This window comes from Phascolarctos cinereus, unplaced genomic scaffold (genome assembly GCF_003287225.1).
Source record: "Phascolarctos cinereus isolate Bilbo 61053 unplaced genomic scaffold, phaCin_HiC Scaffold_3;HRSCAF=262, whole genome shotgun sequence".
NCBI classification, from domain to species: Eukaryota; Metazoa; Chordata; class Mammalia; order Diprotodontia; family Phascolarctidae; genus Phascolarctos; species Phascolarctos cinereus.
This window is the reverse complement of record NW_027555736.1, coordinates 48,106,280-48,176,720: the sequence shown is the minus strand read 5'-3', so window position 1 is coordinate 48,176,720 and position 70,441 is coordinate 48,106,280. Positions and strand designations below refer to the sequence as shown.

At 44.0% G+C, this 70,441-nt stretch overlaps 3 protein-coding genes across 5 annotated transcripts; 2 read left to right on the top strand and 1 right to left on the bottom strand.

Annotated features, from left to right (window-relative positions):
- The first annotated feature begins 14,797 nt into the window (after positions 1-14,797).
- COX5A (cytochrome c oxidase subunit 5A) lies at positions 14,798-30,526 on the top strand. 2 transcript variants are annotated; one of them, XM_020994531.2, is made up of 5 exons: positions 14,798-15,024; positions 25,420-25,536; positions 26,762-26,883; positions 27,648-27,771; positions 30,367-30,526. In XM_020994531.2, the coding sequence occupies exons 1-4, from the start codon at positions 14,913-14,915 to the stop codon at positions 27,759-27,761; spliced, it is 465 nt and encodes a 154-aa protein (XP_020850190.1). In that variant the 5' UTR covers positions 14,798-14,912; the 3' UTR covers positions 27,762-27,771; positions 30,367-30,526. The 2 variants fall into 2 exon arrangements, with proteins under 2 accessions (XP_020850190.1, XP_078006932.1); XM_078150806.1 differs by lacking the exon at positions 14,798-15,024 and adding an exon at positions 22,334-22,523.
- A 12,784-nt stretch (positions 30,527-43,310) lies between these two features.
- FAM219B (family with sequence similarity 219 member B) lies at positions 43,311-54,031 on the top strand. The gene is made up of 6 exons (XM_020994528.2): positions 43,311-43,509; positions 44,178-44,277; positions 45,126-45,213; positions 47,844-47,921; positions 48,331-48,379; positions 51,055-54,031. Exons 1-6 carry the CDS (start codon positions 43,381-43,383, stop codon positions 51,220-51,222), a joined length of 612 nt encoding a protein of 203 aa, XP_020850187.1. The 5' UTR covers positions 43,311-43,380; the 3' UTR covers positions 51,223-54,031.
- A 1,504-nt stretch (positions 54,032-55,535) lies between these two features.
- Positions 55,536-68,619, bottom strand: MPI (mannose phosphate isomerase). 2 transcript variants are annotated; one of them, XM_020994523.2, is made up of 8 exons: positions 68,540-68,619; positions 62,238-62,368; positions 60,126-60,323; positions 59,142-59,283; positions 58,540-58,722; positions 57,200-57,373; positions 56,314-56,522; positions 55,536-56,023 (listed from the first exon to the last, which is right to left on the bottom strand). In XM_020994523.2, exons 1-8 carry the CDS (start codon positions 68,553-68,555, stop codon positions 55,805-55,807), a joined length of 1,272 nt encoding a protein of 423 aa, XP_020850182.1. In that variant the 5' UTR covers positions 68,556-68,619; the 3' UTR covers positions 55,536-55,804. The 2 variants fall into 2 exon arrangements, with proteins under 2 accessions (XP_020850182.1, XP_078006931.1); XM_078150805.1 differs by lacking the exon at positions 62,238-62,368 and having other exon boundaries at positions 68,540-68,563.
- Positions 68,620-70,441: the final 1,822 nt, after the last annotated feature.

Sequence of the window (70,441 nt, the reverse complement as noted above, 5' to 3'; positions counted from 1 at the left end):
AAATGAAGGTTCTTCAAGGAGCTCTCTACCCTCCAATCAAACAGAGGGGCCCCAGGGCAGAGGGTGTCAGTGAAGTTCATCTTAAAGAATCATAGGTAGGTGGCGTAGTGGATAGAGCACCGACCCTGGATTCAGGAGGACCTGAGTTCAAATATGGCCTCTGACCAAACACTTGACCCTTACTAGTTGTGTGACCCTGGGCAAGTCACTTAACCCAAATTGCCTAAAAAAAAGACAAAACAAGGCATCAAAGCAAGTGTCAGAGAGGGAGGGGCCTTTAGGGATTATTAATCCAACTCCTTTCACAATGAGGTCACTGAGACCCCAGGGAAAAAATGACTTGCCTAAAATCAAAAAGCAAATTCCACAGGATGTAGCTCAAAGAAGAGATGTGAGGAGACACCTCTCCCAACTCTTTTTGTGCGTGGTGGGGGGGGGGGGTCCACAGGTGAACACTATTGTATATATTATCAGATTCTTTTGATTTTGGTTTCGATGTTTTTTCTTTATAAAAAAATCTTGTTATAAGGAACGACTCTGTGGAAGGGGAAAAATACAGGAGTAAATATAAGTGATATAAAAATAAAAGATACCAACAAAACTTTTTTAAAAAGCAAGTTTAATGAATATAGAAGAAAATTCTATGCTCTGTGTTTTCATGCCAAACCTCCCAGAAACAATTTGTATTAAGCTATCATATTCTAATCCAATAATAATAAGTGCCAGCTATGTGCCAGGTAATTTGCTAAAGACCAGTTATAATAAAAAAAAAAAAAGGCAAAAACCAGTCCTTTCCCTCAAGGGGCTTACATTCCAACATGGAAGTAGTGGCAGCTAGGTGGCACGGTAGATAGAGTACCAGCCCCACAGTCAGGAGGACCTGAGTTCAAATCCATCCTCAGACACTTACTAGCTGTGTGACCCTGGGCAAGTCACTTAACCCCAATTGCCTCAGGGGGAAAAAAAGCCTAGAGAAGAGAGAGTATGAGGAAGAATAAAGTGGTCAACAGTACCAAATACTTTAGAGAAGGCAAGAAGGATGATGATCTAGAAAAGGCCGTTAGACTTGGCAGCTAAGAGATCACTGGTAATCTTACAGAGGGCGGTTTCAGTTTCAGCTGAACAATGACTGTGGAAGCCAGACTGTAGAAGAAAAAGAGGCACCAGTTACAGATTTCACTCTCGAGAAGTGCAGCCACAGAGAGTAGGTGAGATGTAGGTGAACAGTTGGCAGGGATGGTCAACTCACGTGTGAGTTTGTAGAGACGGAGGAGGCGGAGGCATGTTTGCTAGGAACGGTACCGACAGACAGGGAGAAGATAAGGGGAGAGAATGGGGAGGAGATTGAAAGCAATATTCTGGAGTGGCCAGGAAGGAATGAGTTTGAAGGTATATGTACAGTGGCTCTCTTTGGCAAGGAGAAGGGCCATCTCTTCATCCCAGACTAAAATGGAGGAGCAGATTGTGACAGAAGAGAAGGGGAGAAGAAGGAGCTCTCAGGAATGGACTCAATTTTTATGGCAAAGTAAGAAGTTGAGAGGGGAGGGAAAAGGGAGTGCAAAGTGAGGCTTGAGGGGACATGAGGTTTGGAACAGTTACTATGGAAAGTAGACATTATTCATTATAATAATATAGAATATAAAATACATAATAAAAGTTTTCTTCTTTATTATAATTATTTTTACAGTATATATTATTATATTATATTATAATGTCTTGCTGCAACATAAATTTGTCATGGGCCCAGGCAGCACGGTTTCATTTCCTCCAGCTCTGTTCAGGAGATTGTAAGTATAGGAGTGAATGGGGGAGGGGGGTGGCTTGTAGTGGAAGTAATTCAGGGTTGGGGCTTGGCAAATCATAATCAGTGATAGGACGAGGGGGAAAGGGAATTGTAGGTGTAGTGTAGAGATAATGTAGCATTGAGTTGATTCACCAAAGGGTCAAGATAGGGAAGGGAAAACAGTATAGCCAGTCCAGGGGTCATTCCTGGGAAAGAACCAAGGGATGAAGGGAATGCTGATCATGAAGTACAGGAATAAACAGGATTGGGGGAGGGGGGTCATAGGGCAGAAGGAATTATACTCAGACAGAATTTTGTAGTTCTTGAAAATGAAAGCTATGGAATGATAAAGGGTATGACTATCTCTGTATATCTATATGTATAGACATAAGATGGAGTGGAAGAGTTGGTCAAGGGAATTAAGTAAATTGAGAACCTAGAATATTGGGTTATTTGAGGGAGGATCAATATACATGTTGAAGTCCCCCAGTATCAGGGTAAAAGATGAGGAGGAGAGAAAGACTGTGAGCCAGGTACTGAGCTCATTGAGGAAGGAAAGATAATCTATCAGAGGGTCTGTAGATAAAAGCTGCCAGAATCTGGATTGGGTGATAAGTTTAAATAGTGTGAAGCTCAAAGGAGAAAAGGCTGCTGAGTGAATACAGTAGAAGGAAGCAGCAATGAGAAGCAAGGAGTAATCTGCCTCCCTTACCATAAGTAAATAGTCAGTAATGGAAAGGGTTTCATCAAGAGGGAGCTATGTCTTAGTGAGGGCCGAAAGACAGGAGAGAGAAAGAATGAGGTTTAAGATGAAAGGAAATTTGTTAATTGTGGCTCAGGTATTCTGGAGGGCAAAGAGGGCACACAGATCTGAAATGGGGCATAGCGGGGAGGGAAAGAACTCAGATAGATTAAGTCTGAAGATGCATCGAATTGGAAATGGAAAATGGGGTTTGGAATCAGCCACTGAGGGCTCAGGATCACTAGGATAGAGTTATTAGCATATAGGCGTATACTAACCATTGAGTAATAAGTCCAGACAGAATATCAGTGACTGGAGAAGCCTATTAAGGAAGCCACGAGACTAGACAGTTTATTTTTATAAGAATAAGAGCCATTCCACAATAGATAAATGGCCAAAGGATATGAACAAACAGTTCTCATGGGAAGAAATCCAAGCTATTAATAGCCAATCAAGAGTACTCCAAATTACTGTTAATTAAAGAAATGTAAACTAAAGCAACTCTGATGGTCTACTGCACATTCAACAGACTGGCAAAGTTGACAAAAAAAAATAACAAATGGCTAGAAGGACTTTGTACAAATAGGAACATTAATGGAGTGTGGGTAGTGCTACGAATTGGTCCAGCCATTCTGGAAAGCAATTTGAAATTATACCCAAAAAAACTACTAACCTGGGTATGCCCTTTGATTCAGTGATACCTCTACTAGGCCTATCCCCCAAAGAGATCAAAGAAAGAGGAAAAGGACCTCTATGTACAAAAATATTTATAGCAGCTCTTTTTGTGGTGCCAAAAACTAGAAGCTAAGGGGTGCCCATCACTTTGGGAAGGTCTGAATAAAGTATGGTATATAAATGTAATGGAATACTGCTGTGCTATAAGAAATGTTGAAATAGATGCTTTTATGGAAGCTTAGAATGACTTGCATGAACCGTATGAAGATGGAAATTAGGACAACCAAGAGAAGAAATTATATTATTAATACCATTGTACAAGCAAACAATTTTGAAAGACTTGAAAATTCTGATCAATGTATTTACCAGCCATGACTCCCAAAGACCAATGATAAGGAATGCTATCCAACTTCTAACAGAGAGGTAATAACATGAGACACACATTTTTTATATAGTCGATGCAAATTTGCTTTGCTCAACTATGCATATTTGTTACAAGGGTTTTATTTTTCTATTTTTTTTCCAGTGGGGTGGTAGGAGGGAGACCAAATAAATACTGTTTGATTTTTTTAAAAAATTAATAAACAAAAAAATGAATTCTTTTTTGACCATTCTGCCTACTTAGGGTATATACAGTATTCATGGAAGACTAGCACCTCTGGTATGAGGGCTTGCCGAGCCCTTTTCAGGGCTACTCGTCCACCTTTGGTGTTCACTTGTCACCCAACTCTTATCAGTGGTTCTAAGAAGCTGTAACATGCATAATGGCCACACCTCAGTAAAACAGTCTTGGCAGACAGGCTGACCCAGATTGAGAATTACTGACAAGCCTCAAACCTGTCAGTGAATTACGTAGATGTCTGCCTCAAGCAGGTGAAGACTTCCCCTGAAGGAACAGGCAGATGAGGACAATGAAGGAGGCTGAAACAGGTGGGGTGCTTGCTTAGAGCCTAACTGAAACTGTAGCGCTGGCTTATCACAAAAGTATAATATTGAATCTTGTGCCCTTCTACTAAACAGTAAGAACGCTGAGACGCTAATCAGGGCTCTACTTCGTGTCCTCTTAGATCAAAGATTTTCCACCTTTTTTGTGCCATGGACTCCTTTGACAGTCTAGTGGAGCCTGTGGGTCCCTTCTCAGAATAATGTTCTAAAATGTATAAAATAAAATGCATAGGGTTACAAAGGAAACCAATTATATTGAAATAAACTTACCAAAATTTCAAAAAGCAAATCCATCGGGCCCAGGTTAAGAATCCTTCTCAATGAGTGTACTGGGAAGCAACAGGTTATTAAAGGAAGGGTCATTTTAAAAATCCCTAACGTTGAATTTCCATTCATCCATCTTCTTTTGTTTTCCAATTTTATATTCTGCAATAAGCCAGAAATATGGTCCCATTCTCACTCAGATCACTAGCACCAGAACAGTGTGGTCATGAAGGTCATTTGTACATCAATCACCACAAACATTTCATATAGCAGTATACACACTTAGCGAATACCTTCTTATGGAGAACATCTGTGGCCACTGAAGAGACTAGTGAGTGCTGTTGGCTGTTATGAAGTCTAGGTAATAACAGACTTTAAATCCTCAGCTAAGCCTTTCACGATTTCTTCTCGAAAGGCACATTAGGAATTAACATACAGTCTTTTATCCTAGAGATTGCAGACATTACCATCTGGACATTTGGAAAGAAATCTTCAGAGTAAGACTAGTACAACATTTCAAAAAAGGATGTTGCCAACTGAGATTGATCAGTTCACCTAAAATACAGTCCTCCAAAAAGAACAATATTACCACCTAGTTGTATTATATGTATTACATAATTTAGTAAATTACATTATATTATGCAGTATCATATTCAAGGGTATATTGCAGCCAGCTCGAGCAGGCTCCCTGAAAGTTGGTTGTTAAATTTTCAACGTGAGCATTTACATCTCTGAAATTGGCAAATGCTATAAATCAGGACTTGATTTATTGTTTTATTATTTCTAGACTTAAGAAAGTGATGGAGAAATAATGCAGATTAATAATGCAGATTAAACTAGAGTATATCATGCATATACATTCCTCCCTTTTTGGAGACCCCATTGTTAAATATTTATCAGCACAATTCTGCTTATGTTACATGTAAATAAATTCAGTTCCTAAAATATATATTATACAGCTTTGGAATATTTCACCTAGAATATTTTGTTTGTAAGTTTTAGGTTTAGAAATATATCTTGAATTCTAAGTTGTCAATAAAATAGATATTTAAATTGCTGCAATGCTTTTTAAAAAATAGACATTTCAATTCCAGCAGTAACCTAAAAGCATTTAGTGAAACAACTAATTCCTCTCTCTTCATGGAAACTGCAAATAAATTGTTATAGAAAGGTTTCTCTAAGTCTTTAATCATATTTAAATACAGCCTGTCAAATGTTACATTTTTTTAAAGTCCATTTGCTGCCAGTGATTGCAGCAAAACAGGGTCAATGGGGGTCAAAATTTTAAAAATTGTATTCTGAGAAGCATACTATCTTTGCTACAGCATGGTGCATTCTAGAAGGAGGTCATAGACACAATGACCCAGTCCTTTGGCTCAGATTCCAGAGAAGCCAAAGTACAGTGGGATACTGGGACTTAGCATTGAAGAACCAGACTTTGAGCAGGAGCTGTCTGGGCTGTTAACATTAATCTGCTTATAACAGGCTTCTGGCCCTTTGCTTCATGAGTGTTCTGGAGTCTATTTTAGCAGAATACCTAATCTTCTTAAATACCTACATACTATGACAAAAACATATTCATCATTACAGCATTTAGTTGAATAAAATAATTTTATGTGGAAATAAAAGCAAAGACCCATCATTTGTGTTGCTTTCTTTGTTTTGTTTTGATTTTACAACATTATAGTCCCAGCAAATGAAGTAGGCACAATAATATTGTTGGGCTATAAAGAAAAATCTAGCCAATTTTGGGGGACTGCAGCAACATCAGTGCTCTCCTTTGCACATGTGCATGATGGCAAGTATGGTAGTGAAGTAAGGATGAATTACATTAGGCACAGATGGGCTGGGCTTATCAACTGGCAAGCTCTTTCAGGCTGGCTAATAGAACCTGAAAAATAAATAAGGTAAAATAATAACTGTTCTGCCTGAGGGAATGAAAAAAAAGAAAGAAAGAAAAACCTACAGCTCTTGGTTATGGAATTAGCTTAGACATCTAGGAAGGGACATCTTCTCTTTCTAAACTGCTTGGGCATTATGGGAGGATGGCTTCAGTTTGTACTTCTGAAAATAAGATGCCTATGCATGGGCTCTCTTCTGTCTACATAAACATAGGTCCCAAATTGGCTCATGTTCTGAATTTCTTATTTAATTTTTTCTCTCACCTGAACCAGTTTTCCGTAAACAGGTTCATTGTCAGGGCTTTCTCAGCACTTCACATAAGGAATCAATCAATCCATTGAGATAAATGATTATTAATAACCAATTATTAATATCAGAATCCAGGGTTTTTCCTCTTTTTGCTTTCTCATTCAAAGCCCAAACCTTGTTGATCAAATAAGTATCTGAAGGACAGGAAAGGGCTGACAGTGAGATTGGCCTAACCCCTTGGAACATTCTCCTCAATAATGGGTGGGACCCTACCCAATTGGGAGAATTTATTTCTGATAAAAGGGTAAAGAGAATCCAATCTAGGTAAATTCCAGCCCTAAAGCTTATGCCCTGGAAACCCACACATTCAACTTAGGTGGTCTGGGTGCAGATGTACTCATCTGGAGTTCAGCTGGCTGAGTCTCAAGATCAAGTCAAGTTCTTAGCAGGAGGAGCTGAAGACTTTTGCACGGCTCGTCATTAACATGTCCACTCCATCACTGATAGTTCACCCTATCCTGCCAGGTGATCTTCAGAATCTTTCTAAGACAATTCAAATGGAAGCGATTCAGCTTCCTGGCATGGCACTGGCATACTGTCCAGGTTTCACAGGCATGCAATGATAAGGTCAGCACAACGGCTCTGTAGATCTTCACTTGGGTAGTCAGTTAATATCTCTTCTCTCCCATGCTTTCCTTCGGAGCCTCCCAAATACTGAGCTAGCTCTGGCAATGCATGCATCAACATCATTAATGTGTACACCCCAGAAAGTACACTACCATGGCAAACGTAAGCCATGCCAGGAAACTGAATTGCTTCCATTTGGATTGTCTTAGAAAGATTCTGAAGATCAGTTGGCTGGATAAGACAACAGACAATGAGGTCCTTTCTCAAACTAAAGTGCCAAGCATTCAAACTATGCTTCAGAGAGCACAACTCCGATGGGCTGGCCACGTTGTTCAAATGCAAATATCCGCTTGCCAAAAAGATTGTTTTATGGAGAATTCACACAGGGCAAGTGGTTCACGTGGAGATCAGCAGAAGCAATACAAGGATACTCTCAAGATCTCTCTTAGGAACTTCGGAATTGATTGTGTGACATGGGAGACACCGGCAGGACCGCTCAGCCTGGTGTTCCCACATCAGAGAAGGTGTTGTGCTCTATAAGCAAAGCAGAATTGAAACAGCTCAAGAGAAATGCAAGACGAGCAAATGTAGAGAGTACACCCCAAATATTCACATGTACTATTTGTGTCCGACCTGTGCTACAGCATTCTGAGTTTGCACTGGTCTGATCAGCCACAGTCAGACACACTGAAACCTGACTCTAGCATAGTGATGTCATTTTAGTAAACCACAACAATGGTTCCCCAATCAGGGTCGATCTCCACCTGTCAGGGGCACCTACTTTTCCAAATGTATTTAACCATTCAATGATCTCCATGGTCTTTTGTCTTTGGTTACTGAGAGAGACCACTGACCATCAAATTATTGGTTATTTGCTAGCCTTATTAATAAATTGATTATTAATTACCCAGAAACTGTCTCTCAAGATCTTCATCCATCTCACCATCAATAAACATTTATTAAACATGTATTATGTGTCAGGCACTGTGCTAAACTCTGAGGATACAAAAAGAGGCAAAAGATAGTTCCTGTCCCCCCTCAAGAAGCTCACAATCTAATGGGGGGAGACACCATGCAAACAAATATATACAAAGCAAGTTAGATACAGGGTAAATAGGAAATAATTAACAGAGGGAAGGCATATTAATAGGGTTTGGGAAAAGCTTCCTTTATTTTTTTTTATTTTTTATTTTTCAAAAGCTTCCTTTAAACAAATGGGATTTTAGTTGGGGCTTAAAGGAAGCCAGGGAAGTCAGTAGGTGGAGTTGAAGAAGAAGAGCATTTCCAAGCCCGGGGAACAACTTCAGCTGAGAGACCGAGTGCATTGCTCATGGAACAGCAAGGAGGTCAGTGTCCCAGGACTGAGGTGGCTTTGAATGCCAAGAGGAGCATTTGGTAATTGATACTGGAGGCAACAGGAAGCCATTGGAGTTACTGAGTTGGGGGTGGAGGGACAGTGACATCAACGGACCCATGCTTTAGAAAAATCTTTTAGTGGCTGAATGAAGATGGATGGATTGGAGTAGGGAGAGACTTGAGGAAGGCAGACCTATCAGCAGACCAGGCCTGAGGTAATTAGGGCCTGAACCAGGGGGTGGCAGTATCAGAGGACAGAAAGGAATGTTATTGGAAAGATGTTGCAAAGGTAAAATCGACAGGCCTGGGCAATAGATTTGATATGGGGATTTGATTTGATATATATGGATTTGATATATCTATCAAAGGGAGGGACAGATAGTGAGGAATCCAGGGTGACTCCTAGGTTGTGAGCCTGAGGGACTGGGAGGATGGTGTTACCTTCTATGGTAATAGGGAAAGTGGGGCAGAGGAGGCTTGGGGGAAAGATGAAGAGTTCTGTTTTGGACATGTTTAATTTGACTTCTACTGGACATCCAGTTCAAGTGTCTAAAAGGCATTTGGAGATGTGAGACTGGAGGTCAGAGGAGAATTTGGGGCAGGAGAGGTAGATGTAAGAAATCATCAGAATAACTATGGTAATAAATCCCTGGGAGCTGATAAGATCACCAAAATGAAGCAGAACAGAGAGTAAAGAGAAGAGGGCCCAGGACACAACCATAATGGACACCTATGGTTAGAGGGCACCATCTGGATGAGGACCCAGTAAGGGAGACAGAGAAGTGGTCAGATAGGGAGGAGGAGAATTGGGAGAGAGAGGCATCCTGAAAACCTAGAGACAAGAGAGTATCAAGGAGGCCACAGTGATCAAGAGTGTGAAAGTATGTTAAAATGGTATCTTCTTCTGGTCCCCCTGTACACACACACACACACACACACACACACACAAACATACACACCCTCTAGTTAGTATAGCAAGTTTATAAGTAGTCGGTATAAAGTAACACTAGCAGGAAGTAATATTGCAGAGGGGAACATAGAAGTCACACGTAGACTTTCCCAAAGATCAAAGTAGCATGATTTGCAAACTGTATCATATATTAACCAAAAATCATATCCTGAGATTATGTGTTAAATCAGGGGAAGCCATCTAAGCCTAGACGTCAGGACCTTTTGTCCTATGATATTTAGAACTCAGATACGCTTTGTACATCCATAGTAAGACCAACAGAACACCAAATGGTACTGATAACTTTGAGACAATGTGAATGTGCTAATAAACTAACACCAAGTTGGCACAGATAAGCATTAGTCTGTTCCCCTAAAAAAACACCTATAAAAATGAGACCTCAAGTTCCTGCCCGATTCCAGCACTCCTCCATTTCCATGGGGCCATGCTGCCTAGGGCTCCCAATTCTAATCTATGGTTATAGGAGTGACTTTCTGTGCCTTTCTTCCCTCCCCATTTTCTTCCCCACCACTGTTTGCCTCCCCTATCATCCTATCCACATTCCCAAACCATCTGCCTCTGTACCACTCCCCTTTCAACACTTGCTTTTGTACTTTCTGTGTGTTCATCCTTGTACCCTCTGGGCCTTATTAGTATGACTGAAGCCTCACTCCCTACTGCCATTCTGGTCTTTCCCATCAAGTATTCAAAGAACCAGGCATGCCTGCCCCATTTCATAATTCCATAAATCAATCGTCAATTAACAAGGGCTAAAGAGAGGTCCAGGAGAATGAAGATTGAGAAAAGGCCATTGGATTTGGCAACTAAGAGATCTTGGTAACTTTAGAGACAGCCCTTTCAGTGGAATGATAAGGTTGGAAACCAAATTATAAGGGGTTAAGAAGAAAATTAGAGAGAAAAGGGCCCATTGTAGATGGGTTTTTTGAAGATTTTAGCTACAAAAAGCAGAAGAGATATAGGACTAAAGTTAGCAGGGGATAAAAGGATCAAATGAGGTGTTTTTTTGCTTTTTCTCAAAATGGAGGAAACATGGACATGTTTATAGGCAGTAAGAAATAATCCTTTAGCTATGGAGAGATTAAAAAAATAAGCGAATGGAGATGAAAGAAGGGGCAACCTGTTGGAGGAGACAGGTTGGAATGGGATCACTTGAACAGGTAAAAGAGCTAGCCTTGGTAAAAGAGTAAGGCCACTTCACCATGTGAGTTAAGAGTGAAAGAGAAAATTATAGAAGGCATCTGAGTGACAGGAGATGAGGAAACTCACCAAGAATAGCCTCAATTTTTTTTCTGTGGAATATGGTGTAAGGATATGATACATTTCACATCATTGACAAGGGGTCTTTATGCAATTGCCTGTGACTAAACTAGACCCTTCAGTAAACAGCAACAGACAACACTTAAACAATGTTAAAGATAAAATGAAAATCATTTGAATAGGTACAGCAGTATTTTTCAGACACCTCCAGACTTCTAAAGAACAGTCACCACACTTATCATTTAAATGCAGTATAGACAGTCTAGTTCACATTTTGGTTACATTCCAAATAGTCCTAGTGGATCTTATTGTTTTCAAATTAGGCTTTCTAGTAGCATTTCTAGCTTTCCAGTATTTGCTGTCTTGTTTACCAAACCCAAATGAACTCTTTGGAAAACTGGAGAACACACATTTGAAATATTTAAGATGACCATTAACCAGAGGAAGAGTACTACTTATGCCTTCCAGACAAACGTTTCTACTATATGATTGCTTTCATTCATAAAAAATTCATTCGCAGCATTCCAGACAAGGAGGATCTAAACTCTTAATGTTATAAATGTCTTACATTCTTGGTATCATTATTGAATATTAGCAGCACTTCTATATAATATTTTCCAAAATGATAATGCAAGACACTTATAAAGACAGCACTAACTTAAAACAATCTTTTTCTCTCTTTCTTTTTTTGGTTGGGCAATGGGGGTTAAGTGACTTTGCCAAGGTCACACAGCTAGTAAGTGTTGTGTGTCAGGCCGGTTCGGACTCAGGTCCTCCTGAATCCAGAGCCGGTGCCCTATCCACTGTGCCACCTAGATGCCCCCAACTTAAAACAATCTTAGGAAGTTACAAATGTGTGGGATGGCACTCAAATTAAAAAACACACTTAGAGGTTTTTCAAGGAGAAACAGAAAGATTTTGCTATTCTCGAGAATAGGGTGTCCCTCCACCAGCATGTTCTGGTGAGGGGACACAGATTATAGAAACAAAGAACCAGATTAAATCACCCTAACCGGTAAATTCCCCTGCCACCAACTGGCCAATGTTTGGCTTACAATCTGAATGCGAAAGTCTTCCACAGAAACAGAAAAACAAAGAAATATACATATCCATGCTTAGCCCCTTAGTTTACTGAAGTGTTGCCTAAGAAACAATTAAAAATGTGCAGTCAGGCTAGACATTGTACTGTGTAGCCAGATCACCATGACCAAAATATAGCAACAGGTACAATAAGATGGGGGTGGGGGGAGGGCTTCAAGGGTTTCAGGCTTGGCAAACTTTACCTACTGAGATAACAATGGCATAAAAAGGGGGGGTACTTGGGGCTGGATTCCCCTAAATCAGGTGATTTCTAGTAAATTGAAACTTAGGCCTGTCGGGCTGCTTCGCCTGCCTTGAGTCTCGATACAATTTCTATTTATTCTTTTAAAAAGTCTTCATGGGACCCCTCATCCCACTCAGCCTTACCCCAAACCTTAACTGCACTGAGGAATCTTCACTGGGACATCCCATTCACAAATAAAGACAAAACAAAACATTGCCAGTCTGATAACGTTAATGTAGTTGGCTGGATCTCCAAATTATCAACAGCCTCTGCCGCATACAGGCTATTTGACCAAAGGCAAGTCTTTTAACCTCAGTGTCCCAGGCAACTCTCTAAGACTATAATTTACCAAGAGATTGCTGATCTGCATCAGGGAAAGGAATTTCAGGCTGGGGACTTCACCACACCAATGTAATCACAGATCTGAATAACAGGCACCCTTCTCCTTCATGAAGCCTTCCTTGATTTACCCCATTCTAACTGATTTTTCTCCACCTGAATCTCTCATGTCACCCTCTTTGGACCTTTTCTATTAATATATTGTATTCTAATTATCTGTGCATTTGTCATATTTCTTTTGAAGGCAAAGGACTGAACTAGGTACTATCTTTGGGGTGTCTATCACTAACATAGCAAATCTTACACATAGTGGGTGTTTAATAAATGTTATTTGAGGTTGAGAAGTGTATTAAATGGTTTGAGTCATGCTGAGTTTGAAATCCATAACAAAAGCAGAGGGAGTTGTCCAGAAGGAAGTTAAAAGACAAAAACAACAACAGAACTGGAGCTTGGTCTGGGAGACATAAGTCTGAGAACTGTAGATTTGCCAGTCAGTCGCATAGATAATAATGGCCAGCACTTACATAACAATTCCCTAAAGGCTGCAAAGCACTTTACCTACCATATCTCCTTTGACTCTTAGAATAATTCTGTGAGGTAGGTACTGGGGCTGTTATTATTTCTGGAAAACTGAGGACCAAAGAGGTAACGCAGAGGTGGCATGGTCAACATTTGAATCTAGGTTTTCTGATGTCTCATCCAGGGCCCTTTAGCTACCTCATGTATCAGTTGAGACCACAGGAATAGAAAAACTGACAAAGGAAGGGTAAGGAGAGAAGACTAAAGAAGGGTCCAGGCTAGAATCCAAGGACACCCACATGTACATTCAGGGGTCAGAAAGAAGAGAGGCCAGATGGAGGAGGGCGGAGAGTGTGATGTACTGAAAAAAAGGCATGAGGGACCCTGTCATTGCTGGTTTTTTATCCCCAGTGGTAGAAGGAGATGGCTAGTAGAGTCAAATATTGCAAAGAGGTCCAGGAGTATAACTGTAACAGAGCCCCTAGATTTGGTGATTAAGAAAGAAGTCACTGGAGACCTTCTATTTTTTTTTTCGGGGGGGAGGTGCAATTCAGAGGACAGAAGCCAAGATACCTGGGTTAAGGAGAGTATTGAGAAGGAAGAGCAGGTCATACCATTGATTAAATGATGAAGAAAGTGCTTTCAGAGGTATATAAATCCAATTAACATTTATTAAGCATCGACTCTGTGCAAGCCACCAGGTTGGTCCAGGGATATAAAGACAAAACAAAGAACCAAAAATATCCCTGGCCGCAAAGTCTTTACATTCTATTGCGATTTATTAACATTAACATCATTATTGCAATTCTTCAGATCTGAAATTTCCTCTCTGTAGGAAAGCCCTCCACTGACACTTGGTGCTCCTGACCAACCTGGTCTTGCACAGGGATGGACTCAGAGCCTCTGAGAAGCCGGGGTCAGCTCAGAATCGCAGGGCAGGGCAGGAAGGGACCCTAGAGATCACGCAAGCCTTCTGGTCCTCACTTGGGAGCCCTGGTTACAGGACCCCTTCCTCCACCCCCGTGACGTCCCCCTGTGCGTGCTTTGTACTTAAGAGTTCTGCACCAGTTCCATCTCTCCAGTAGACTGTTTGCTCCTTGAGGGCAGGGGCCTGCATCCCCAGACCCTGGCGTGATGCTTTGCACACAGTAGGCTTTTATTTGTTGAATTAAACCTAGTCCAACTCCCTTGGCTTTTATGTTACAGATGAGAAAGCTGAGACCCAGAGAAGGGAGGTGAGTCGATCAAGGTAACACCACCATCTCTAGTGGGGGCACCTTGAGCTCCTGGAAGACTTTAATTAGCGTCGCCGGGTGTAACAGGCCTCAACCACGTGGGGGCGCGGTAGGGCTGGCTGGCCGCAGCCGGGGACGCGGCCAAGCCAGGGGGCGTGGCCTCATGCGCCATTCTCCCGGCACAGACTGAGCGAGTATGCAATGCTAGAACAAACCTGGCGAGAGCTCCCGGTGGCCTGGATACAGCCCTTCGCTCCCGTGGTCGGAGCGAGGGCGCCGCCTGGCGGACTCACGGTCTCTTCTTTTCCTCTCCCTTTGGGGAATACGCTTTCCTTCCTTTTCCGTTCCCTCCTCCCGCTCGCCCTCCGGCCACCCTCGCTCCAAGATGGCCGCGGCCAGTCACGAGGCCCGGCTGAGCGGGATGCGGTTTGTCCTCCCGGCGCCGCCATAGCCCCGCCCCTTCCCTCTCCCTCTCCCCCTCCCCGGCGGCCTCGTGGCGTCCGCAGCCACCTGCTTCCAGAGCGCGCGCGCACGCGCGCCTCAGGGGCTGACTCGCGCCCAAGCCCGCCCGCCCGCCCGCCCGCCCCGTCGGTTTCCCCCTGGGCGCGCTCGGTGCCAGCCTCCCCCGCGCGCATGCGCCGCGCTCCCCACCCGCGCTCAGCCTGTATCTTGAGCAGTCTGCAGTCGGTGGCTCTGTCAGTCAGTCCCCTTCGCCCGCTGTCACCATGCTGGCCGCCGCTCTCCGCCGCTGCTCCGCCTCGGTGCGGGTCCTGCTGCCGAAGCCGGGGGCTGCAGCCCCCTCCTCCTGGTCGTCTTCCTCCTCTCCCGCCGCCGCCGGTAAGGACCCGGCCCGCGCGGCCCCGCGTCCTTGTGGTGACCCGAGCCGCGGCCTAGCGGCCCACCCGGCGTGACCTCCGCCGGCCAGGCCCGCCCGGGAGCCGCTGCGGGCCCCTCGCCCCGGGCTCGCCGGCCTGCCCTTTCCCGAAGCCGGGCTCCCCGCGCAGAGGCGCGGTTCCAGCGGGCCTGGCAGCCCGGCCCGGCCCCGAGGCGCTTCCAGGCGAAGGTGACATTGAACGTCCCGGCGCCCTCGGGGCGTGGCGGGAGGGCCCCGGGAGTCGCCCGGCCTTTAGGGACACCTTGGACTGACCCCGGTGACCCCGGGCCCCCAATAGGGGTGGGAGCCCCGCTGTCCCCGGGCCGGAGAGGGACCCCCGCGGCGTCCAAGCCCCGGCCAAACTGGGGCTTCCTCAGCGGGGGTCCGAGGACTTGGGGGAAGATGTCGTTGTTTTCCCCAACCTCTAACGTGAAATGTAGCGTTTCTTTCCGTTGTGGAATTTTCCTTTTAAAGCATTTGAGAAGGGGTAGACGTTGAAAGCCTAAGAGACTCCGGGCTAAGATGGGCCCCAGAACAGCCCCAGGGATTGCAGATGTTAGCGAGAGCCCTAGTGTGCGGGAGGCGGACGGAGGGGCTGGGCCAGGGAGGGCTTGGAGCTTTTCGAGCCTCGCAGATGCTCCGACGGTTTTAAAGAGACCCCCGATATCCACGGTCTTTAAGGGAGAAGGCGGATGGAGGAGTGGGTCCCGCTCTTGTGGCCGTGGGTCGGCAGAACCGGGATTCTGGTTTCTGAGGCGCTCACGGGCCGGGGTGACCTCGGGCAAGGAAGCCGCTTTGTCTGCTCTGGGCATCTCCTTCATCCTTAATCAGTGAGTACTTAGCAAGCCCTCGCAGGTTCTGTGATGGAGCCCGGGGAGACGTGTACAATACAGCAATCTCCTTGCCAGGCGCTTACCGTCTGATAGGAAGACAGGCACATAGAATAGAGACAGAGTGTGTGCTGTATATATGTAGTGAGTACATAGAGTATTTTTTGTGGAGTCCCGTCTGACTCTTCCCGTTTTCTTGGCAAAGGGACTGGAGTGGTTTGCTGGTTCCTTCTTCAGTAGACTAAGGCAAACAGGGTAAGTGGTTTGCCCAGGGTCACACACCTAGTGAGTGTCTGAGGCCAGATTTGAACTAGGTCTTCCTGACTCCAAGCCCAGTGTTCTGGCCACTGTGCCACCTAGCTACCTACAGCATATGCAGAACAAATACAAACATATAGGAAGTGGTTAAATTTAAGGTCTCCTCGAAGTGAGGGCATTAGCATTGGAATCTGGAAAGGCTTCATGCCGATGATGCTTGAGGTGCAGCTAAAAGAAAAAGAGGAACTCTTGAGATAGAGGTAAGGGAACCATACGTGCCTGGCCTGTGGGACAGCAAGTGCACAAGGCCCAGAAAAGGAGATGGATTGTCTGAGGAACCAAGAAAAGGCCACTTGTGGTGATCTTCAGAAATTTGCTGTTTAGAGGACCGTGTTCTGCAATGACTGCGACATTTCAGTTTATGCTGAGAAACCTGACTAGGGTATAATAGGCTCTGCTAATTCCTGTTGATTATCTTCAATAATGTTACTCTTGTATCTGTTCTAGGAAGGCTTTATAGTAATGGCACTTTAATGTTGGAATCCCTGATGGTAATATGTTACATTATGGAATTAAGCACTTAAGGGTGTGAATTTAAACACTGAAGTCGATAACATTCTTCCTGGGCAACTCTGTAGTCTTTTTAGGAAATCTGAGGTTTGGTTTGTCAATCTGTGGAAACTTTAATTCTTCCTTTTTATCATGTGGTGTGTAAATTAGTATAAATCAGTGATTCCCAATCATGTTGGAGTTTCTATATCTTACTTGTCCAGCTTTGTGATCCTCTATCCAAAGCGCCATGTTGATATATCTAGAGAACACTTTAATTTTTAGAAAAAATTTAAATTTTGAGGAAAGTCTCTAACACCAGTTGGAAAGGATTATCCTAGTGTCAGAAAAAAGGGTTTGGAAATCCTTGTAGTGAATTTTTATTATGGAAATTAGTTGTATATTTATACCATTGCATCATTCCTCTATCCATTTTTCATTTCTGTGTTTTTCAGTTTGGGGTCTTTCCTTCTTATCAATTCATCAGGGTGAAAGCATTTACTAAGTGCATATTGTGTTCCAGGCCTTGGGGAATCTCCTTCCTCTGGTACCACTGCCACACACACCCCTCCCCCCTTTGAAAGCATTTACAATTTATATTTAGTAAAAAGAGAATTTTCCTACATGGAATTTACCTTTAAAATAGGAATGTGCAATTTAATTCTAAATCCTAAACTGGGGGTAGAGGCACTGAAAATTGAGAATATTAAAATAACTTCTAAATCTGGCAAGAGAAATGAACCAGCTACACTTTAAGGCCCCTTTCTATCTAATGTTCTCTGGTTCTATATCTCCTTCAGAGCATCTAGCCAAATGAGTAAGCTCTTAGGTTCGTGTTTATAGGGTTTTAAAGCATTTTATAAACAGTAATGATTGTAATAAGATTTCATTTACAATTTTGTATAATTCAGGGTTTTACAGACCTTCATTTTGGACAGGTGCTTCTGGTAGTTACTTTTCACAAAGTGAAAAGGGTGGGGATGGGGGAAATTCCTAAATTTAGGTCATGGCTCTGTCATTTAATTGGTTGTGACATGGAGCAGGTCACTTCACTTTTAAACCTGTAACATGGAAATAGTAATGCTCACATTACCTGCCCCTGGAACACTGCTAGGAGGAAAAGTCTTTGTGAACTCTAGAGCAGTGTATGCATTGGGGTAATTTTTCATAGTTAGCATTGAGCTGGAAGGAAATAGTTGTTGTGTACCTTTATTTTTCTAGTTAGAAGAACACAGTAAGAGAAAGGAAGTGGGTGTGGGGACCTGATGGTCTGGAGCTTCTGAAGATGGGTTAAAGGACTGAACTGCATTTGGCAAAGACCAGCCATTTTAGCTTTTGTCTTAATATGAATGATGTGGTAACCACCCTGGGTGTAGATCAGTCAGAGGATCTGAGCTTAAATTCTGGCTCTGCTGCTTAGTGACTATGACCTTGGGCAGGTCACTTTACACCCTGAGCTGAGCCCAAGTTTTCTCATCTGTGAAATGGATCTTCCTCCTTTATGATTTCCCTAATTTTAATAACTAAAGAAGGAAGCCACCTGTCAGAATTTTATAGAGGAAATTTAAGAACTTGAAGTAACTTCCAGCTGGGAAATTCTGTGTTATATGAAACCTTTTCTAAGTTTGGCGTGAATCATTTTTTATTTATACAAAACTATGCTGAAACATGCAAATGTTTTTTCTGTGTGAGAGTACATATAACTTTTTATACTATAACTAATTCCATATAATAATATTTCCTCTAGTTCAGGCCTGCACAACATATGGCCCACCAAAGGATTTCGGGCCACCTGTGAAAAATGTAGAGGATGTAAAACAGGACTGTACATATTGCCCAAGGGCTGCAAGTGGCCTGCAGGCCTGCTCTAGTTTGACTCCAAAGTTGGGAATATACATATAATTTTTGAAAAGAAAAGGGTAATAGAAATGACCTGATCTGAAAGGGACACGTGCAATTGTTGATTCCTATTCTCTTCATAACATAACAAAGATATTTTCATTTAAGATGGAAAGTAGATTTTTGCACGTATGTGAATTTCTCCCTTCTGTTTACAAATAGGAAAAAACTATAAATTTCCTTGTTCAATTAACTACAAATCAGAGTTTCAGGATCAGAAGGGGTCTTGGAGATCAATTAGTTTAACTGGTATCTGAACAAGAATAACTTTTATTTTTCAAAAGCACAAGTTTATCGGTTGTTTTGGTACAGGATAAATGCCACAGATGAAGAAATAACTGGTATGATAAGCATTAAATTCTATCCCATGACTGTTAGATCTGTGTGCTCCATTATATTTTAATTTTTTTGGCACCTTTTCCTACATATAATTTTGTTTGACTTTTAGGTGCTCTGAGACACATTCTAGGCAATGTATTCAAATTAATATCATGGAGCTTCTTTAGGAAAGATGAAGTGAGTAGCTGGGTCAGAGTATCCAGGAATAATCTTAAAAACTTTAAAAATCGTGATTGTAAAGAAATCTCTTGAATGTTTGTTGGATTCGTTGTCTCTTTACCTCAAAGTCCAGTGGAATAAATAGTAGAGTATGGGGGGTAAGTTGTAAAGTTGAAGTTTAAATCCAAGTCCTTTGATTCCAAATCCAAAGCTCTTTCCATGATACATCATAAGGATAGGGACCAGAACTCTGATTCCTTGGTCTAAGAAACTCCCTGAGAGAAAAGCAGATGTCTACTTGTATTGTGTCTGTTATCTTAGAAAAAGGCTGTGAGAAGTCTCCTGCTGACCTGCTGGGTGTATTCTAGACTTATCTGAGGGCCACTTCTGCTGCGTATGTTGACAGACTGTTTTTGTAACTCTTTGCTTCTGCATTTCCCTTTTCTTCTCTTTTGGTTCCTTTAGCAAATGGCTGTTCTCACATCTGGGGCCTGAGGTAATGGCTTTAATTTGAGTGAAGGCAGGAAATTTTCTCCCAGGGAGTTCCCTAGACCAGTGAAATCATAGGTCTAGTCCCTTTCCCTATGGTGTGTCATGGAAAGACCTTTGGATTTTGGAATTAAAGAACTTGAGTTCGAATTTCAACTTTGCAGCTTACCAACTGTGTGACCTTAGGCAAACAACTTTCTTTCTCTGGGCCTCAGTTTCTATGAGGCATTGGAATTTGATGATAACTAAGGTATTTTCCAGGTCTAAATCCCATGTGTTCCTAAAACAAATCGATAAATACTAAGTACCTACTATGTTCCAGGCACTGTTACTAGGGATACAAAAAGAGGAAAGAAATAGCCCCTGCCCTCAAGAGGAGCTCACAATCCAATCTAGTGAGATGTCTGAAATTGTGCAGCAGGAAGCCAGAGAGGAAGATTGTAGTGTTCTGCGTTTGAATCCTTTTTTGATTATTTAGTGATGTAAAGAGAGGCATCAGGGTGAAATGGATATAGCTTCAAAGTGAGAAAAGCCTGGGTTCAAGTTTCGGCTTTGTAACAGTGACTGCCCCCAAATGTTTCTCTTAAGATCGATGTACAATGTTTGCTGACCTGAACTGGTATATCAATTAAATTAAAGGGTCACAACAGGCCACGATCCCCTCACCCATAGTCCTTTACATTCCCTCTTCTGAGCTTCATCCCAACTCTGTATGGTAGGTGGGGCTAGTAGTGACTCTGATACATCTATTTCTAGCTGAGGAAGCTGAGACCGAACGAGGTGTTACTTGCCTAATATCACAGAACTCATATATGACAGCTGGGACTCAAACACAAGCCGATTTATGTTCCATGCTTTTTCTGGGGCCTAGATTTCCACTTGATAAATTTAGGTCAGTAAAAGAAAAACTTCACAAAGAATGAGAAACTGTTTCTGTTTGGTTCATAGTTTGGGTCAGAACAATTGGCTGGAAGTACAGTCGCAAAACAAACTTGATTGAGAATATTTAAGGTAACATACTTTTAGAGGTTATAATGTAGATACGGTTTGGTGAGCAAAAGTGTATTGCTGTCAGGATTTATCTTCGGCAGGTTGATTTATTTGCCCTCACTTAACTGTTTAGCTAAAACACTGAAACTTTTTGGTTTTTGTTTTGTTTTTTTTGATGATTTTAGTGAGATAGAACCACAAAAGAAATGCAGCAGAAGACTTATAATCTGTCTTACCTGGACAGTGAACATGTCCTAATTGGTCACTTACCACCTTTATAACTGCAATTTTGAAAGCATTATAGAATCCATTTTTACACCATTTCAAGATGATGATACCAAATGATTAGGAAAAAATTATAGTCACACAATTAACTGGACAGTATAAAGAAGATCCTACTATGCTTTTTCACTTTAAGAAAGTGTTTCCTGCTCATGACACTTACTAGCTGTGTGATCCTGGGCAAGTCACTTAACCAAGATTGCCTCACCAAAAAGCAAAAAAAAAAAGTTTCCTGGCCGTAGCAAATTCATCCTTGAAAGTTCTCCAGCAAACTATTTCCAGCATAGTTGTAGCTGCAAAGCACCTTGAAGAAGAGACAGGAGGTGGAATGTGCCAAGCAAGTCAAACCACTGCCACCATTTCCCTACAGACTCTGATGGGGTAGCCCAAGACCTTGAACCCAAGGACCTTGGGAATAGCAGTGCCTCCTTCCAACTCAGGCTCCACAGGCATCAGTGAGAGGAACTATCACTGTGGAGAAGGGGCCAGCTTTCCTTGCCAATACCAACTGCTGACCAGCTGCCACTCTTAGGGAAGTAAGCCCAAGAACCCAGTTCTGCTTTCAAAGCAGTCATCATCTATGTGGATGAAACCGTAGAGATAACTTCTGTTTATCAGTTTCAAGCAAGCCTTAAAGCAGGAGGATGTAGATTTGTAGAAGATGTTCACCATGTGTTAAGAATGTTCGGCACAGACTCCAGGTAGAAGAGATGGAGTCTTCCTGATGTTTCTGTTTGCAGGTAACATTATGCTGGTTGCATCAAGACCCAGAATACTGTAGGAACTCCCCAATAAGCACTACACTCAAAAAAGATTGGCCTAATAATCCACTTTTTTTAAAATGGATTTAAAAAAATGCTTATTGCTTAGATTGTAACATGCAACTAATTGGACAGTCCATTGAATTAGGCCATCAGTACATAGATCTTAAACATATACTGTGGATGGGCGATGAGCTGGACCTAGGATTGAATAGAAAAGAAGGCTACAATTACATTTGGGAAATTAGGCAGCATTTTCAGTGATTCCAGATTGTTCTCTAATAGAAACATCCATGTTTTTATTATGGGTATTTCCCCAGTGGTGTTTATATGACTGTGAATCTTGGAGTTCCATGTATCTGAAGAATTTAAATTGCGGGTGACACAAAGGGCAGTGGTGAAGGTGCACAGTAGGAGGAAGTCGCCTACACACATTTACTTGCTTTAGGACAAGCAGTAGTCTGAGCAGTATCGTCAAAGAAATACAAGATGAGGAAAGGAGGTGAATCAGTTGCGTCACAGAAGCCAAGTCTTAAACTGGTGTTCAGAAAGCTTGAGTGGCACTCTGCCACTTGTGAAGTGTTAGGGGGCCTTTGGCAGATCTTCTGGGAAGGACTCAAGAAATGTGAAGATGGAGTAATCTGCACTAGAAGAGGAAAGGCCTGTAGAGTGGACATTATAGTTCCTTTGAAATATTGAAACCAGCTTTTATGAGAGATGATTTATGAATAATGCTGTCTTTGAGAATAGATGTGTTATTTGAAATCATTTGTTATGTACCTGACTGCTCCTTTGTCTCCTTAGCTGGATCTTGCTCTAGACCACGCCCTCCAACCTTCGCCCTGGCCCTCTTCTCCCTTTATACTGCTTCTCACAGTGATCTCATCCACTCCCAAGGATTCTCTGGTGATTCTCTAATCTATTTTTCCTTCCCCGACCTCTTTCCTCATCTCCTATCTCCAACTGCCTTTCAGACACCTCCAGCTGCATTCCAGTAGATATCCTAAACTCAGTACCTCAGAACAGAATATATTATCTTTTACACTAAACCCTCCTCCACTTTCTACCTTCCGTATTACTGTAGAGGGCAATGCCATCCTCTAGTCCCCCAGGCTGGCCACCTAAGAAACATCTTGGATTCCTCACTGTCTCTCATCTTCTGAATCCAGTCTGTTGCCAAGGCCTGTCAGTTTCACCTTTGCAACATCTCTCAAAAATGCCTCCCTGTTTCCTCTGACACTGCTACTATTTTGGTATAGACCTGGACTATTGCAGTAGCCTGGTGGGTCTGCCTGCCTTAAGTCTCTCCCCACTCCAATATGTTCTCTATTCAGACACAAATGATTTACCTAAAGCACAGGTCCAATCACCCCCTTCCCCCACTCAAATAAACTACAGTGGCTCCCTGCTGTCTCCAAGAGCGAATACAAAATATACTGTTTGGTATCCAGAACCCTTCATAACCTAACCCCCTCCTACCTTTCCAGTCTTGTTACACCTATTCCCCTCCACGTATTCTTTGGTCCAGTGACACTGGCCTCCTGGCTATTCCACAAACAAGATATTCTATCTCACATTTTAGACATTTGCTCTCACTGTTCCCCCATGCCTAGAACAACCTCCCTCCTCTGCTCTGACTCCTGACTGACCTGGCTTCTTTTAAATCCTAATTAAAATACCACCTTCTATAGGAAGCCTTCCCCAATCCCTCTTAATTCTGGTTAATAAAATTAACACATTTGTTAATTTAAAATTTTCCTATACATAGCCTGCTTTGTATATATTTGTTTGCATGTTGTCTCTCCCGTTAGATCATAAGCTCCTTGAGGGTAGGAACTGTCTTTTGCCTCTTTGTATCCCTAGACCTTAGCATAGTACTTGGCATATAGTAGGCACTTGATGTTTGTTGATTGGTCTTAACTCCTCATTTTACGGATAGTGAAATTGAGGTCCAGAAATACTCTGATTTATTTTCTCAGAGTCACAAAGCAATAAATACTGGGCCTGTTATATGTCTCTCAAAATTTCAAGTGCGTTGTGAGTGTTTGGTTGATAAGTAACTGAATTCTTTGTGGTTGGTAGGGTGCAGGGTTGGGGAACCTGCAGCCTTGAGGCCACATGTGGCCTTTTAGGTCCTTCAGTGTGGCCTTTTGACTGAGTCCAAGTGTTACAGAATGAATCCTTTTATTAAGGGGATTTGTTCTGTGAAGTCTGAAGTCAAAGGGCCGAACTTGAGGACCTATGGGGCTACATGTGGCCTGTAGGCCACAGGTTCCCCACCCCTGATGGTAGTCCCCTGATGGTAGTGGAAGATCACTGAACTTAAGTTGGGAAACTTAGGTTTAAAGCTCAAGTTATTGGACCTTAAGCTAATCATATACCCTCTTTGAGCCTTAGTTTCCTAATTTGAAGAATAATAAAGAAAATTAAAAGTATTTTAACTGCTTTTTAAATAAAGTAGTTAAGATAATCCAAATAATCAAAACCTTGATTATTACTATCTTAAAGTTTGGTTTAAAGTTTTGTATTTATTAAATGTTTAGCCAGGCAACCCATTCTTTTTGAACTTTTGATATTAAAAGCATATGCCATTCTCATCCATTAACATAACTCAATTCAAGAATTAAAATGTTTATTCTTTTCCTCTTGAGAGAAACAGCAAAAATGCTTTTCCATTATTAGGTCAAATGAAACTCATTGCAGGTAGCACTGGTGTCGTCCAGGGGTGGGGAGCCTCTAGGTCCTCAAGTACCTCAAGCCCTTTGACTAAATCCAGACTTCACAGAAGAAATCCCCTTAATAACAGGATTTGCTCTGTAAAACTTGGACTCAGTCAGAAGGCCAAACCCGAGGACCTAGGAGGCCACAGGTTCCCCATCTCTGATGTGGTCATTTATCAAGTAGAGATGGCATGTTCCATAATTGAATTGCTGATCTAAAAGTGATGTTCTATTAGCTAGCCACTTGAACAGCCAGTTTCCAATATTTGTTTCTTCTGGGGTGTACTTTGTTTTCTTTACCATTTCTTCTTAGTGTTAGATTGTATATATTTTTTAAATGTTTGATGCCTTTTGTTTTTATATTACAAGTCATTTTGGGGAATATTCCTATCCTTCCAGTAACTGTATCACACAATATGGAACATACTGTTGTACATAAATACAGTTCCCCAACCTCTGTTTTGAGAGGAGGAAGGTGTGTTTTATTATCTGTTCTCCATGATTATTACTGATTTTTCAGTTGCTCAGTTTGCTTTTCTTTCTTAGTGGCTTATTAACTTATATTTTGTGAAATACTTTCAGAACTAGATTTGAATAATTTTATGACTAGTGTGTATGTTTTAAAATATTCTAAATACTCTATAGTATACCAGGCTTTACTTTATAAGTCAAAGGAACTGAAATTTACCACTGAGTTTGGGCTACTTAAAAATAGAAAATACGATTTATTGGAGACTTTCTGGCCTCCAGCTTAGCATTCTTCCCATTACATCATACTTCCTCTTCATGTCTTTCAGGTGCTATCAAGTAATTGAGAAGGGGAAATTATATTTATTCTTTGTGTTAAGGGATTGTTTATTGGGGCCAAATATTAAAGAATTTTTAAAAATGTTGTATTCTTGTTTTCCTAATTGATGTATTTACTACTTAGATCCCAGTCCTTAGAAACTTAATAGGATATATGAAATACATCCTGAGATTTTTATCAAGTATTATATTCACACATTGAAGATGTGGTTAGATTTTTTTTTTCAGATGAGATAGATGTTTTAGCATTTTAAAAATATCCTTTCTCTGTGTAGCTATCCAGTCAGTTCGCTGCTATTCCCATGGGTCCCACGAGACAGATGAAGAGTTTGATGCTCGCTGGGTGACATACTTCAGCAAACCAGATCTTGATGCGTGGGAATTACGAAAAGGTATGGATTGTGATGTGGCTGTAAATTGATTTTGGTAAGAGAAATTCAGCTGCTTCGTATTTGCAGGCTGCTGGTATAGAAGCCATCAGGTCTTTGTGACATCAGTACTAGTAAAAGTGAACTATTAGTAATTAAGCATAACTTTTAAACTTTATCTTCTAAAACAGAGGTGTCAGACATGCAGCTCATAACACTCCCAAGTGCACCCAGAACCAGATTAAAATGCATTTGGGAAATATTGAACAAAATAAATAAAAATATGACATAACATAATGTTAATATTTGGTTTTCTGAGTCAATATGCACCTGCAGGGATCCGTGTGTGGTTTAGTGGCTTCCATTTCTATTTGAGTTTGCCACTACTAATATATATTATCACACAAGGCTACTGCCTTTGGAGAGATTTGTACCTTTGAAATATCCCTTGGAGTTGTTTTCTTATTTCTGACCTGCTAGAAGATTTTATTTTTGGTCACATATTTTGGTTTGCCCCAGTATATAAATGTTAAAGCAAAGTTGGTCAGTACTTACATCTTCCTAATTTTAACGCTAGTTAAATGGGAGTAATAGTTTATTGCTTCTTGTGTAATCTGTGAGTGTGATTTCCTTCAAAACGAGGCATCTGAGGCTGGATTCTAGCATTCTGGGTTATTGTAGAGACTATGTTTTGTTTTTTTAAAGCCCCTAATCTTTTAAAAAAGAAGTATAGTGACTTCATCTTTCTTTCAGGAGTATTACCTTTGAGTGATCTTAGAACAGGTATGATGAAAAGAATAGTGAGTTTGGTTTGCCATTAAAAGACTATTAATTGTCTTTGTATGCAGTGTTACATAGAAGTGAACATAATATAACCTCAAACTTCTTGGATTTGTTGTCTGTGAAACAGCACTTAGGCTGTGTGACTAAACTTTGCATTTATGTTCTAGTAGTAAATCATATGATCCCATAAACTGAATTCAAAATCATCCCTTAAGGTAGTAGTTCAGAGAACACTAAAACAGTAATTGGGAGACTTGGAAACTTTGTCCTAACTCTGGCCTTGGGTAAGTCATTTTCAGAGCCTCAGTTTTCATCAGTGTGATAAGAAGGGTGAACTGGGTAGTCTCTGAGGTTCCTTTTAGTTCCATGAATCTTTGGAAGTGTAGATAATTAAATTTATCATATGAACCTGTCTTGTGTTATATTGCTTCCTCCTCCCCCCCCTTTTTTTTTTTCAATCTAATAGGAATGAATACATTGGTTGGCTATGACCTGATTCCAGAACCCAAAATCATTGATGCTGCTTTGAGGGCATGCAGACGGTTAAATGATTTTGCTAGTGCAGTTCGAATTCTAGAGGTTGTAAAGGTAAGTATTTGTTAAAATAACTGAATAAAGGTATCTCAGAATTTGTTAATGCCAAAGGAACAGCACAGCAGGTTAAAGTTTTCTGAGTTTATTTAACTTGAGAACAAACTGCTGTATAAGGAAGATAGATTTCGTTGCAAAGTAGAACTTTGCCGGAACTCACATCCCAGAAGCAGGTGACCTTAGGACACAATTTTTCCAGAAAAGACACCATTGTGTTCTTATAACTCCTTCTCTTCCCTCCCCCCCAAAAAAAATCACAGTGTACACAGGAAAGAAAATGAAATTGCTTTATCTTAAATGAAAGGGATAATTATGGGTTCTGTTGGCTATCAGTCCATTCAGCACTAGAGCTAATTGAATTATGGACTCAAATTAGAGGGAAATTAAAATATTTTTCCTCTGTTGATTCAATTATAAATGTTGCCTGCTGGGCACATTTGACTGCCTTCACAAAGTTTTCTGTCATCACTACCTTCCTTCCTGGCATGTTTTCCTAAACATCATCTAATTAGCATATTCCAATTGGTAAAATTATTCCTAGAGTATAAGGTTTACCTTGCTTTAAAAGATGCACTTTTAAATTTTAAATTCTGTAGTACTCGTTTATCTTCTTTTTGAAACTAACTGCTTACTGACTAAATGGATCCTAAGGGGGCTAGGAACCTCTACTCTAGATGTATTAGTTGCATGTAGTGCCAAGCTGGTTTTGTTACCTGTACTGTGTCCATTGAATTAAATGGATTTTCTATTCTTACTGTTAGGACAAAGCAGGACCTCATAAGGAAATCTACCCATATATTATCCAGGAACTTAGACCAACTTTAGATGAATTGGGAATCTCTACTCCGGAGGAATTGGGCCTGGACAAAGCATAAACTCTTGTGGGTAAGGAGTAGCCATGAAAATAAGAAGTTTTCTGCCACCATTATATGTTCTAAAAATGACCTAGTCAGTTCTACACCTCGGTAAGCAAGAGGAGATGAGCAGTGAGTAGGAGGGCCACTGGAGAGCTGAATATTCAGTATGCTTTGACAGCTAGGTTACGTGGAGCTGTCCTCTGTTTTTTCCACCCCTCATCCTACCCTCCAAAGAAATCCAACAATAACCACTCAACACTGTACTATAGTAGCTTTTAAAATTTCTTAAGTAGAATATTTGTGGTTATAGCCATGATGTTTAAAAAGGTTTAAGATACATAATTTCTGGGTAATTAATAATTTTATTGATAATGCCAGCGTTTTACTAGGATGGTCATTTGGCCATCTCTTTCTTAACCAATGGCAGTCGTGGCAGGCTCATGGCTTGTATGCCCTTTTGAAAGAGGAGTGTTCCCAAGGCTAGCAACCAACTCTGATTGTCTACCAATTAATGAGAGAATGAATATTAGAATGAGGGGCTGGACCTGATCTTAGATTGTGTCATTTACTCCTAAGTTAGCCTGGCCTTGGGTAGTCTATTCAAAGAATTTTATCCCCCCACAACGTGAGTAGACCATAATAGCTGCCTCAGTCTGGGTAGAGGAGGTTAACTCGACCTTCAGAGACTGAGGTCTTGAAATGAGGATAAAAGAAAAAGGAGGAAATTTGAATCTTCCGAAATCAGTGGTTATAAATAATCATTTCTCTCATTGGCTAAAAGACAATTGAAGAGTGCACTGTGCAGGTTTTGGAGTAGGAGTTGTTAGCATGAATTTGTTATCACAAATGTCCTTTCACTGATGTTTCTGTAAAGAACTGCCTTTAAGTATGCTACTGTCATTTATTCATCTTCCCATGTTAGAATTTAATAGGTGGCTACTTGAGGGAATTTATAGACCCTGGGAGTCTTCTGTAGAAAGATACATCAGAATATGCTTTGTGAACCATCTTCTGATCTATAAGTATTAGACATTGAGATGTCAAGGTGTTCAGGGAGACTTAACTCCTATTTCCAAGATTAAAACTGAAAGACTTAAAGCATTTGTTTTCTAATAGTAACAGCAAAAGTTGGGGGAGGGGAAGGGAGCAAGCATTTATTATACACTTACTGTGTGCCAGGCAATATGCTAATAAGCACTCCATAAATATCTCATCTGATCCTCACAACAGCCCTGAGAGTTAGGTACGATTGTTGTCCACATTTTGCAGTTGAGAAAATTGAGGCAAACAAAAGTTAAGTGATTTGCCAGGGTCATAACAGCTAGTAAATGTCTGAGGCCAGATTTAAACTCTGGTCTTCCTGACCTAGACTGTGCTGTATAGGTTTTAATAAAAATGAGACCAGTTAAAATTATGTATTGGGTAGGCACTATTGATAATCGAGCAGTAACTGGTGAATCTCATTAGGTTGTCATTAATGATTGATAATTCCTGTTTATTTGGTGCTTTGCCCCATTTACACACATGAACATGCGAGACACAGATATGAATGAATACAACTAGTTCCGTTCCAGGTGCTGTATTTACAAACAGACATTGAGTTGCTTAATGTTGGAGCATTTGAAGAAAGCCAGTTCAGTTTGGCAGATGTTAAGCACCAAAAATGTGCAAAGCATCATTTTTCTTGATTCACTTTGCCTTATGAGTGCTTTGGGTGTAGCATTCCTTATCAGTGTTGGCAGACAAGTATTTGTGGATAGGTCTGTATTGCCCACAGAGAACTGAAGAAGCTATCAAAAGTATTTTGTCTTATTAGACTTTTTTTTTTGTTTGTATCAAATATTCAAAATTGGGGAGTTTTCATTATGCAGAGGTGTTTTATGTTGTTTGTAAATGGATTAAACTGTAGACATAGGATCATAAAGAGTTTGAAGAGTCATTAGAGGCATATAGTTTGATCCTGTCATTTCACAGAAGAAATAGGCACCCAAGTTCTCATTTCTAGAAAGTGCCAAACCAGGGTTCAAATCTAGTTCATCTAACTCAAACCTAATACACTTTCCACTGTCCCATGCTGCCGTGAACTCATGACTTGGTTTCTTTCTGTTTCAAGTTCTTGCCTTCAAAAGGAGTCTGACATACATGAATAAGCCAAAATCAGTTGTTTCTTTTCTGTAGGGATGCTCTTTTATTTAGCAGGAGAGGTTGCCTTACTGGTGGTATAAGAAAGGAAGGCCAATCTCTCACCGCATCTTTGTAAATGAAGGTAACTAGCAGAGGTTAGAATTGGCAGGCGAGAGGGACACCGTGGAAATCCTAGGGTATAGAGAGTCCGAAGACCTGGGTTTAGATCCTTTCTTTGATGTTCACTTAGCACTGTGACCCTGGATGAGTCATTTAATTACTTTGCCTCAATTTAGTCATCTCTAAAATGAGGGGGTTGAAACATATGACCTAACGTCTCTTCCAGTTTTAGAACCTGTGATCCTGTGATTCGCACATAGCAAGTTTTTTCTTAGAGAAAGTTGTAAGATGAGAATAAACGATTACAGGAGATGAGCCAGGAGCTTAGAGAAGAGGCATAGCTGTCACTCACTCAATCTTTTCTTTTTTTCTCTTTCAGATGGGCTCCCTAAGGATTTATTGGTAATGCTACTTGATTATATACATTTACCTGGAGATGCTGATGATAAAATATTATTTGAACATGTTTTTCTTTATTGAGTCCCAGTCTGTATAATATTTACTTGGACCTTAATAAAAGGGAAACAGTTTGAACTTAATTTAAGCAGTTGCTACCTGTGTTTACATTAAAAAATTTGTCATTGTTGTTGTTCAGTTGTGTCTGGCTCTTCATGACCCCATTTAGGTTTAAAGATACTGGGAGGGTTTGCTGTTTCCTTCTCCAGCTTATTTTACAGATGAGGAAACTGAGACAAACAGCATTGAGTGACTTGTCTAGGGTCACACTGCTAGTGTCAGGCCAGATTTGAAGATGAGTCTTCCAGCTTCCACGCCCAGTGCTCTGTGCACTATGGCACCACCTAGCTGCCTCTATTAGAGGATGAAATGATTGGCCTGCAGCTAATAGATTAAAAATGTGCTGCTTCCGGGATGAGGGAGGTGACAGTTCACTGTACTGTCCAAGGCAGGCCATTTCACTTCGGGGCAGTTCTAATTATTAGGCATTTTTCTTTATTTCAGACTTAATTGTTGCTTCTCTGCAACCCCCCTGTGCTCCAAGGTCTGTCTCCAGGGCTCAAGCAGAGCATGGCTAATCCCTCTGCCACCTGAGAGCCCATGAAATCTTTAGACAGTTGTCATCCTCCCTTTCTATCCCATACCCAATCATCCCTGGTCTAAACATCACCACTTTCTTCTGCTGGCACCAAGTCATCCTCCACTTCTGCATGCTGTCCGGTTTCTCACTGTTCTCCCAAAATGTGGCAATCCAAACGAAACCTAGCTTGCTAGATGGGGGTCTGACCCAGGCCGAATATGATGGGGCTACTATCTCCTGCACCTTTTACCTCTCAGCGTAGCCTAATTATGTTAAATCTCTTGGCTGCTATATTATACTGTTGATTCTGGGAACTCTGAAAGGCCTTCCTTCAGATCTTTTTAAAATGAACTTCTGCCTAGATATGCTTTTCCCATCTTCTGCTTGTAAAGTTGTCATCGTTTTTGGTTTCTTGTTGTTTTAGCTTAAGTGTTTATTAAGCCCCTGTGTGCCAGGCGCTGGCATTTTTATGGGTATCTCTGTTAAATTCATTGTATTTAATTCAGCCCAGTTTGGATCCTGACTATCTTCCCCTGTGTTAGGTTGGCTATCATTGGCTGAGTGTAGAGAGGGCCCCCTTACAGGCACCAAGACAGGTATGAACTCAGAGAAGCATGAATATGGTGAGTCTAAGTACCCAGGACCACTCAGATAATATACACTCATAAGAAACTCTCAGTTTGGAGAATGGCAGTGTACTGGGACAAAAGCACCATAGAAAAGATTTGACATTTCTGTGTATTCTGGGGTACTGAGGAAGTTTCAGGAAAAAGGACTGTGTAGTTTCCACATTTGGGGCCTCTCTTAGTCCCAAGGAAAACCAGAAGCACCTTGGGATGATTGGGATAGTGGGTGGTACCCTAGGATTGACCACATCCAATGAGGATTTTGTTCTGATGTTGATGTCTCACTAAAAAAGTTACTGCATGAAACAGTGAGGCCTTTGTCCTGACATTGACGGTGTCTCCCTATGCAAGGTGGAAACATTAGGCATTTTAGCATCCTCCACAAACCAGTCCTATGCCAGAGCTATGCTAGTATGTAAATAAATTATAAACGACATTTTAAAATCTTATTTGGGAAGAACATTGTACTGACAATCAAGAGATAAGATTCTGGGATCTGGACCCCCCCAAAAAAAGAAAAAACCCTAGACTTTCCCACCTGGCCAAATCTTCGGCTGAGGCTATATAATCCTATCAACTGGCCTTTTGTTGTGGCGACACCCAATCTCCCAATTCTTGTTCTGTTGCCTCCCTATGGCCCCTGGCCACTTCCCACCCTTAATTCTATCTAGGCTCCATTCTCCCTTGGCCCTGTGGTTCTAGTCCCTATTACCTCACAATCCCCTAAAACTACTTGGCCACTCCTAGATCCCTCCCATAAACTTTCTGTATTTAAGGTCCATCTTGTGTCCATTAAGGGGTTCAGATACCTAAAGAGTCTGGCCAATATGGTGGATCTTTAATAAACCTTGTCTTTGGCTGGAAAAAAAAAAAGGTAGGGTTCAAGTTGTGTCTAGGCCACTGACTAGTTCTATTACTTTGGGTGAAATAAATCATACCTTCTTCACTCTTCAGTTTCCTCATCTGTACTAGTTTTTTGACTCCAAGTGGTCCATAAGGTCCCTTCTCAGTTTTTAGGATGCTCTGCTTTCCCGAGGTTGAAAGAAATAATTCTTTAAACTGATGGAACTTGACTTCACAGTTCTAGGGACAAAACTTAAAAGTTGGCAGTTTAATGAGGAAAGGGCAGGCTCTTCCTGTTACACCCACCCTGCTGAGACAAGGTCTGACCTCATCCAGTTCCCTGGCATTAGGGTTGTCTACTTCTACTGATGGCTAGGAGAGGGACAGTGGCTATAGATGATGCATTTGGCCCCAGCTCTGATCTTGACAGGGCCAGTGTAATTTGCAATTTTGCAGGTGAGAGCTTAACAGTTTACCACATACCAGTCATTATGTTAAGTTCTGGGGATTCAGAGAAAGGCAAAAACATTGTCCCTGCCATCAAGAAGCTCACATTCTCTTGGGGGAGATAGGCAAATAATCAGGTACTTAGGAAATAACTGAGAAACTGATAGAAGGCAACTAGAGGGGAAATCCCTCATTTTCATTGTATCTTGTTTCCCCCCAATGGCTAAAAGATGATGTAGCATGCCAGAAGGACAGCTTTTGGTGGTTTTTGCCAAACTTTTGTACAACTGTTTCAAATTGGGAAACACAAGAGTCCCCACTGCGTGCAGTTCAGTAGGGTGCTGAGGACAGTCCCTGCCCTTAATGAATTTGTAATATAGTAAAGGTACGAGATAAGTACCTAAAAATTATATGTGTATATAGGAAAAATCCAGAGTGTACCTGTATATTGGGGGAACAGGTAAGGCTTTGGATGAAAGGAGTGGTGGGTGGTGCTTAAGCTGGAGTTTGAAGGGAAATATTTCAGCAAGTAGAGACATAAAAGGGAGTCCACCCCTAGGTATGCCCTCACTAAAAGCCCAAGTGAGTACCGTCAACTAGTATTCATATATCGACTTAGAGGCAAAGCAAGTTGAAAATGGCAATGTTAAAAAGTAGAATCTGGGGCCACTAGGTGGTGCAATAGATTGAATTCTGGCCTTGGAGTCAGGAGGACCTGAGTTCAAATGTGGACTCAGACACTTGACACTTACTGGTTGTGTGACTCTGGGCAAGTCACTTAACCCCAACTGCCTCACCAAAAAAAGAAAAAAAGTAGAATCTGTCCCTGAGACAGCCGCCTAATCAAGATTTTAAGAAAAGCAACTCTCTTGAATGAGAATAATGCAATAAATAATAAAAATAAGATGTTTGTACTGAGCTCCTCCGGTGCCACACTGGTATAGAGGACTGCAGACCCCAGAGCACTATACAAAAAAGCTCTGGGAGGAGCTGCCCACCTGGAAAGCCCCAGGAAAGGACTTAAAGGCTGGCTCATTGAACCCTTGGTTACAGCAGCTTATGAAGAACATCTGCTAACGAATACAATAAAGATGAATGAAGCGCCAGCTTTGTGTGGAGAACTTTGCTGGGTGGGAGGAGGGTACATTTAGATATATTTGTCCTTCCCGAAAATCTTCGTCTTTATAGAGGGTAAAACACCCAAACACGTCCTGCACGTTTATAGAAGTGAGAGTGAAGGTCGCCAGGTGAGTGGGATGCATGAAGAGGAGGGGGCGTTGAATGCCTGATCAAAAGCATGGGTGTGAGTCCCTAAATGAGCACCTAATTCATTAGTTGTCCAGTTTGACAAGACCATAAAGTTGAGTCCTCAGAGAAGAATAATAGAGAAGTTTAGAAAGTCTGTGCTGTGTGAAGTTTTGGAAAGCCTTGAATGTCAGGCAAGGGAATTTTTGAGTTGCCAGTGGGTTAACCAGGTGGAACTGTACTTTGGGCAGCTGTATGTCAGTTTGGAGCCCAGAATAGACGCCAAAGCTAGAGAGTAATGAAAATAAAGGAGTCATCTACATGCGTAGGGGTAGCAGTTATAGGTAGCCCTGCAAATGAATAAAATTACTAAGAGAAAGAGTGTAAAAGAAGACAAAGGATGAACCTTAGGGAGAAGATCCCGTATCAGTAGAGAATGAAAAGACAGGGATAGGTAAAAGGGAAGAGGAAATGTGGCATGCAGGTGGCGGAAAGAATTCAGTAAGAAGGTAGCATTTGGCAGCAGCAAAAGCCACAGGAAGGACTGACTGATAGGCCATTTATTGCACTTTAGGATCAGAAAATGTTGGGGACCTAAATAAGTTTCAGCAGAGTGGTGAGGTCAGAGCCCCAGTCACAGGGGATTGAGGTGGAGTCATTGGTATTTTGGATGTGCTATTACTGCTTTTCAATTCCAAATACACACACCTCAGAACCCTCCCTTGTAACAAAGAAGCGCAGGCGAGCAAATAGACACACTGACTTTGTACTAGCTGCATCTACTTCATCCCCTACTTAGTCACTTTTCTATAGAACAGAAGTGTATTTTGACATGAGTCCCCTGCAGTCAGGATGTACTGTGGCACTGACATATTTGAGTGTTTCTTCCTTTTGTGTTAATGTGGTCCTTGTATATTTTCTCTTGGTTCTGCTTACATCTCTCTGTACCAGTTCAGGCACCTAGGTAGGAGTGGAGAGAGTACTGGACTTGAAATCAGGAATTCAAATCTCAGTTACTAGCTGTGTGTCTCTGGGCAAGCCAGTTAACCTCCCAGCCTCAGTTTCCTCATCTGTAAAATGAGAATAATAGCACTTATGGGATGATTGTGAGGATCAAATGAGATGTTTGTGTAGTAAACATTAAATTTGTAACATTTGTAAACATTACAGTTATATAAATGTTAACTAGATTATTATATAGGTCTTTCCGAGTTAATCTGAATTCCTCATTCACCTCTTAAGGTATAATAATATTCCATTATATTCATAGATGTTAGTTTGTTCAGCTGTTCCCCAGCTGATGGGCACCCACTTTGTTTCCAATTTTTGCTGCCATATGTAAAGGCAACTTTTTTCCAAGAATTTTAGCCGTCAAGGCATGAGACAGTAGCTATGTAAGGCAGAAGATTCAGAGTAAAGCATTTTAGGAATTGGGGAGACTTAGGCATATTTGTAGATAAATAGGAAGGAGTCTGTGCCAAAGGAGATACTGAAAATCCATGATAATAATAATAGCTAACATATAGTGCTTATCATGTGTCAGGCATCTTGCTATTCGCTTTACAAATATATATTTCATTTGATCCTCACAACAACCTTGAGAAGTAGGTGCTATTATAAAGATCCCCAATTTTATAGATGAGGGAACTGAGGTACACAGGTTAAGTGACTTGCTCAGGGTCAACACACTAAGTGTCTGAGGCAGGATTTGAAGTAAGGTCTTTCCGACTCTAGGCATAGCATTCCATCCACTGTACCAGCTAGCTGCCCCATACTCAAAGAGATCAAAAACTGGGGGAAGGTACCCTGTATGTTTTATATATATGCATATATATATATATATATATATATATATATATATATATCAGTATGTATGTATGTATATACACACATCCGTCAGTACATATATATACATATATGTGTGTATACATATATATTTATATACATATAAAATACATACATATATATTAGGCAAAGAACTGGAAACGAAGAAGATGCCTCTCCACTGGGGAACAGCTGAACAAGTTATGGCTTATAAATCTGATGGAATACTATTGTGCTGTCAGAGATGATGAAGGATACAGTTTCAGAGAAACCCGAGAAGACTTGTTCAAGCCCTGGTACAATACGGTGTGCAGAACCAGTAGAACAATCTATATACAATAATAACAACATTGTAAAGCCAAACAACTTTGAAAGGCTGAAGAACTCTGATCCACTCAGTGACCCACCGATGATGAGGGGGCTACCCCTACCCTGACAGAGGCAGTGGACTCAGTGCAAAACGAGACATGTTTTGGGGACATGGCCAATATGGGAATTTGTTTTATTTGACTATACATGTTTGTTACAAGGGTTTTTTTTCCCCAACAGTGAGGGGGTGAGAGAAAACAGTTTTTTAATTGAAAAAAATTTTTTAATTAAATTTGAAAAGAAGAAAATACATGAGAAAAGAGTCCTGCCAATAGTGAAAGGGGATAGGATGAAGGAAGTGAGGGAGTTATCTGCTTTTAGTAGAAGAAATGCCCACAAGGATAAAATTATCTTTCAAAGTATTCAGTGGAAAGATCTGGGACTATCCCCCAAGTGTCAAGAAAGAGCGCAGTGCGATAGAAAGAGTATTGGAGGATTCGGCATCATCAGTCCTTGGTCTCGCAAGGCTCTGAATTTAGCTTTATTCATCTGTATCATGGGAATAGTATCTCTTATATTGGCCCATAGGGTTACTGGGGTAGGTGGGGAGGGATACTTTGTCAGTCAATAATCAGTAGTCCTTTAAAGAGCTTCTACTAAGTGTCTTGCACAGCACGAGGGGCTGGGGATCCAAAGAAAGGAGAAAAGTAGGGGGAGCTAGGTGGCGCAGTGGATGGAGCACCAGCCCTGGTTTCAGGAGGACCTGAGTTCAAATCTGGCCTCTGACACATAACACTTGCTAGCTGTGTGACCCTGGGCAAGTCACTTAACCCCATTGCCTAACCAAAAAAAGAGGGGAAAGTAGTTCTTGCACTTAAGGAGCTCACATGCGAATGAGTGAGACCATATACAAACAGCTTTGAACACACAAGCTATATACAGTGTCATTTGGGAGGTCACCTCCAAGGGAAGAGGGGGGAGGCCCATTAAGAAAGGCATCTTGCAGAAGGCAGGATTTGATTTGAGTCTTGAACCCAGAGAAGCCAGGAGGTGGCACTATACAGTGTGTCCCAAAAGTCTTAGTGCCATTTTAAGCTTTGATAACTTTAAGCAGCACTAAGACTTTTGGGACACCCTGCATAATTTGTTACTATCTTCACTCTATCAGATTACATCATTGGTTTATGTTCTCATACCCATGCTAGTTCTTTCAGAAAACTGAAATAGAATCAGTGCTCACTTCTTCATCCCTTCAGCTGTGGAAGGAAATACTGCCAGGGAAATTTTTACTACTTTAGTTTTGTGGAACTTGAAGTCCCTAATGACTTCTGCAAAATGAAAGGGTTGAGGCAGTATGATGCAGCAGGAAATGCTGTGGTTCTGAAGTCAGAGGGCCAGGGTTCAAATTCTGCTTTGCATGCTGTGTGGCTTTCACCAAGTCACTTAACCTTCTAGGTCTTAGTTTCTTCAGTAAGGCGAGGAGCTTGAGCTAGAATGGTTTCTAAGCTCCCTCTCATATCTATGAGCCTGTTAACCTGAGGGTGTATAAATCGGTGATACATCAGTTCTGTTCTTGGGTATAGCAGGTGTACAGTAAGGGTTGGTTAAGTTGGAAATATTGAGCTGAATTTGCAATCAGAAAATTTAATTACACACAGTGCTATGTTTACAGCCGAAGAGGGGAGAAATCATAACTTGAAAAAAATTAGAGATAAAGGAAAATTTAAAATATACACTCTCAATTTTAAAGTAAATGGATTAAACAATCCAATAAAATGAAAAAAAGTGACAGATTGGATAAGAAAACAAAACCCTACAATTTATTGCTTATGAAAGACATTTAAAAAACAAAGACACATGAAATAAAACTGAGAGGATGGAAAAAATTTACTATGCAAGTGAATCGAAGAACAAAGTAAAAGTAAACATTCAAAAAATAAAAAGGGATAAACAAAGATACTATTTTATGTTGAAAGGAACCATATACAACAAACCAATATTAGTGATAAACTTAAATGCTCCAAAATCCTTAGCATCCACATTCATAAAGAAAACATCTGAGCCACAAGAAGATGTAGTAACAACAATAGTGACAGGAGACTTCAATATTCCTCTCTTGGTTTGAGATAAATCTAACAGAAAGATAAACAAAAGGGAAAATATGGAACTGAACAAATTGCTAGAGAAACTAGAGTTAAAAGACTTCTAAGTGGCACAGCAAAACAATGTACATGTTTCTCAGTACCACATGGAACTATTGCAAAAATTGCCCATGTACTAGGGCACAGAGAAAACAAATGTAAAACAGAATGTAAAAAAGAAAAAAGGCAGAAATAGTTAATACATCTTTTATAGACCATAATGCAATAAAAATAGTCATTGGTTCAGGGACCACAAAAAAAGATATAGACCCAAATGCAGACCTAATAATGAAATCCTAAATAATGAGGGAGTCAAAGAACAAATCATAGAAGCAATAACTATGTAAAAGAAAATGATAATGATGAAATAACATACCAACATTTCTGGGATGTAGTCCTCAGGGGAAAAATCATATCCTCAAAACAATATAAAATAGAAACAAAATAGAAAAAGATAAAATTAATGGACTGAATATGCATTTTAAAAAATATAAACCCAACAAACCTAAAATAAGTACAAAAGAAATATTTAAAATTAAAGCAGAAATAGACAAATTGGAAACAAAAAATCCCACAGAAGTTATAAATAAGACCAAAATCTGGTTCTTTGAAAAGACCAATAAAATTAATAAACCTTTAGCTAATCTGATTAAAAAGAAGACAGAAGAAAAACAAATCAATAAAATAGCAAATGAACAAAGTGAAATCACAGCAAAACCAGAAAAAAATTTAAAAGGAATAATCAGAACATATTATGCACAGTTATATACTAACAAGCCTGAGAACACAAAATAAATTGATATCAGAATTATCAGAAGTCCAGTTAGGGATCTTAAAAAACCCAATATCAGAAAAGGCTATACTGTAAATCCAACTGTAAAGGAACTACCAAAGGGAGGAGGAGGGGAAACTCCTGGTCTCTATAGATTCACAGGAGAATTTTATTAAACTTTTAAAGAACAATTAGTACTCATCCTTCACAAATTACTCTCAAAAATTGAAAAAGAAGCCACCTCACTAGAATCCATTTTATGAGACAAATATACTGGACACCTAAACCAGGAAAAGATAAAACACAACAAGAATAACTATAGGCCAGTATCATTAATGAACAAATTTTAAACAAATGCTGTCAAATAGACCACAGTAATTTATCCAAGAAATCATTCCTTATGATCAAGTAGGATTTGTGCCAGGGATGCCAAAATAGTTCAACAGTAGGAAAACAGTCAACATAATCCATCATATTAAAAACCAAAACATCCAAAACCATATGATCATCTCAAGAGTTGCAGAAAGTCTTTGACAAAGCACAACATTCTTTTATACTAAAAGTCCTGCAAAGTTTAGGCATAAAGAGAACTTTTTTTTAAATATCATAAAATGCATCTATCTAGAACCAAAAGCAAGCATCAAATGCAATGTAGATACATTAGAAACTTTTGCAATAAATATGGGAGTGAAGCAATGATACCTACTCTCTCCGTTATTATTTGATGTATTTCTGGAAATGCTAGCAGCAGCAATAAGATGAGAAATAAAATAAAGGCATGCAAATAAAAGAGGAGGTAAAACTATCTCTATTAGCTGATGATATAATGGTTTACTTGGGAAATCCTAGGTAATCAGCAATGATGCTAATTGAGACAATAGCTTCAGCAGAGTTGTGGGCTACAAAATAACTCCTCAAAAATCAATAGCATTTCTATATAATAAAAACTGCAAGATGCAATAATAGAAAGGGAAATCCCACTCCAAATAACTACAAAATGTATAAAATATCTGGGAATCAAGCTGCTAAAGCACACAAAAACTTGTATAGATTCAATTGCAAAGGGTTCTTTAAAGGAAACCAAGAACAACTTGAATAGCTTGAGGAATATTCAGTGCTCATGGCTAGGTCTTGTCAATATAATAAAAATGATTAATACCACCAAGATTAATTTACACTTTTAATGCTATACCAATCAAATAACCAAGGGAGTAATTTATAGAATTTCATAAAATAATAACAAAATTCATTTGGAAAAACAAAAGATCTAGAATGTCAAGGGAAATAATGAACAGAAGTAGAGACTAAGAGGGAATAGCATTTCCACACCTCAAATTATATCATAAAGCCATGTTCACCGAAGGCATCTTGTTTCTTGTATCATCGTAGTTATCCCAAGTACTCCTCTCTTTGCCCCTCCCAGAGAGCCATCCAATATAACAATATTTTTTAGAGAAAAAAAAATCATCACAACAGATCAATACATTGGAAGTGTAGTGTGTGACACCTGTGGACCTCATACCTCCACAAAATAGAGAGAGATCAATGGAAAAGACTAGGAGATCGAGAATCAGAGACAAAATAACTCAACAACCTAGTGTTTAATAAATGCAAAACGTAAATTGCCTAGGAAAAAACTTAATTGATTAAAACTGTGGGGAAAACTGGAAAGCAGTCTGGCAGAAATTAGGCTTAGACTAACATCCTATACCATTTTCCACAATGTATTCTAAATGATTATTTGACCTTAATATTAAAGATTATACTATTAAAAATTGGAAGAGAAACAGATCATATATATCTTATAGCTATGGATAGGAGATATATTCTTAAGCAAACAAAAGATAAGGGCAATTACAAAAGATAAAATTAATAACTTTGGTTACATGAAACAGAAAAACTTCTGTACAAACAAAATCAATGCACCTAAGATAAGAAGGGAAATGGCTGAATGGGGGAAAAGATCTTTGTATCAAATTTCTCTAATAAGGATTTGCTATTCAGGATATATAAACAATAAATGTATAATACTAATAGTCATTCCCAAATAAATAATAGGGTTGGGCAGCTAAATGACACTAGGATAGAGTGCCAGGCCTGGAGTCAGGAAGACTCATTTTCATGAGGTCAAATCTGGTTTCAGACATTTACTAGTTGTGTGACCCTGGGCAAGTCACTTAACCCTGTTTGCCTCAGTTTCCTTGTCTGTAAAGTGAGCTGAAAAATGAAATGGTAAATTACTCCAGTATCTTTGCCAAGAAAACTTTAAGTGGGGTTACAGAGTCAATAAATAAGTGACAAAAGTTATGAACAAACAGTCCTCAAAAGCCTTGCAAAGTATTCACAACCACATGAAAGAATGCTTCAAATCACTAATAAGAGAAATACAAATCAAAATAACCCTGCTAAGTTTTACCTCACACCCTGCAAACTGACAAAAACGACCACAGGTGGCAATAGTCAACAGTTGGAGGGCTTGTGCAACGATAGGCACACCAAAACATTGTTGGTGGATCTGTGAAATGGTTCAACCATTTTGGAAAGCAATTTGGAATTATGCAAAGTGACTAAACTGTCCATACTCTTTGAAACAGAGACTCCGTTACTGAACCTATAGGACAACAAAGTTAGTAAGAAAGAAAGTCTCTATATACAGCAAAATAACTTTAGCAGCACTTTTTCTGATAGCTAAGAATTGGAAACAGAGCAGAAGCCCATCGATTGGGGAATGCCTAAACAAATCATCATACATGAATGTAACAGAATGTTACTGTGCCGTAAGAAATGACAAGCAGGGGAAGATTTCTATGAACTGAGGTAGAGCAAAATAAGCAGAACCAAGAAAACAATATACATAATACTACAACAATGTAAATGGAAGGAACAGCTACTTACCAAAACGTCAAAAGCAAATGTAACAGAATAGGAAGATCATGAGAGGCTCAAATGAAGAGATATGACAGGACCCTCCCAACCCACCCCTTTGTGGAGGTATGAGGTCCACAGGTGTCACACACTACACTTCCAATGTATTGATCTGTTGTGATGATTTTTTTTTCTCTAAAAAATATTGTTATATTGGATGGCTCTCTGGGAGGGGCAAAGAGAGGAGTACTTGGGATAACTACGATGATACAAGAAACAAGATGTCAAAAACTCTTATTTTTAAGAAAAGAAAATATAGTGACTTCTCCTTTCATTTATTTTTAGGTCTTGATTATATTAATACCCTAGTGTATAACACAGAGCTCTATCACCCCACCCCACCCCTCCACACAACGTAGGGACTTCTTGCCTAGTACGGTCTAGGTCCTTAACAGAAGGGTGTTGAACAAGTTGAGCATCACCCCTGTTGTTGTTTGTCCTTCATTCTCAAAGAGGACCATGACATCAGGGAGGTGATGCTATGACTTGCAAGTGAATTGGATTACAGTGAGGTAGGGCTGTGCAAAGTCACCAGCCTCACTCTCTCCTCCAGAGCGCTCTGGGTCCAGTGGCACCACACAAGATCGGGAGTACTGGAGATGGACCAGGATGCAGTGGGGGACCTTGCCCTTTTCAAGCTACGGTCTTTAACAGGTCTCAGTCTGACCGAGGCAATGCCCATTCAGGGATTAAGGCTGGACGAGAAATGAGGCTGCATCAGCTTTAGGACTAAATGAGGACCCTTTTCTCTTACAATCATAGCAGTGTGTGGACACAACTGTTGTCACAAGTCACTCCCCTTTCGGGGCTCTGGGTTCCACTGAACAATCTGCGGGCTCCAACATTCCATGGTTATGAACTTGTAGTCTTATCACCATCTGACAGATGTGGAAACCGAGGAATAAGTTAAGTTAAAGTCATTTCTGACAGAGCCGGACTAGCTAAGGGCCTCATGCAAGGAAATCCACGCTGACTTCTTAACTGATTTGTATCCATCAATAGGATTTCATCTCCCAGAGAGAAAATCGGTCCTAAAGCCGTAGAGAGCCCATTGGCCATCGGCCATCTTGCTAAAGGAGAGTCCCGTCCAGCTACAGGGAAAGGGGCGGGGGCGCCGTGACGTCGGCGCGGGCGCGGTCACGTGGGAGGGGCGGCTCCGCTGCGGCTGCGGCGGCCTCGCTCGGCGCCCGACGAGCGGCCGCCCCGTGGGGAGCCCTTCCAGGCCATGGCGACCCATGGGCCACGCGCGCCTCCTCCGCCCGCGCGGGAGCCGCGCGAGACCCGCGACACGCCCACGGCCGGGACCCCCGCCCAGGCCTCGCGACCCCGGCCCGGCCGGACCCCCGGCGGCGCGGTGAGGGAGCGCGGGCTCGGCCCGACCCCGCCCGGGGCTGCGGGGAGGGGGAGGGGCTGAGAGGAAACCGAGTCCCGAGGGCTCCGGCCAGTGAGGGAGCGAGGCGAGGCAGGGGGCTCCCTTGTGTGCAAACCCCCCCAGGCCCCTCACTACCCGTCCTCCTCCTCCCCCCTTCTACCTCCTCATCCTTCCAGCCTCCCCCCCTCCACTTTCCTGCTCATTCTCCCCCCTCCCCCTCCCGTTGTCTTCTCCCAGCCTCCTCCCCTCCACTTTCCTGCTCATCCTCCCCCCATGTCTACTCCACAGCCTCCCTCCTCCACAGCCCCCCCACTTTCCTGCGCATCTTTCCCCTCCCCTCCTTTGTTTCCCCCTCTATCCCCCCCCACGTCTTCTCTTCCCCAGCCTCCCAACCCTCCACTTTCCTACTCATCCTCCCCCTCCTGCCTCACCACCTCTACTCCATTCTCACTATTCCTCTTCATTCCTCTGCCCCCATCACCGCCCCTTGAGTCTGTCCCCCTGTCCTCCCTCCCACCTCAGGTAAATGCCTGGAGAACTCTGGGGGGTGTCATTGCTTTAGGGGTTCTTCAGATAAGGTCTGTTGTAGGGATCTCCCATTTATCAGGAGGCTGCTTTCAGCCTTTCATGAAGCTGCCTTGCCCCTGCAGGTGGTGAGTTCCTACAAGAGGGTAGACTGGGCTCCAGAGGCAGTAGAGAAAAGGGGACCATACATCATGACCCGAATGCCTTCCATCCAGGCCAAGTTGCGTGAGTATTCATTTAGAGTCTTAATTTTCGTTGGCTCCTGTGCAAGAGTCACTGTGGACAACAGTTTCTAGAATCATAGATTTAGAGCCATGTAAGGGACTTTAGAGGTCTCCTAGTTCTACTCCCTCATTTTACAGATGAGAGAAGTGAGCCTCAGGCAGGTCAAGGTTGCCCTGGTAGTAAGTGGCAGAACTGAGACAGGCACCCAGGCCCTGGTGCCTCCAAATCCAGCCCTCTGTGGACTCTGTGGAAGAGAGAAGCCAGCCAGTGAAGTCTCAGCCATGGTCTTGGCCCTGCTTCAGTTACATCCTCACCCCAGGGCAAGATGATGGGAGAAGTCTCCCTACCTACCGGGACCCAGGCAGTCCTGCCTCCTTGCGAAATTAACGTAAGGCCAAATCATGTTTTTCTACTTTAACATTTTTTCCTCTGTGTAAACAAGGGCAACTTTAAAGACGAGAAGAAAGGAAGCCATGAGAGAGTGAAATATCAAGAGTCCTCTGGAAGGGATGGAAGATGTGGGCATTTTTACCTTAGTGACTGAATATACACAAATACTGATTGCACTCACTTTTTTGGCTGTTGGGGAAAGGAAGGCCAGAAACTGGCCATGGTACTTGGCCTTTCTGTTTATGAGGCATCCTCACTGCTGTGATGTTAGTACTTTTTCCTTCCCTACTATATATCAAAGACATTAATTTGATTCTATTTTATTCAATTCAGAGATCACCTCACTATATCAAAATTAGGTAACATTCAGTATGTTTTTGAGTGATCACTCCCTTAGCTGTAAGAGTAGGAAACTCATGAAATGTGAGCCTGTTGACTTAGGCTCCTTAATTTTCCAGAGAAGCACCGGGATCTGGCAAAGGCTGTCCTGCGGAGGAAAGGCGTGATGGGAGCCTCTTCACATCATCCCAACTCTTCAGGGAAAAGGTTCCTTCCAACTTCCTGTTTGTTCCGCTTTTTCTGTGCCAGGGTATTTTCAGGGGTGACCATTAGGACTCCTTAGGCAGTAGAGCCTCAGGGTACTGGGCTGGGAGTGGAGGATACTTAGGTTCAAGTAATGCCCACCTTTCTCCTTTGGGGAATGTTGTAATATAGGTGAAAAAAAGCTTTAGAGTCAAGAAGTTATATAAATCTAAGGTGATATTACTGCAAGAGAGAAGCCAGCAAGGGGCAGGGGGAAGGAATTAGATTCTGGAGCCCCCCTTCTCTTTTGGTTATAGTGGAGGTATTTGTTGGGAAGAGCAGAAAGTGTTTCCAGTAAGAGGTACTTAATAAATGTTTGATAGTCTATGAAAAGAGGCCCTGAGTTATGTGTTAGCACAGGTTCGAAGGTAAAAAAGATTGATTCTTGCTGTTAAAGAACTTATCTAGTAGGGAAATAAAATGTGCACAATAAGATACTGCACCGTGTTGTGTCGAGGATTAAATTAAATTTACTAGAGGTAAAGTTCTTCACTAAATCACTTTAAGTAATACTTGCAAAATAAATGTAATTAGGACTTTGGAGAAGTATGAACAAGATGTCCTAATAATTCACAAGGACCGACCTTTAATCTGCATTGTGAGTGGGGAATCAAAGTAGTTGGACTCTTGATTTCTCAATTTCTTTTTAGATCTAAATATAGGATTCCATGGCTTCTCCCTGGGAGGATAAGGTAAAACTTCATGGAAAAGATGATTGTTGTGAACTGACAGGAATGGGAAGGGAAGAAAGACCATTAGGAAATAGTGTCTTCGGGGGCCCATGGTGAGGCATAGACAGAGAATGTTCCAAAGACTTGACTAGGATTGGGCTGAAGGGTAGAGTATGTGAGAGGAGTGGAATGAGATGAGGCTGCCACGGGAGTGAAACCAGGCTTCAGGGCACAGGTGGTATTTTGTAGGCAGCAAGTAGTTCCCAAAAGCTTTTGAGCACAGGAGTGATAGAGCTCTGCATTAGTAAAGTTGATGTAACAGTGGTGTCCTTGTCAGGTTAGGGGGTGGTGTGGAAGGGAGAATGGCATGAGAGAGGCTGCTTGGAAGGCTATTTGAGGAGCTCTCCCTAGTGAGAGTGTGAGGACATAGTGAAAGGTAATGAGAACAGCCCTTGAAGAAATCCTGCTAAGGTAGAGAGGACAGGAGACAATAACCAGATGGGGGAAGCAGAGTGAAGGGGCGGTCAGAAATACTGTGGTTGTGAGCATAGGTGACAGGAGAATGGCATTAGTGCTAACCAAAGTGGGAGAAAGTCAAGAAGAGAGGCTCATCAGGAGCAGGGTCGATGCATCCAACTTTAGATATATTAGCTACCTGACATTCCTAAATCCTTGGAATGATGCACACACCACCTAGGCCAACACTGTCAGTACAGACGAGGAAACTGGCTTAGAGTGTCAGTGACTTGCCTAATGTCACACAGGTTGTATTTAGAGCGTGGATTTCATCTCAAGGCCTCTGACAGCAAAAATGAATGTGAGGTTGGGTGAGAAATGCAGATGTGGAGCCTGGGAGAGAGGTCAGGATTGAATTTATAGATTTGGAAGTGGAAGTCATAGACACAGAAGTGAATACTTGAAACTAGGAGAGATTATTAGGGAGAGGGCCTAGAAAAAGAGGACCAAAGGGACAGCCTTCGGGAGCAGAAATGGAAGAGGAACCTCAGAGGAGGAATTCAGGAGGCAGGAGGAGATGTAGCAGAGGATGGTCCACAGTGTCAGATGCTGAAAAAGGGGCCAAAAGGACAAAGATTGAGAATGGGCCATTAGATTTGGCTCATGGGAGGTCATTGTCGACTTTCACAAAAGATCTGATGTAGTGAGTAAGGGGATGGAAGGCAGTTGGTTTGCAAGAGGTTGAGGGGTGAGTCGTGGGTAGGGGAGAAATGGAGTCAGTGAGGGTGGACTTCTTTTTCAAGAAGTTAGTAAAAGAGCAAAGATAATGACTCAAACAGATACAGGGGCTATTGTAATGTTTATAATCCAACCTTCATTTTACAAAGAAGGAAATCAAGGCCTACAAAACGTTAAGCAACTTGCCCAGTCATCCAGTGAGACCCAGGGCCAGAGCTCAAGCCTTCACTGGTCCTTAAATTATCGAGTACTGCTTCACTCTTCTGGTCACTGGCTAAACAAATGGTTAACAATGAACATTTTAGCAATTAGAACAGTCCCAAAGTTGGATGGATTGCACCAGGACTTAGTGTGTTCCATGTTACTAGAGGTCTTTAAGCAGAGGCTAGATGGCCGCTTGTTGGAGTGAGACTCGGGGCTCTCCGAGGTCACTTTGACATGAAGGTTTTCTGATTCAGAGAGTTCATGCCCCTAAAATGAGGGTAAATCCAACAGCCAGATAGATGAGGCAGCTGGAAAGCTTTCATCTTCTGGACAGTGCGCAGTACATCCATGCACTATATGTACATGCACAGTACATCCATGTATTATACATTTGCTATAGGAGGGAGACCAGGGATCTTGTGTTCATTCTGTGCTTCCACAGTTATAGATATTGGCTTCTGATATAAGATGACATTACTTCATTGCATGCTGTTATCTCTGTCCTTTATCCCTGTGTCCCCTCAGGTCAGTGAAGTTTAACAAGGGTTATGCTGCCCTCAACCAAAGTGCAGATGAGAACCTGGTGTCTCTTGATTCAGACAGGTGAGTTTTTCCTCTAAGGCCAGGAGGAACTTGGGGAGAGAGAGACAGTGAATACTTACCCAGATTCCTCCCAGTTCTTTTCTGGGAATGGGACCTACCTAGAATTGCTTGGCTTTTGAACCAATGGGTCATGCCATTCTGTGGAGTTCAGCCATCCTCTTGTTTGTTTAAACTATAGGGCTTGTCCAAGAATGTAACACAGCTGCTCGAGTTAATACAGTGTGGAAGGATGGCGCAATCCTGAGCACCTCTTAACTGGTCTGGGAGGTCCTTCAGCGCTAAACATAAGCCGTTTGGTGATTAGGTGGCCTGTGCCCTGGAGCTCTTTGTCCTCCCCCTCCATCTGGCTATAGTTAGCACTGAGGTTCAGATTTCATCCTTGTATTTTATTATGTTTCTTTTTTCCTAGTGATGGAGAACTGGAATCCAGATACTCATCAGGGTACTCCTCTGCAGAGGCAAGTCCACAATCCCTGGCGGTATGGAATCCTCTGTCCCCCAGGCCTCTGAACATCAACCAGCTTTACTGAGTGGGGCTCTAGAGAGGGAGGGCGTGTCTTCTTAGAACCTGGTCTGGAGTCCCTTCTTGGCATGTAGTTCTGTGTACCCCAAGCAGTTGCTTAAATGTCTGGGGTGTCTTTGGAGAAGGTTGATAAAAGAAGGGTGTCCCCTTGGACTCTGACTCAGTTGTTGATTGTTAGCATGTGATTTCTAGAAGGACAGTCTCTTTAAATGTTTTGTGAAATGATATTAGAAGGTTGTGTGGTAAGCTCTCTGCCTTATGATAGCTGCTAGCAAATTTTCAGGGAGGGATCCAGATGCCTTAGTATTCTATAATGTGCTTTTCTGTCAGTGTCCAGTACTGCCCAAGGCTTCTGGGGAAACCCTGGGGAACCTTGGGATTCTGCCACAGTGAACAGTGCCAGTTAATAGGCATCTGCCTCTTACTGAGGGCATTAAAGGATAAGGAGGAGATGTGGAAGAGCCCACTTTTGCATGGTCTGTTGGGAGGCCTCAGTGGGTCTGAGCAAGAATGCTGAATTTGGACCCAAGAGATCTGAGTTCAGATTCCAGCCCTGCTGCTCAACTTGCTCTATGACCTTGGGTCACTTAGCCTCCCTTCAAGCTCCTAGCTCTCCTCCTGTAAAGTGGGGATAATAATCCCTATAATACCTCCCTAACAGGGTTGCTGGGAGGAGCAAATGGGATAATTGTGCCCAGCAGGCATTTAGTAAGGGCCTCTTCCGTGTCAGATGCACTCCGTGCCCTAGGGAAGCTGCCACATATAAAGGGCTCTGGCCATCCTGGTGCAGGCGAGGTTGCTGGGTTCCCTTTGCCACTTCCGGGGCAGGGAGGGACGCGGCCTGGCTCCTTGCCTGCCTCAGAGCAGCAGGGTTTCCATCAGGAACTCGAGTAATAATAGAGTTTCTCCTTCTGGTGACACCCATTCTGGGCTTGTAAGATGTCCTAGTTTTGTAGCAGAGAACATTGCTCCTCTAATGACAAGGATCGAACTTCGTGGAACATTTTATGAGTATCTCATTTGGTCCTCCCAGCAGCCCCAAGAAGGAGGTGCTTTTTATCCGCTTTGTGGATGAAGAACCTGAGATTGATTGGGAAGTGTCTGTATGCAAGTCCAGCCCTCTGTACTATACCCCTTAGCTGGGTATCCATAGAAGGATTATATTCATACTATCCTGCTGCCCCACCTAGGTTTACGTTCCCCCAGTCATTGACTTTTCTCACCAGATCCAGTTAGTTGTCTCTTCAGCTCCCACAGACACCTCTGTCCTTCATTCTTTTCTCTCTGGTCACCCCCCAGGGCCTTCATTTGGGCCTTCGGTAACTCTTACTCAGACAGGGGTTTGTTTGGTGTGATTTCATTTGTAGAAGGCCTTCGTCTCCAAAGGCAGATTGGCATCTTCTCTGCAGCCTGCAGTCTTTGCCCAAGATGGGGATGTTTCAGAAGCAGGTCTTGAATGTGGGTCTTTGTGACTCCAGCGGCCGCTGTCTGTCCTCTTCCCCACTGTCCCTCTTGCTTTAACTATTATAATCATTTTCTCCTTGGTCTCCCTGCCTCCAGGTTCTCTCCCCTCTGTCCTCTACACACCTGTAAAACAGCATTCCTGAAGGGAGAGGCCAGCCACATCACTCGCCTGCTTGAGAAGTTTCTGTGGCTTTCTGTTGCCCATGGGACACAACTCGAGCTCCTTGGACTTTTAAAGCCCATCCCACTTTGGCTCCAGCCTATGTTTCCAGGCTGAGTACCCATTACTTCCCCTAACAAAAGTCTGCATTCATACAGACTGGCTTTCTTCCTGTTCCCCATAGGGAGCATTACCCCTTTTCCCCCACCTTTGCATAATCTGTCTCTCTCATGTCTGGAAAGCTCTTTATTTTCGCCTGTCTTGGAACCCCCAGCTTCCTGCCAGTTAGGAAAGTGTGCCCCTCCCTCCACTGTTTTATATTTTTTGGTATGTACTTATCTCCATATTTAGTAGGCATTGCGGGTAGTGGAAAGAAACCTGATCTGGAAGCCAGGAAGACTTGGGTTCAGGTCGTCACATCTGCTGGTTGTGTGACTCTGGACAGGTCATTGGTCCGCTACGGAATACCCTCTGCCAGTGAAATCACAGCGACAGGCTTTGTCCCTCTACTTCTCAGAATACATGTGACCGTTTTGGTTTTGTACCTTCAGTTTCCAGGACAGTGCCTGGTACATCGTATGTTTTTCAGATTGAATAGAATTGACTCTAGGTAGAGAAGCAGAGTAAGAGGTGGTTGGCCTGGTACTTCCTAACAGGAGTTGCCATTGAGTCAGGGTCTGGGGGTTAGGGCTCTGGGTTTGTCATTTCCCCTTCATTATACCCAGGGAGCACCCTTGCCAGTGGCTCTTGTAGGTGCAGGGCGGACGGCGTCACACTCTGCTCTTTGGAATCAAGCAACAAGTCAGATGTACAGCAAGCTCACGGGTCTCTAGGGTGGCCGGTGTGACAGAGGAGCCATCTGGGATTTAGAAAGCCCATCTAGCAATGGCAGTTGGCCACTGAGTGCATAGAACACGTTCACTTTTGCACAGCACTTACTCTTACTTTCTAGCCTGGTTTCTAATCATCCTAACCTCTTCCCTCAGCAGGTGAATCAGGATCTGAACCGGCAGCTGTTGCAAGATGGTTATCACCTGGATGAGATGCCGGATGATGAAGATCTGGACCTCATTCCTCCCAAACCCATGGCCTCCTCATCTTGCACCTGCTGCTGTTGCTGCCTCGGGGAAGCATTCTCCTGCACTGTCCAGTAGGCGGCGCCTGCCTTGGGGGAAGCCACAGGAGGGACAGTGGCTTCCCTGGGGCCTAGAGAGCTGTCAGCACCAGCTTCAATCTGAGCCAAACACCCACTTAGGAAGGTCAGTGACTTGCACTATGCTCTGCCACGATGTTTCTCGGGCCAAAGGCTCTAGAGGTTCAGGTGGGAAGTGCATGGGAATGTAGGGCTACACTCAGCTTCTCGCAGATGCAGCAGTCGTCACATTGGGAGAAGACTCTTCTGTACAGGGAGGGAAATGTAGGATTTTTTTGATTCTTAAGAATAAGGGTAGGGGCAGGTAGGTGGCTCAGTGGATAGAGCACCGGCCCGGGGGGTCAGGAGGACCTGAGTTCAAATCCGGACTCAGACACATAACACTAGCTGTGTGACTAGGCAAGTCGCTTAACCTCAATTGCCTCACCAAAAAAAAAAAAAGGGTAACAAAATTTGTCGTGTTTTAGAGAAGAAAGTCATCAGCTCATGAAATTGACACACTTATCATTTGAGTACAATAGATATTGGTTTGGCATTGTCTGAGGGAGCATCGGCTCCCTTGCATAGTGTGATGAGATGAGATTCAATGGCCAGGTCGGGAAGAGGAGTCAGAGGCAGCTGCCCTTAGCTGAGGAGCCTTCAAGAAGGATTTGGCTCCCTTGAGATACTGACAGAAGTTGTTTCACAGGCCCTTCCAAAGTGAAATGTGCACCTTCCCCTAAGCCTACCTCTGGCGAGGGAGCCCCAGTTCTTTGGGAATGTTGACTGTAGCCCCCAGTAATAACCAATTTCCAATTCATGGGAGTTGTGAAATTGCTGTGATTGGCCAAGACCCCATAGTCAGGTGCTGTGGCTGCTCTGCACAGCTCGTTCTTCTTTCCCTCCTAACCTGCATTTATTTATTTATTTATTTGAGGTTTCTGGTCTTTTGTTTTTGGCTTTGTTCTCGCCTGGCTCCCCCAGCCTATTTCCTGGGTTGATGGCATTCAGATACTGTGGGAGGAGGCTGACCTCCAGCTTTGGTGAGGAGAGGACTGATCAGCAGTTTTTGTTACCCTTTGTTAAGAACTCTGGAGTTGGACTGAAGGATTGGTGGACTGATGTGTGCTTTAGCCCAAGGAATAGAAAGTGGGAGTCAGACAAACCAGGGAAGCACATGACCAAAGGGGCCAGCCATCCCCAACCTGGGGCTCTTCCTCATGGCTCGCCTGTCCTTCATGTTCCTCTCCCCTCTTGGTGGACGTCAGCAAATCCTCAAGGCAGCCTCAGAGTCGGGGTTCCTGCAGACATTCTTGGGTTTTCATTTTCACCCAGGAGTGTATTTATTCAGCCAGAAGGACCCAGGGATAACATTTGGATACAAAACCTTGAGACTTGTCCTTGAATTATTTGTTTAGGTTCACAGACTTTTTGCAGTTGGGCTCAGCTTCCCCCAGGATTTTTAGATTTCCATATGGTTGGTTTGTTTTACCTGTGTTGGGGGAATGTGGGCCATGGAGGGAGCTGGTGTACCTTGGGAATATACTGGGCCAAAGCTCCCCTTGGTTGCCTGGCACCTTGGGGTCATCTTCCACATGGACCCTTCCTGAGCTGCAGACTGTTTTCTTGACATGCTCCTGTCCTCCCTCAGGTGAGTTTGGGGGACTGCCTGTACCAAGTCAGCACTTGGTCTCATGTTTCTGTGGGAGGAGGAACATTTAAGGGAGCTGGGGCAGCCTCGAAGGTGCTTTGGAGTCACTTAACTCCGCTAATCTGTTGTCCCACTGGCCTTGTCAGTCCACAGGAGGCCTATGTGACCACAAGGGTCTGCTGGGCCTCCTAGATCCAGACTGGACAAGAGAAGGCCAGAGGTATTTCAGACACAACCTAAACACTAACAGTAACTTGGACCTATTTTTTTTGTACTTTTGCTCTTGACCTCAGACCCCTTTGGGGCAGTTGTTCCACTGTAGCTGTCTGTCCACTTTAAGGATCTGTGTGCATCTGTATCCCCAGGTTGTTGTGTTATGGCTTATTTTGTGTGAGGGTGTGTGTGTGTGTCTGTGTCTGTGTCTGTGTTGTTTTGGTAAAGAATGAGAACAAGTGAGTGGGGAGAAAAAAGCACTGGAAGGATGTAGGACAGGCCTGGCAGGGAGTTCATTAAAAGCTTGGTTACTTTCTCACCTTTACAGATCTTCTTCTGGGCTTGAGTAAGGTCCAGGCATTCCCCCAGTGGGATGAAAGGATAAAAAAGCCAGGACTCTGAGCCAGAACCAGGGTTCTTCGTTAGACTTATGGGGCTGTTCCGACCCCTGCTTTAGCCCTTGGCTTTCCACCCAGTTGTTTCTTTGGTTGTCTCATTGCCATGAAAAGGGCCTCTGAAGTTTCTGGCACTAGTGCCCATGGTGCCTCAGAGATCAGTGGGGATTCCATTCTAACAGGAAGCTGTAAGTGCACTGCGTAGAACTTGTAAGAGAATGGCTGGCTATGAAAAGTGTAGTCAAAAAAAAAAAGAAAAGAAAAGTGTAGTCAACAAGACAGGGTCTGCCTGGAGCCACCCTGACCTGTTGTCAGACCAGGCTGCTGGTTAAAGTCCCGTGGCCTCGGGCGCACCGCCAGTGATGGGGCTGCTTTGGGTCCCTCACCTTCTGGTGCTCTGCAACTGACAATCAGTACACTTAGGAAAACGGACCGGTTGGTTTGGACTACTCAGTCTTGGGGTGGGTTTATGTGGTGTGTATATAGTATGTATATTCAGAGATGTGTATGGCTTAGAGTTTTCTATCATGAGCAGAGTTTATAACATCAATAAATTTCTTCATGCTACAGGACCTGTGTGTGTGTCAGTGTTGTAGCCCCCAGGTGAGAGATGAAAGATCTGGACCTGTGGATCCTAGGAAGATCTCTGTTCCTCCCTGCAGGAACTAGGAATTGGGGCACTGGCATGCCCCTCAGCTGTAGCTGCTGTGTCAGCAGGTGCTCGATCACTCACAGCCCTGAGGGATAAGAGGCCAGACCTGGGCTTTTATTGCTACAGGAAATCTCTCTTCTCTTGTCACTGTCCAGAGCACCGAAAGGGTTGATGTCTTGCCCTGGTCACCTGGCCAGTGAGGAGAAAACTAAATACAGGTCTCATGGGCTCTGAGGCTAGCTAGCTATCTCCTAAACCACTGGGTCATGACATCACAAAGGCCACCCAAGCTAGGGATCCATTTGGCTATTTTTCTTGTACCCACTCCTGATTCCTCCCACTATTAATGCTGGCAAGGGCCTAGCTCCGACACTGTCAGGCCTTGGGCACTGTCACCTCGGATGTGTGGGTTCAGCCTGGGCCCTGTGAATGATACACAGCAGCTGCTGGATTACCTGAAAACAGCTTCTGCCATCACCCACCTGACACTTCCCTGAGCTGCTTGGGGCTAGGGAACGTGGGCCCAGCTCTCCTGATCACCGACCCTTTCTTGAATGTCAGCAAACTGGGCAGCAAGATGTCCAGCGTAATGTCCCGTGCTTGTTGGACCTCACAAAGGGTCTGAAGTCAAACTCACATCAGGTCTGGCATCTTGGAAAGTGATGTCCCCATTCTGCCATCCCCTGGCACAGAGTTTTTATCAACACAGGGACATGCACCTCCCTAGCCCTGGTATTTCTGTTGAGAGTTCAGGCAACCTCCTGGTGAGCCCATTACAGGAGACCCAGATTCAAGTTCCCCCATCAGATCCTGGCTGGCTCAGCTTGGCCCCTCAGCTCTAGGCAGCTCTGTGGGATGCTGACTTGCATTGACAGAAGTTCCTCCTGTGGACGCTTAAGGTCAAAATCAAAACCATTGGAACACCAAAGCGAACTAGCGTGTCAACTCAACAGACGCTTGTTGGAAGCCTGCCAGAAGCAGGGCACTCTAGCGAGCTTTGGAGGGAGGAAAACAAGTGCTAGCATGCCAGCCCATTCTGGATTGGACCAGCCATCCCCTGAGGGTTGTGGCATCGTGTCCAGTGGTGGAGAAGCCCCTTCTATAGAAACCATACATCCCCACCTCACTGGTCTGCCCAACAGAGGCTTATTGCAAACTTCGGAGGAATGTGCTCAGCACTGCTACCAGCCCTCCGCTCGATCCCACTACAGAATAAGAAACTGAAGCAAATGAGGGGGAGAAAAAGGCCTTGCTCAGGTTTCGGAGCATCAGGCCCAGCAGGCACAGTGTCTCCAACAGGGGTGTCCTGTGCCATGTTGTGCCATGGACTTCTGCCAAGGGTAGTAACAGGGAGACTGGTGTTAAATCCTAGAACCTTAGAGTGGAGAGGGGATTAGGTCCAACATCCCGCCCAGTACAGCATCTTTGAGGGGCAGTCAACATTTAATTGTGTGCTTAAATAATTCCAGAGATACAGCATGTATATCCCTCTTCCACTGGTGGACAGATTGTTGTCCCACCTGTGTAGAACAGGTCCCTTCCCCAGCTCCTCCAGATGGGCCAGGGCTTTTGGGAGCAAGGTAAGGAACAACAGCTGGCATGATCCTTGAGCCTACTTTCTTGGAGCTGCTCCTAGACACAACACAGACACAACATGGGCTGGCGGGAGACTACGGGGCTAACCATGGCGAGGCTAGAGCAGACAGCAGGCTCGGAACATCAGCAAGTCCTCCTCTGGACTGAGTTCCAATGAGAGAAACTCATTGGCTGCAATGAAGACTACAGTGCCACGCTGCAAGGAGAGCTCAGACTTGGATACTGCCGGGTTACCCTTTGCTTTTCCCTTCACCACCAGGAGGATGCTGGCTGACTCTATGTTGGTAACCGTGTAGAAGCGAGTGGTAGAAGGAACCTGTGGAAAGAGAAGTAGATGGAACCAAAGGGGAGCAGGACCTGCCATTGCCCTAACTTACTGGTATAGTGTAGACCCGGAGGAAAGGAAAAATGGATGGGGTAGGCTGGTTGTGGAGATGTGCTGATCACAGCCTGGGTGCCTAGTGACAAGCTTTACTAAGTTGGTCTATATCTCCTGTATGCACTAAAGCAGCCACCCTGTCTCCTTCGTCTCATACCCCATATCTAACCTGGGGGTGCCAGAGGGCCCAGGGATTGAGGAGGTGGGGCAGCATCCCCACAGCTCACCTTGATCTGTAAAACTGCAAATTCAGGTACAGGTGGATTGTAGATGAAAACATAAGGGTCAACTTCATCAGCCACGGGAGGAAAGAGTTTTGAACTACTTGGGGCCGGAGTGTAGTTGAGCATGTCACATAGGGTTGTCACATCAATGAACTTGGGTGTCAGGCCAGCTCGCACTGTGTTGTCTGAGCATGCCATACACTCCACACAGTCTAGAAGGAGTGGACACACTGGTCAGTCTACCTATCTTCCCCATCCCCTAGCATTCCCTCCACAGAAGCAGGAAGACAGATTCCCTGACCGCCATGCTGGCCTACACTCTTCCAGCAGCACCCCATCCTCAAACCACCAGCTATCCCTAGGACATCCAAGCCTCCTACCTTGAAGGAGGCAGCCCATAAAGGATTACTCAAGGGAAGTAAGTGTTCACTAACATAGGCCCTTGACATTCTGTCTCTGCTTCAGCCCCATATTTACCCCTTCTTTTGCCCAGCTTTATTTTAGGGCAGGATATCAAACTTGGGGCCGCACAGGCCAGTGGTCAGAACCAGACTGAAATACAATTGTGAAATGTTTAACACAATGAAATAAAATACCCCATAGTTAATGTTAACTTGTGGTTTTTAAGTCAGTCTGTGGCCCACAAGGATCCATTTCTTTTTGAGCTGACACCAGTGTTTTAGGGGATCTGAGTCAAAGTGGTAGTGAGAAGGAATTGAAAAGCAACGAGGGAAGCAAGGCGGTTAGTGGCTGGAGACATCTGCACATTTCTCTACGGCCCGCCGCACTACTTGGAAATACGGCCCTCTTGCTGGGACCCTGAGCCTGTGGACCAGAAAGCTGGCCTGTGGACCCATCCACCTGGCCCTTGCTGCCCTTCCCCACTCACCTCCATTTAAGTAGGCATGGGGCTCATTGGCCTCCAAGAAGATGGCTTCCCCTGGTTTTAGCATCACCAAGTTCAGGAAGTAAATGATAAAGCAGCCGATGTCACCAGGATACTGTTCGTGAAGCTTCAGGAGGAGTGCCCCATTACAGTCTGTCACATCTTTCCCTTCTGCCACTAGATGGGAAGAGGTGCCAGAAGCAGGTCAGAGGCCCCTGATCCTCCCCATTGCAAGCTTCACCCCCCTCTCCATAGGCCTGTTGTGCTGGGCAATAAAAGACAAGGCGGGGTGGGGCTGTGGTTGGCAGGGCACAGGCCTGATCCAGATGTCTCTGAAAACAGTGCAGTAACAACATAAGGCAGCTTATAATGTGTGCATTAGACAGCACAAGAGAAGGGGAGAGAGCACGAGGCTTCCTGGACTCCCTTGTTTTAGAATCAATAAGAGCCTGGGTTCTGGATCTGCCAGTGCCACTTTTATATGGGGTGGTCTTGGGCAAATCATTTAACCCGAGCTCTGATTTCCTCATCTGTCAAATGAAAATACTGGCACTACTCCAACTTCACAGTTGTGAGGATCAGATGAGGTACTATGTTGCACAAACTGTCAAACACGACAGAAAGATAAGCTATTCCTGTGGGTGGGGGGGAGTCAAGGAAGACTCTGGTGGGGAAGCGAACTTGGTCCCAAGCCTTTAAGTATGGGTAGGAGTTCCTTAGGCCCAAGGGAGGAAAGAAGACAGCTTCAGAGGATAGCATGAGCAAAGACGTGTTCTGCTGACAAGGACACTAGCCTGGCTGTCACAGGAGATGAGCTCCGGATGCCTACAGCATCCCGCCAGCTAAATATGTGATTCTCCTGTCTTGTGCCAGTCTGTTGTTCAGCATGCCTGCACTCCCTAAGGTAGGAACCATAGCTTGTGTCCCCCAAGGGCATGGCTGAGCACAAAAGGCTCTCGAGGCTGGATGGGTTCTCGTGCAGCCCCAGATCTTCTTTCCCTTCCTCTGCAGAGGAGGTGAAAAAGTGTATCCAGAGCATTGGGGAAAATGGTAGTCTTAACTGAATTAGTAAGTATCTTAGGAGTCACCTAGTTCATGCAGAATAACTCCAATTAAATGTTACCTTGAAAGTTCTGTCATGTTCAGTTAAACTGCAACTCTTGTTGAAAATGAAATACCAAAGAGCCAGTGCCCACCCCAAATTTGGTTTCACTCGGTGTACGCCATTGGGGAAAAAAGGGTGAAGGTCCCATTAGAGCATCCCAGGTTCTCCACCAGGACAGCGTAGAGACATCGAATTGACAAGCCGAGCCCACCATGGCACCAAAGCCATCCATGCCAACCTTCCTGAGAGATGCGCTTCACCAAGATGTGGAGCTGCTCCTCAAAGTCCTCCTTTTCACTCTTCATCATTTTGGTGAAGCAGACTCGAAGAGCAGAAGAGATAGTCTGGAGGTCTTGGCCCACACTCTGCTCCAGCTCTTCTGCTGCCTTACTGCCAATCAACAGCCGGAGCTCTGGCACCTCTGCAGGAAGATGAGCCTGGGGTCTGACACCAGAACCAGGCCCCCTCCCACCTGCCCTGGAAGTGGCAAGGATAGGGCCCCCCAAATCCTCATAGCCCTGAGACTGCTGGCACAAGCCAGCAAAAGAACACATCATTGGCCAGCCCGTGGTTTTAATTTCCAGACCTCCCTGCTGCTTAGGACTATTCATTCTAGGCTTCACAGCCTCCCCAGCCACCCCCATGAAGAGCTTGACTGAAAGTCACTTCCCTGCACTGTCAAAATCAGTCTTATAGCTATCCTGGGATTGATGTTGAGTCACATCCTATCTGAAAAGGTCTTCCGAACATTCTAGAGGCCCTTAGGATGCTACCCTCTGGCTCCCAGTGGTTACCCTTTCTTCCATAGCCCCAGGCCCACCCTACTGTCCATGGCCTTACTCTGAAGAAAGTCCACGATCTCCTGGACAGGCCGGAAGCCACATAAGGCCTGGAAAGGGGTAAGGGCAATGGCCATCTCTGGCTTGTGGTTATTATCTGGGTAGTGTTCAGGGGCCTGGGCATGAAGCTTCGCTGCCAGTTCCTGTGAGGGAGTCAGGGAGACGATAAACACATTAGGATCTCTGGCCACCTCTCTAGCTACCTGGAAGCATTCCCAAACTTGTGCTCATCCCATGGTACCCACCTACACTTAGGCAAGCAGGTGTTGCCAAACAGTTTGCCCTAGTCTCCTTTCCCCTCAGTTCCAGGGGCTGGCTTCTTGGATAAGTTCAGTCTCAGCTACAGGTCTGGTTCAGCACACGGCCAGCCAAGGGCCTTGCCAAGAAGCCATGAGGGAGGAAGGCCTGGCCTCACTCCAAACCCAACTGAGAACTAGGTCTCTGTGACTCTCACATGCTATATTGCTGTGAGCGCAGCTATGCATGTGCTGCTGGGAGACCTGGGGATGATACGAGGACACAGGTTCTTATTGTCAGAGGATCCCCCTGCCTCATCTTGAGAGCTGGGAAGCCCAAGCTCTGGTTCCAGCTCCCCCACCAATCATTTCATGTCTCTCAGCCTCAGCTGCACCTATAAAAGCAGGCCCCTCTCACTGTAAAGGGGACCTCACGGGTCCCTTCCAGCTCTAACATGTTATAGCAAAAGAATGATCCTTCAGGTCCTCTGGAACAGGCCTAGGGTAGGTAAGGAGAGTGGCAGAGCATCTACACAGTGCTTGGCCCATGCTGGATACCCAGGCATGGCCTGCTAGCCAAAGCCAGGCCCCAGAGAGTTCAGTCATGTGCCTCGGGATTGAGCTTTGGGTTGGACAAGGAAGGGTGACGTCGTCAGTGCCAGGGAGGGCTGGTGAGGTTGCTGTGGGGGGACATCCTGAAAAAGAAAATCTCTTTCCCTCATTGTCACTGGCCCATGCTTATCTCCTACCTTATTGGGATGTGCCTGGATGGAAAGGGCTGTATTGACAGATAGCACTTTGAAGAGGAAAGGCAGATTTCCATAGGTTTTTTTGACACTGTTCCCTAAGCAAGGCAAGTTGTTGGCAATCCACTTCCCCAGGGTCTTCTCCGAAATATCAGTGTCAGGAATCACAGCGTCACCCCGGGGGTGGGTTCCCATCCACATCTGAACAGGAGAGAATCATTAGTCAGACAGGGAAAGTGATGGTGAGTTACTGCTTAGAGGATCAAGCCAGCACCACAATCAGGTACAGACCCCTGAGAAAATCCTGTAGTGATTTTGTTTCTATTCTGTAACTGCTTGAGCCATGTTTCTTTGTCTCTGAGTTAAATTCTGAAGTTCATGAGTCCAGATGTTCAGTTTTCCCTCTGTGAGTTAGTTTAAAATTCAGTTGTCCCATAAATCACCTTAAATCAAAGAAACATATTGTCTCTACACATCTTACTCTCTATGTACAATTAAGGGAGATCTGTGATCTCGCCAACAAGTGTTGTGAGATGCAGGTGGGTGCCAGGAAGACGGTTATCTCTGCAGCAATGCTGGCTGTCCTTCAAGAAAGTCTGGACTGTTATCCCTGTGACTCTAGCCATGCAGGTGGACGCCACCTATGAGCTTTCCCTAGCAACAAGATGGAAGGAGGAGAGGTTGTTGCTAGCCGCCTATTCCATCATGATACTAAAGACTTTGCAACCAGTCATGTTGTTTTATGTTTCCTGTTTGTCCCCAAACTATATAAAAACTAGCAAGCCCCATCTCATGGTCTTTAGACTGCCTGGAACTGAGAGACCCCTTTTATTGGTAATTGCTAACTGACCAATAAACCGAATGTACTCAGAACTTTGTGCCTCAGTTTACTTCAACTGCAATCACAACACCCCCTTGACTACACCCATCTCAACACAAGATCACCAACTCCCAAACATCTACAGGTTGGAGTAGTCCCAGACTGTGTCAGGAGAATGGAGTTTGAGCCCTGATTCTATCATTAGGTAGGCAACCATAGTACTGGGCTAGAGTCTGGAGGACTTGGTTCACTAAGTAGAGATGGCACCTTGAGCACATCACCTAACTTCTCTGGGACTCAATTTTTTTTAAAAACAAATTTTATTAACTTATTTTGATTTATCAGCAGTCACTTCCATATGCTTTTGAGTTTAAAATTTTTCTCCCCCTTCCTCCCCACCCCCCTCCCCAAGACGGCGCACAATCTGATATAGACTATACATTTACATTCCTATTAATCATATTTTCACATTAGTGATGTTGTAAGTAAAAATTAAAACCAATAGGAGGAACCATCAGAAAGAGGAAACAAAACTCAACAGAAGAGAAAAAAAATAGCAATTCAACTTCCATAGTTCTTTCTTCGGATGTGGATGGCATTTTCCATTATGAGGCCTCTGTAGATGTCTTAGATCCTTGCATTGCTGGGAAGGGTTAAGTTTATCAATATTAGTCATCACACAACGTGGCTGTTATTGTGTACAATGTTCTCTTGGTTCTGCTCACTTCACTCAGCATCAGACCATACAAGTCTTTCCAGGTTTTTTCTGAAGTCAGCCTGTTCATCATTTCTTATAGCACAATAGTATTCCATCTGGGACTCAGTTTTGACTGTTCACCGACCTCACAGGTGGGTAGGTTGATAGGGTCAAATGGTAGACACTGTACAGGTATATGGAATTATTATCAATCTGATGGGCCTTCTGATTGTCCTGGGTCATGGTCCATCCCCTGTCCCCCACCCCCTATTTTCCCTGTGCAAGTTAAGCCTCAAAATTGAGGAGGGAATCAGTGACTGCTATAAGTTTTGAGGAAAAAAAGAATAACCACCCCCAGATTATGTTTTTTCAAACCTCCTGTTTCCTTTCTGCTGGCAGAAAATCACATCTGTTTGTGTCAGTGTTATCTTTCAGTCTGTAAGCACTGGTTGGGTTGAACTTCCTTCTTTCTAATCACCTGCCAAAGGGGAATAGGTTACCACGAGAAGCTGAAGGACTCCAGGGTGGCTGGGGCTCCCTAGGACAGTTTCTGGATCCCTGGGCATGGCTCATCTGTGAGAGAAAGGGCCTTCCTCACCTCTGCATATGGCTTGTCCTCTTGAATTTGGACCATCATTGGGTCACTGTTTGCCAGCAACTGGGCCACTTCGCTGGAAAAGCCCAACTTCCCCCAGGCATAATGCTGAACGGGGCAGGACAGCAGGAACACTGCGGGAGGAGAAGATGGTCAGCCCAAACTCTGGTGCTTTCTAAACACCTGGCTTTATGGGAAGGGGCTAAGAAGATACTGGTCAGGTCCAGTCCAACTGTAGAGCTGCTTTCACTGGCTCTTCGCAGACTGAGGAGAAGGAGCTTTTATCCTTTTGGGGTCTTAGACCCATTTGGCAATCTGGTGGAGCCCTCACCATCTCCTCCCCCGAATGTTTTTAATGCCATAAAATACATAGGATTGCAGAGGAAATGAATTACTTTGAAACGGTATCTAAGTATTTTTTTTCCAATAAAGGTCACAGAGCCCAGTCAAGGACCCTTGATTTATGAGAAACTCAAAGCCTGCCCTGCAGCCCCAATCCTAGTGAACCAGTGATGCTCTTGGGGCACTAGGCCCTCTCAGAAAAGGAGATTCCCTCTCCCGGACACTCAGCAGACTCCCCAACATCCCACAGGTGTGTGTGCCTATGAGTGCCGAGGATCTGAATTGTGTGTGTGATTGCAGAGAGGGTCACATACGTGTGCTTGCAAACTGAACTCCCAGAACCCTCATTTTAGCCACACTGAACAGTGGAAGGAGCCTCGCTTTGAATGCCAGCTTTGGCAAGAATTCCCCACAGCCCTTTGGGCAAAGCACTTTGATCCCTTGGGTTCTAAATCATGATCCTCTAGGCTTTAGATTCCTTCTCTGTAAAATGAGGGGAGCCCCTGTTCCCACAGCACCTTCAGGGCTTTTTTTCCCTAAGAGAAGTTACTGCCTCCCCTAATGGGACAATTAGGGTGCATGTTCCATTCTCCATTTTAGACTTCATTCAGGTTAAAGAGAAACTGGGATGATACTCAGAAGAGTCCACTAAGTTTACTGAGGGCTTTAGGGACATGTCCCTAAATTTCAAGCTTTCTTGGGGTGATTTGCATATCTTCTTCACCTGCTGTACCACTGAGGAGAATCTGGGAACGAGCCCAAAAATCTGGGGACCATTTGGCTGACCCCACAAACTACCCCCCCAGAAACAGCTGCTGTTCCCACTACTGACCCAGAAGAGTGAGGATAGGGCAAAGAGAGACTATATGGTAATTTGCCCATTAGAAGGCCTAAGAACTGCATTTCAAAAGCAAGCAAATTTTTTTTTTTAGTGAGGCAATTGGGATTAAGTGACTTGCCCAGAGTTACACAGCTAGGAAGTATTATGAGTCTGAGGCCGGATTTGAACTCAGGTCCTCCTGAATCCAGGGCCGGTGCTCTATCCACTGTGCCACCTAGCTGCCCCCAAAAGCAAGTAAATTTTCAAAAAATTAAGGAAATTACTCAGGGAGAAAAGGAAAACCCTGCCCTTTTCCAAGTCATGCTAGTAGAAGCTATTTAAAAGTATATGAATTTAGATCCCAATTCTATAGAAGGGGCAAGAATCCTTAGCATGTATTTCATTAATTAGTCTGCCCCAGATATTAGGAGGAAACTGCAGAAATTGGCAAGGGGACCCCAAACACCTCAGGCCCAATTACTATTGTTTGAATACACTCCTTCCTTATGCTCTCCTCTTGCCCTGCCTCTTTGTTGGGAAGGGACCTGATGGTGAAGTTGGGAGAGCCAATCTTATCTGGTTAAGCCTTCCATCTCCTTTTTCCCTTTGTGCACCAGACCTCCCCATGTTCCCCCGGAAGTGTGGGAGACAGCTGAGCTAATTGTTTGGGATCAGGGAAATTCTGGGCGAGCTCTTCATGCCACCCCAACTGTTGTTAACCTCCTTGCCAGGTCTGTCTCCTCCAGGGTCCTAGCCATCAACTTCCAGATGATTGCTCAGGCTACTAACCTTTGACTGAGTCCAAGGTTTTCTAGCCCATTGGACCTGAAGTCTGACCCTTGAACTGGACCCAGAGAGGCAGGGACAGCTCTATGCCCCTTGCCAGCAGGGTCCCATTTATCTAAGGGATTCTCCTTGCATTCTCCCACTTAATCAAGATCTTGGACGTTCCCCTAAGGCTAGAATCCCATCAACTGGCCTTTCATTATCATCTTCACCCTCCCAATTCTCTGTAACCCTTAACCTAGCCTAGCCCTTACCTTCCTAAGGCCCCTGGCCTGCTTCCCACCCCTGATCCTATCTAGACTCTATTCTCTCTTGGCCACGTGGTCCAGGTCCCTGGTGTTCTCGTTCACCCCAGCTTGCTGGCTGCTCCTATCCAGATCCTTCCTAGAGCCCTCCCACAGTCTTTCTGTATATGAGGTCCATCTTGTCCCCATTAAGGTGCTTGGATTCCTTAAGAACCTAGCCAAGGGCTCACAAATGTTCAGATTTCCTGAAGAGTTGGCCAACATGGCGAATCTTTAATAAACCTTGCTTCTGGCTGAAAAAATAAAATAAAATGAAATGAGGGGTTGGCCTGCCCGGTCCCCAAGGCCCTCCTGCTCTGATATTCCATGATGATCATGTGGTTCATCTTATTCCCTATGGTTTGAGCTATTGTTCCTCCAACTGTATGGGCTCCTAAAGGCAGAGCCCTCTCCCACCCCCTCCCCACCCCCGGCAAGGCCAATACAGGGCAGAGCACAGACAAGCCCCCTGATTTCTGGAATCAGATTGCGTGAGTAGAAGCATTTGTAACTCTGTGGTTGTTGACGGGTGCCAAGTGGGACAGGGTGTGCTTCTTGGTTCCAGGACCATTTTTCAAAAAAATTGATATCTCTTGTTTTTGAGAGACTGTAGGGGCTAAAGAGCTGGCCTCAGAGTCCGGAAGACCTGGATTCAAGTCCTGCTTCTGGCAACTACTGACTTTGGGATCCTGGACAATTACCTCAAGCTCTCAGTGCCTGAAGCAGCTCTGAACACACTCCAAAGTGGATTCATTGGTAGAAGTCCTGGACCATCACAGGTCCAGCCTCTGAACCTTTGGCTTTTGCATCCTCTCCATTTCCTAATCTTCTTCCCTCCCTCCCCCTCTCTCCCAACTGTTGTTGTTGTTCAGTCATGTCCAACTCTTTGTGACCCCATTCTGGGGTTTTCTTGGCAGAGATACTGGAGAGGTTTGCCGTTTCTTTCTGTACTTCATTTTACAGATAAAGAAACTGAGGCAAACAGGATTAAGTGACTTGTCCAGGGTCACACAGTGTCTGAGGCTAGATCTGAACTCAAGTCTCCCTGACCCTAGGTCCAGTGCTCTATCTACTGCACCACCCAGCTGGCCCCTTCTCCCTAATGAGACTTTAAAAGACCTTATCACAATGAACTGTACTTTCAGATGACTTTAAGGTCATTACAAAGATCCCATATCAGTCACTCTCAAGAGGTAGTGGAGCGCAGGGACAGCTAGGTGGCTCTGGAGCTAGAGCTTTGGCCTTGGCATCCAGAGGACCTGAGTTCAATTCTGGCCTCAGACACCTGACACTTACTTTGTGACTTAACCCCTATTGCCTCACCAAAAAAAAAAAAGGTAGTGAGCTTCCCATTTTCCTAGAAGTGCTTAAGTAGAGGCTGGATAACTACCTGGTGGGGATACTGTAGACATCCCATGCACTTCGGCCTGATAAAGCTTCCTCATCGTCTGCCCTCATCACCGAGCTTCCTCCCACAGCTCACCCAGTCTGTTCAGACTCCTCAACCTGGCAGTCAAGGCTCCAGACATGCAGGCCTCAGTTTACCCTTCCTATCTCCCATTCCTCCCCAAGCATGGGGTGTTGCCCAGCCTTTGTCTACCCCGATAGGGCCTTCAATACCAATCAGGTCTGGCCCATGGCCACCTGGTTGGGATCTATCTATTCCCATATGTCCTTTTAATCCCAATTCCAATAGTTTCTTCCAAGAAGTCTACCTTGATTCCCTCCAGTATACAAATCACATTTCCGCCCAGAATCTCACATAGCATTTGATTTGTACCGTTTAATGTACTTACTGTGCATTAGCATAGATTAGTGTGTGTCATCTTGCCCCACTAGACTATAATTTCTCTGCATTTGGGGACCATGTGTATATACAGCAGGCACTTAATAAATGCTAGCAGAACAGTTTTTAAACAGATGGCCCTTAAGGGGTCTTTCCAGCTCTTGAGGGTTTACAGTTTCTCTCTCTCTCTCTCTCTCTCTGTGTAAGACCCTTCCCATAAATAAGTACTTTAACAAACCTATTTATAATACTGAGAATTTGAGAAGCTATGTTGTAGTCATTAGAGAAACAGCCTCAGAACTGGGAGTCCCACCTTTCACACTCACTGGCAGTAGGACCTGAGGGAATTCCCTTAACACTTTAGCTCTAAGATGACAAATTGCAAAGGTGCTGACTTGCCCTGGTGGAGGGTGTTTACTCCTGAAATGCCAGGAGCCCCTCCACCTGGGGCTCTTGTCTGTATTCTTTGAGTTCAAGTTGGCCACAGGGACTCACCCTCAAAGAGGTTTCTTCCTGGGGACCAGCCTCCTGGTCATGGGCCTCTCTCTAAAGAGCTAGGCTCATCCTCAGGAAGCAGAGTGGACGCTTCTGTTACAGAGCCGTCTTGGCTTGGCAGAATCTGCCCCAGCCTGCAGGTAGATGGTAGGCCTCTAATATCTGAGTCACCTCAATGTGGGAGTGGGGGTTAACTTGGAGAGGGAGCTCCCCAGAAGCACCCAAGGAAAGGTGACAATCTGCTAGGTGCTCCTCCTGCTCCTGATTCACACTTCCATAGCACCACAGGGTTTGGCTGAAGGAGGCAGGCTCTGGAGTGGAGCTGGGAATGACGCTGGCTTGAGTCCACTTAGGAACAATGAGAAGCCAAAGCTTCCTCCTTGGACGGTGAGTATGGGGTAAGGATCAACCCCCAACCCCCAAGGCTGAGCAGAGAAGCCAGAGACAAAAAGTCATAATATTGAGTATAATTCTCCTGGATTAGATAGTGAGCTCCCTGAGGGCTGGCACTGCCTTCTGCCTCCTTTTGCATCCAAGGTGCGCAGCTCAGTGCCTGGCACACAGCAGGTACTTAAGAAATGTTAATGGATTAATAATATCTATATGAATTAATATTAATAGAAACTCCCCTCTGCATTTGCTGCTCTGCCAGAACACGATGCGCCCCCATACCCTCTGGCCTCCCCACCACCACCACCTTTCCTGCCTCCTTCTGTGTGTGGTCTCCCCCCATTAGACTGGAAGCTCCCTGAGGGCAGGAACTGTCTTCTTATTAATTGTATCCCCAGCACTTGGGCAGCTAGGTGGTGTAGCCGATACAGCGGCAGGCCTTGGAGTCAGGAAGACTCTTCCTGAATTCCAATTTGACCTCACACACTGGGTGACCCTGGGCAAGTCACTTAAATGGGTTTGCTTCAGTTTCCTTATCTGTAAAATGAGCAAAGGAAGGAGGAAGGAAATGGCAACCCCTCCAGGGTCTTTGCTAAGAGAACCACAAATGGGGTCACCAGAGAATCAGACTTGAGGGAACAAAAACAAAGAAGCAGCCCCAGCACTTAGCACATAGTAGGTACTTTAAGGTTTACACATTTTCTCATTTGATCCTCATAACCACCTTAGGAGGTAGGTGCAACTATGACCCCCATTTCACAGATAAGGAAGCTGAGGCAGACAGCCGGGAAGTGACTTGGCAGTGTCTGAGGCAGGATTTGAACTTGGGTCTCGATGACTCCCCAAACCTTAAAGCCTGTATGGAGGCCAGCCCTTACTACGGGATGACCTCCAAGGCTCCTTACGATCCTACTGTGGCCCAGTGGGTAGGAGCCAGAGTCAGGAGGACCCTTCCCAGGCAGTAACAGCTTCCCCACTGCCTGCCTCAGTTTTCCCATCTGTCAAATGGAGAATAATAAGAATGGCCCCAGCCCCCAGGGCTGCTGGGAGGTCTAGAGGAGCTCCTGTCGCTAAAGCACTTCGCAAACTCTACAGCACTACCTCGGCGTCGGGGGGCCTAGGGGTGCGCCCCAGCTTCGTTGACGCCTCCCGCCCCGCGCTCCTCGGTTTCCCTATGTGTGCACTGGAGGCGGCTGGATTCTCCCTAAGGTCCCTCCCAGCGGGGAACCCCAAACACATCCGGAGTCCGGGACCGAGACTCCGCCCCCCGTTACCCCGGGAGACCAGCTCCAACCCTGACCCCCTTCCCGCCGCCCTCCGTGGAGTCGCGAGCCACGCGAGGGGCTTCCCCCACCGTGTGTCCCCCTTTTACCCCCCCATCCCCTGCAGGCCCTTAGGTCACCTCGCGAGTCGGCCATCCTCGCTCCCGGCTCCCGGCACGTCTGGATCTCCCGAGAGCCGAGTGTTACGTCACCAGCCTGAGCGCGGGGCCCCCTGGGAAATGTAGTCCTGGTCGAGGCTCAGCCCCGCGGACTCTTTCAGAGGCGAGAGGTAGGAGGAGGAGAAGGTAAGGGGGACGGGGAGGAGAAGGTAAGGAGGAGTGAGGGAGCAGGAGGAGGAGGGAGGAAGAGAGGATGGAAGAGGAGGGAGGGATGAGGAGGAAGAGGAGGTAAGGGGGAGGAGGGAGAGAGGAGGAGGTAAGGAAGAGGCGAGAGGTAGGAGGAGGAGAAGGGAGGAGAAGGATGTGACAGTCCCAGTGGAGGGGCAGCTTTGGGGACCCTATGACCTGACCCTGGGATTTCTGTTTGCTGAAGTGTGCCTGTCATGTAAAATGAAGTATCCTAGCTAGCATTTATAGAGTGCTTTGCAAATAGTGTTTCATTTGTTTCTCACAACAACCAAGAGAGGTAGATAGTACGATTGTTATTATTGTATTATCCCTATTTTACAGAGGGGGTGACATGACTTGCCCTGGGTCACACACCTAGTAAGTGTCTGAGGCTGGATTTGAACCCAGGTCTTCCTGAGGCCACAGCCAGAGGCTCTATCCACTGCACCACTTAGCTGAAGGGGGGGTGGGGGAGGGAGGAAGCATTTATGAAATGCTTACTATCTTCAAAGCACTGTGCTAAGCTTTGGGTGTATAAGTAGAAAAGTGATAGAATGTTGCTTGCCTCCTCAAAGGATGGGGGAGGGGAAGGAGGAAGAGAATTTGGACCTCACAATTTAAGAAAATGAATGTTAAAAAATTTTTACATGTAATTGGGAAATACTTAGTGAAATTAAAATATACTTTTAAAAAATTAAAAAAAGAAAAGTAATACAGTCCCTCTTCTAAGGAAGCTTAATGGGCCTGGAATCAGGAAGACCTAGATTCAAATCCCATCTCAGATAATTATTAGCTGTGTAATCTGGTCAAGTCACTTAACTGCTTCCAGCTCCTCATCTGTAAAATGGGGCTAATAATAATATCTCCCAGGGTTGTCATGAGGACCAAATCATAATTGTAGAGCATTTTGCAAACCTTAAATTGCTATGTATATGCTAGCTATTATTAGTATTACTTTAACGAGAGATAGGAAGTTTCATCTTTAAGCCAGATAGAAAGGCCCAGGGGCCTTTAGGATGCAGCAGCACAGCAGGAGATATTGCCTCATTTTTTATGTCACTTCCACCAATTCAATCATATATGTTTCTAATGTTGACTTGAAGGGGCTAATGTCTCTGGTGGCAAGAACTTTCTTTAACAGGGTTTTGGCAACTGTGGCCATAGCTGGAAGAGAAGCCAGGCCACATCTCCTCTGGCCTTGTTCCCATTGGTGGTGGTGGTTGAGAAAGTGGACCCCTTCCCCAAAGTAATTTCTCTTCTTAATGATGATCTGGAAGCACTGTCGTTCCCAGGTTCTTGGGTTTAGAATCATGCATTCCCTCCCCTGAGAGAGATGGTGGTCCAGATGGTAGCAGCGCTCCTATCTCCTCCATACTAGCTTGAGACCCTGTAGCCTTTCCCAACCCCTCTTAATTCTAGCACCTTCCCTGTACTGATAATCTCCAACGTATCCCATCTGTATCTTGTTTCTCCATGGTTGTTTGCATGTTGCTGTCCCCCATCCCTGCCCCCAGACTGTGAAATCCTGGAGAGCAGGAACTTTTACCTTTCTTTGTCTCCCCTGTGCTTGGCACAGATCCTGGTACATAGAAAGCACTATATAAATGTTAGCTATCATCATTCTTATTGTATGCTTGTTGACTTATTTACTTGATTGTAGGTAGCAGTGGATGGAGTTAACTGACCCCTTCTCCA

What these genes read in the sequence shown, in the direction of transcription:
- FAM219B (XM_020994528.2), top strand. Translation starts at nt 43,381, where the DNA reads ATGGCGACCCATGGGCCACGCGCGCCTCCTCCGCCCGCGCGGGAGCCG. An exon ending in TTCCATCCAGGCCAAGTTGC is followed by an intron (nt 44,278 to 45,125) that starts GTGAGTATTCAT and finishes TTAATTTTCCAG; the next exon opens with AGAAGCACCGGGATCTGGCA. An exon ending in GTGTCTCTTGATTCAGACAG is followed by an intron (nt 47,922 to 48,330) that starts GTGAGTTTTTCC and finishes CTTTTTTCCTAG; the next exon opens with TGATGGAGAACTGGAATCCA.
- COX5A (XM_078150806.1), top strand. Translation starts at nt 22,349, where the DNA reads ATGCTGTCTTTGAGAATAGATGTGTTATTTGAAATCATTTGTTATGTA. An exon ending in CCACTCCCAAGGATTCTCTG is followed by an intron (nt 22,524 to 25,419) that starts GTGATTCTCTAA and finishes TTCTCTGTGTAG; the next exon opens with CTATCCAGTCAGTTCGCTGC. An exon ending in GAATTCTAGAGGTTGTAAAG is followed by an intron (nt 26,884 to 27,647) that starts GTAAGTATTTGT and finishes TCTTACTGTTAG; the next exon opens with GACAAAGCAGGACCTCATAA.
- MPI (XM_020994523.2), bottom strand. An exon ending in GATCGTGGACTTTCTTCAGA is followed by an intron (nt 58,723 to 59,141) that starts GTAAGGCCATGG and finishes ATCTTCCTGCAG; the next exon opens with AGGTGCCAGAGCTCCGGCTG. An exon ending in GAAGCGCATCTCTCAGGAAG is followed by an intron (nt 57,374 to 58,539) that starts GTTGGCATGGAT and finishes CTTCCCATCTAG; the next exon opens with TGGCAGAAGGGAAAGATGTG.